At 36.3% G+C, this 68,788-nt stretch overlaps 1 protein-coding gene and 3 long non-coding RNA genes across 16 annotated transcripts; 2 read left to right on the forward strand and 2 right to left on the reverse strand.

Moving 5' to 3' along the window:
* Positions 1-7,574: 7,574 nt before the first annotated feature.
* Positions 7,575-12,303, reverse strand: LOC113329983. The gene is made up of 3 exons (XR_003350043.1): positions 12,199-12,303; positions 7,928-8,057; positions 7,575-7,706 (listed from the first exon to the last, which is right to left on the reverse strand). It is a non-coding gene; the product is annotated as an uncharacterized LOC113329983 (long non-coding RNA).
* Positions 10,643-12,796, forward strand: LOC113329980. Its single transcript, XR_003350041.1, has 4 exons — positions 10,643-11,819; positions 12,013-12,323; positions 12,406-12,567; positions 12,656-12,796. It is a non-coding gene; the product is annotated as an uncharacterized LOC113329980 (long non-coding RNA).
* Positions 12,797-18,751: 5,955 nt separating this feature from the next.
* LOC113329598 lies at positions 18,752-34,012 on the forward strand. Of its 12 annotated transcripts, none has more exons than XR_003349959.1 (8): positions 18,907-19,347; positions 19,474-19,553; positions 19,919-21,673; positions 21,873-21,985; positions 22,456-22,532; positions 22,909-22,973; positions 32,763-32,868; positions 33,871-34,012. It is a non-coding gene; the product is annotated as an uncharacterized LOC113329598 (long non-coding RNA). The 12 variants fall into 12 exon arrangements; XR_003349960.1 differs by lacking the exons at positions 32,763-32,868; positions 33,871-34,012 and adding exons at positions 24,737-24,828; positions 25,349-25,874; XR_003349951.1 differs by lacking the exons at positions 32,763-32,868; positions 33,871-34,012 and adding an exon at positions 18,752-18,900 and having other exon boundaries at positions 19,124-19,347; positions 22,909-23,377.
* Positions 34,013-50,245: 16,233 nt separating this feature from the next.
* Positions 50,246-53,874, reverse strand: LOC113330019 (F-box/kelch-repeat protein At1g57790-like). Of its 2 annotated transcripts, XM_026576871.1 has the most exons (3): positions 52,910-53,050; positions 52,393-52,695; positions 50,246-51,610 (listed from the first exon to the last, which is right to left on the reverse strand). In XM_026576871.1, the coding sequence occupies exons 2-3, from the start codon at positions 52,650-52,652 to the stop codon at positions 50,377-50,379; spliced, it is 1,494 nt and encodes a 497-aa protein (XP_026432656.1). In that variant the 5' UTR covers positions 52,653-52,695; positions 52,910-53,050; the 3' UTR covers positions 50,246-50,376. The 2 variants fall into 2 exon arrangements, with proteins under 2 accessions (XP_026432656.1, XP_026432655.1); XM_026576870.1 differs by having other exon boundaries at positions 52,393-53,874.
* Positions 53,875-68,788: the final 14,914 nt, after the last annotated feature.

A 68,788-nucleotide genomic window follows, 5' to 3' on the forward strand; every position in this document is an offset into this window, starting at 1 on the left:
TTGGAGAGAATGGCAAGGTTCTACCCAAATGCAGTGATTTTTTTTTGTGAGATGCATAGCCATCTTGTACTCTTCACGGCCAAGTGTTTGTTGGGTGAATATTAATCCATGGCTTGAAAAAGATTGCATTCCTTAATTTATAAATATATTTTTCATGAGTATGAAATCATACTTGACCGATTTTAGAACTTGAACCACTAAGTTTGCAAGCGGGTAGAAAAATTTAGTTCCGGACTTTGGTCTTGTCCGGCTGTTTGCAAACGGATATGCAAACTGCAGTCCCGGGCCTAACTCAGGTAGAACCGTTTTCATACTGGTATGCAAACTTGGTTCCTGGACTTCTCAGTTAAACCGTTCGCATACTGGTATGCAAACTTGGTTTCCGTACCTGAATCGTACCAAAATAGTTTGTATACAAGGTACGCGTCCTGTGATGTATCCAGACGAGGATTTTTGTTCTGAACTCTCATTTCAACCATTGAAACATTCTTGGAAGACGATAATAACTGTCTCACACAAACCAATAGCTTATAAGAAATTTTCAAGTGATCTAATGATCAACAGGAAACTTTCCAAGTCGACATCAAATGACTGTCTCACACAAATCCTGTAAAATGTTTCAAGGCAATTTCCACATGATCTTATAATTCAGTTTCCAACAAATAAATTGTTTAAACTAAACACGTCAAGAATAATGATGAACGCAGCTAAAGCAAAAATCTTCCAACACATATTTCGAGAAATAGATAAGAGAGTTAAACTCAGCTCGAAATATCAAATATTCATAATACGAAATTTATAAAACTAAACGACTTTGTCTCAATAGGAGATAGAATAGAATATAATAAACTTATGAGTGATAGATAAGTTTTAGTCTCCACATACCTTTTGTTGATGAAGTTCCTCCAAGCTCTCCTTAGTATATCTTTGTCTTCAATCGATGAATGTCGTGAAGTCTAAAGCTCAACTACACATTCTATCCTAATCCGAGACATAACTATATGTAGATAAGAAATCAAGACTATAGTTTTGATCACCTAAACTTGACAAACAAGCTTGAGATAGCAACGCTTGCGAGTTAACAAGGAAACCGCAAATGGATAAAAACCCTGGGACCTAGTTAAGATTCAACACCACATTGTCTTAAGTCGCTACAGACTCTATCCTACTACAAGTTAACTTCGGACTGGAATGTAGTTGAGCCCTAACCAATCTCACGGTGATTAAGATATGGTCGCATTCCTTACTCCTCTAGAACCACGTCGGATTCTGTGAACTTGATTCCATTAGCCGATCTCACCCACAACTAAGAGTTGCTATGACCCAAAGTCGGAGATTTTATAAGAAAATATTTCTCCCACGGATAAGTATATTCTGATAGATAAATCTGTCTCTCACAGAAATACCTATGAAGTTTTTGTTCCGTCTTATGATAAATCAAAGTGAACATGAACCAACTAATAATCTGGTTTTACAACGCCAAGTGCAGCCTAGAAGATTAGTCACCTCACACTTACCCAACTGATTAACAGAACAAGTTATTGTTGAATCACAAAGTTAGAGGCGAAGAAATTTTTGATTACTTTTTATATTTTACCTATCAGAGAAAAAATCGAGTAAGTCTTAGCAAAGATAAAAATGAATACGATAGAACAAGTAAGACCAGAATACGCAACTACAAAGAAAATAGTTGGATCTGGATTCATAATCCCATTGAAGTCTTTAAGTCGTTAACCTAATGATTTTGGAAAACCTAGTCTATAGGAGAATCGACTCTAGTTTGCAACACGGAACACACAAAAGTGTGGGGATTGGTTTTCCCAAGTGTCATAGTTCTCCCTTATATAATCTTTCAAATCAGGCTTGCTTACAATCAAAGCTAAGATAGCTTAGTAACAAAGAAATTGATATTCACCATTAGTTGAACTCCTGATTTAAGATTCAAGCTAAGTCTGCTTTGAAATAAAGCAATTAATTTCCACCGTTAAATGGTCTTAGCTTGTTACACACAAATGAAATATACCTATATATAGATATGGATGAATCGTAGCGCAAACGTGTATACTTGTTGGCTCAATAATAGTTAACCATAGTTAATTAACCAGATGAACATTTCTTGACTTAGCCATATTCATCCATCACATCTAGATCAAATATTAAGATCAATCAATCATGAATAATAATCAAATGATTCTAATTGTGCTTCAATAGAGTTGTTCAATTCCCACCATTTCATAGAAATATATATGAACCAATTGAATCGAAATATGTTTGATTCATGATTGTAAAAAGTACTTATCCAAGAGTCAATTCATGAAAATTAAGCCACGGTTTGCAAAGATTGTATTCCTTATATCATAAATATTTTAGTTCATGAGTATGAAAATCATACACGTCATATTCTAGAACATAACCATTGAGTTCGCAAACCCGGTACACGAACAACAGTTCCGGAACTTGGCTTTGACCAGCCGTTCGCAAACCCGGTTCGCGAACAACCATTCCGGACCCAACTCAGGTAACTTGGTTCGCATACCAGGTACGCAAACAAGAGTTATGAACCTTCTCAGGTAAATCCGTTTGCATACTAAGTACGCAAACAAGAGTTCGGGACCTGAATCATCACAATACAGTTCGCATACTGAGTATGCATACCTTGTTCTATCTAGACATGACTGGTCGTTTTAAACTCTTATTTCAATCATTGAAACATCCTTGGAATATGACCATAATAATCTTACACATATTATTATCTTTCAAGTAATTTTCAAGTGATCGAATGATCATTATGAAACAACCTGAGCTAACATCAAATGACTGTCTCACAAAAATCATGTAAGATGTTCAAGGTGATTTTCACATGATCATCTTTTGACTTAATATTTAGTTTCCAACAAATAAATTTTTTCCAACTAAACTCGTCAAGAATACGATGAACTTATCTAAATCAAAAAGCTTCCAACACATATTTCGGAAATAGATAAGCAAGATAAACTCATATCGAAATATCAAATGTGCATAAAGAAAGACTTTATATAGTTATATGACTTAGTCTCTTAGGAGATAAAATAGAATATAATAGACTTATGAGTGATAAAAAAGTTTTAGTCTACACATATCTTTTGTTGATGAACTTCCTCCAAGCTCTTCAGTAGATCTTCGTCTTCAAAATGTGAACGCCGTGAAATCTAAAGCTCAACTACACTTTTTATCCTAGTCGAGACATAGCTATACGTAGACTAGAAATGAAGTATATAGTTTTGATAAACTAAACTTGACAAACAAGCTTGAGATGGCAACGTTTGTGATTTCGACCGAGCAATGCTCTAACAATTTTAATTACGGCTGTCAACGGACTAAAATCCGAAGGAATTTGGCTCATACGATTCTGATAAGATGAGGACTTCCAATATCGACGGAATTTGAAAAATCTAATCCGATTCCGTTATGACAAGGTTATCAGATATCGAATTTCAATACGATAAGTTCCAACATTCCCTAACAAAACAAGGGTTTATCAGTGAAGAACGAAACGGAAGATGAACTTAAAAATAACACTACTCAAATTTCTAAAAAGTTTTGAAATTTTATGGTAATGTAAATCTAAAAGACTGAGATTCAAAATAATTATCGCAATTTTTAAATATAAAAGCTTTTTGATCTCGTTACGGAGGTTGTTTTTTTTCCTTTAGAGATCAATTAATTAATAGATTTAAATCAGGAAGAGCAATAATGATATAATTCGATAATCTCAAGAAATGTTATCTAGATGAATCAGTAATTATAAACACGAAGAAAAATTTATCAGATGGGTTGCTAGATAAAATATAGTTTTTCTTATAGGTTGTCGAATGTCGGAAGTTAACCAAACGGAAGATCCAAATATGATTTCGTTACGATAAGGGAATAATGTTTTATGAATAATGCGGCTCCGACATCCTAAATATGATATATCGGATAATTTACTATAAGATATCGAATTTTTGGATATGGAAATCGAAATTCGTACGAGGATTGAAAACCCTATCTTTAATCGTGTGCGGATTATGTTCGGCCCTGAGAACTCAAGAACAGCTAACCAAATTTTCATTTAGTGTTTTACATACTTATTTCCGGAAATGTAGAGTCCACCACGTTACTAGTTGAATCTAAGACAGAACCAAAAAATACATTTACATAAAGTTTTGTTAAGAAACTAGAAGGTTCGTCTAGAAGATTAGAAGTTTACTTAGGATATTTTTTCTCTCGAAATACCCGTACGTATTTTTACAAAAAAAATCGGCTAGGAATTTTTTTGCCAAAATAGCTGAACTTTTATTCATTTCCATCAGATTCTTCTAGATCGACTAAAATTTACTTACAAAATTCGTAGCCGAACTTCTCTCCCCATCTTCAATTTTTATAAATACTACTTAATATATGAATAAAAAATATATAAAGAAGACATTGGTTAGTTGGGAGGTACCTTCTAATGTTCAAATTTCTAAAATTCTGATTTAATATAATTACAGAAATGATTAGGAGAAAAAATTGTTTGTGTTTATTAATTAAAGTTATAATTAAATAAGTATCAAGTTTCGGTTCTTAGTTTTGAATTAAGTTTAGGTTAACTTAAGTTAGGATACCCCTTACCAAACTAGGACACCCTTTAGTTCATCACAACGGATAAACCTAAGTAGATCATGGTCCCCTCAAAAACGGAGAGGTCCCTAAAATAGAGCGCATAACCGGGGAATATTCAAAATAATGTGGGGATATGCTAATAGGACTAAATAGTAATTCGGATATACCCCGTATCCATGTATTTTATATAATTACTAATTTACCCCTCATTGATCATACTTAGTTATTAATCATGTTTAGTTATGTTAATAGATTAGTATAACAACGTCAAATCAAGATATTTATGATCATAAAAATTTTAATAAAGAAACGACTAATGAAATTAAACAAGCTGAACATACAAGTACTCCAAATACTCATATATAGGTATTAATGCATTAAAATTTGATTATTTTTTCATTAAATTCGTCAGTGTTATGCCTGAAAAACTCTGTGTCGGCATGGTAAAAGTATGAATACCATGCCGGCAGGGACCTAATCGACATGCAGTACAGGAAAACCTACCTATTGCTACACCATACATATTCACACCTTCAATATATGTGTTGCAAAAGCAAATTTCTAGTCACAATACTTTTCAGGTGCAGCTAAAAGCTATAAAAAACTGATGCAAAATGAAACTTTTGCCACAAAACTAAAGCAACGATATGAAAAGAGTGTAGCAAAAAAGCATAATCTCTTGTTGCAGCAATAAAGAGTGGGTGAAGCAATATACTTCTTGCTACATAGGTTATCGCAGCACCAGTAGGGATTTATGCCATAGCCATTATGTGCGACAATGGTTCAATTTCTTGTATTGATGGTATTCATATCTTCACCATACCGACAAACAATATCTCCCAAATTTGAAATTATAGACGACATTTTTATATAGAAAGAGTGCTCTGTAAGTACACTGCCAATAAAGAATGTTCATTATCGAGCATGCCGATAGTGGTGACAGCAATGTACATTTCTTAACTTGCTATGCTGGCATATGATGCAAATTTCCCAGAAATTCTAAGTTTTTTTCACTTGGCTATTGGCATTGATAGTTTTCTATCGAGCATGCCGTCAAATAATTTCGGCATGATTCATACTAAAAAAAGTGTCGGCATAGTAAACTAAAACTATACCGGTATTAACTGAAACTGAAAAATTTCAGTTACAATTTTTGATTCTAACTTAAACGAGTTCTTTTAAAACACATCGATGATTAACTTTCTTTCAAGGAGGCATGTTTATATAATCGATTAATCGCCGAATTTTTTTTTGAAGCACCGATGAAACCGTGTTGAAATCGATGATGAAGAAAACAAAATCAAAAAGAGAAGCCAGCTGAAAAGGAGAAGAGAAGTTAAAAGGAGATGGGGGTATGAAAAGAATAAATTTAGGTTTATAGACTTACTTTTTATTTGTTTTAAAGGGTAGTTTAGTATATTTGTCCCTAAAAACACCCCTTAGCATGACTCTAAGGATGGGAATAGTATTTCATGTCCCCCGATTATTTTCCCATCCCCCAATTGCGTGTTCCTAAAAAAAATCAATTTTCAAAATTTTAGGCTTGAGAGATATACGTGCCCTCGTAAAAAGTTCAAAAAAAATGAAAATGGAAAAATACCGCTGTTACACTACATTTCACTATAGAGAGAAGGAGGAACCCCTTGAACTCCAATTTTCACATTTTGGGAGACATTGTTTTTAATAAAGCTCAAACAATATGGTGCATTTGAAGCTAATATTTTGGGGAATGCTCGCTTTACAAAGCTGTACATATCCATAAATAATGAGCACATTCCTAAATTAAATACCAAACCTCACCATCCACCAACCTTAATTTTACCGGTTGAAAATTCGATTATGGAGTTATTTCTTTCAGAATGGGGTCATTTTTTGTGCACATGTAGATGTTTGTAAGACGAGCATATCCCCTAAATTATTAGCATCAAATACGCTATTGTTTAAATTTTATTACGAAAAATATCTCCCAAATTATAATATAGAAATCAGATGTTTTCTGAGGGATGGTTTTTGGAACTCTTTCCAACCATTTGGATAACTTCTTCAAATCATAATGCTTCCATAGCAAGGAGTAATGAGCACATAACATCATAATCACGATTAACCGGTAGCCATGGATCTTGTATCGAGTTGCAGAGATCTACGCCATGCCGGATGAGATCATTGTTGATTATATACATGAATATACCATCACATGTTAACAAATTTCCATAAGGCTATTATATTCTTCATAATGACAATAATCAACCATTAGGCTTACTCTAATGGTTCTCCAAGATTCAACATTCTTTGAAAATCCGGTTCATCAAAATTCAACGTCCAAACGTAGTGGAAATTCAAGATTCAAAACAGAGGTGCCATTTGAAATGTCACCAGGCGCCATTTGAAATGGCACCTGATGTATCAACCGTTAGATCACCAATAAGATTATAAATCTAACGGTGTATATGATTCTGATGGTTGAATTTTTATAAAGTTTTTCCTAAACGCCATTTGAAATGGCGCCTAATGCTTTTTTGGGCGCCAACCCAAATTGCGTCTCTGTCTTGATTCCATCTCACACCCAAGCAAATTCAAGACTCAACTCTGAATCAACTCTGTTTGCGACGCAAAAACGACGATTTTGAGAGAGAAAGTTGAATCTTTCTCCCCCATTAGACTAAGTCTTGCGAGACGATCAGGAGAAATATATACAAAACCTGAATCTGAAATTCCTGTAGAACAAGAATAAGTTTTATTAAAAGCATAAAAACCTAATATAAATGTTACCCAAATTTATCATAATTAATATTAGAGTAAATCTAGGTAACACATAATAATCTAATAAAAAATTGATATGTAATTGAAGTTTTGCAAAAGAGAATTGAAGAAGAAAAAAAGGTAGTTTGAATTTTTTGTGTTACACTGAACACGATTTCCAGTTTTTCATGCGAGGGTTAACCGACTATCTTATCCCATTTTTAGCCATTTTAAACCGCTTCAGTTCAATCTCGTCCGTTCCCATGGCCGAATCAGAGTTATCAAATCAAAGAAGTGAACGGAAGCTCCCACCATCACCCAGAGCAGCACCATGGCTTGTCATCCTACATGGAAGATATTGTAAGTTCCAAACTTTCATAAATATACATGATCACTTGAATAAATCTTACAAGAAATTCATACCAGAATCGAGTCAAAATGGTTTTGGCAAAAAAATTCTCATAAGGATGGTTAATAGTTTCTTGTTGTGACATTAAAGACCCAGAATGTAGTGATAGAGAATTTTTTCTCTGGAATCCTGCTTCACTAGAAACCATACACTTACCTAGTGAACCGAAGCTAGTTGACGAATTTCCTATTAGAGATTGTGTTTTGTCTTCACCTCCTAAGCTCGGCAGTGGTGATGATGGAAATGTTGATTATGAATCAATGGTTTATATCCTTTGTTGATGTTGCTGCAAATAAAAGTCTTCAATCAATGTTTTATTTGAAGGGTAAGTTGTACGTAATGTGTATGAATAATGTTCACATCCAGATAGCAATACAATATGGTTCTGATACTGAGGATGCTGAAATTCTCAGTATAAGTGATGCTATTAGTTTCAGTTACAATTCCGAAATTGATGTGGTAGCAGGAGGTTTAGATTGTCGGTGTCAAATTTATCATGTAGAATCTTTCGGTGAAGTTTTTCAAATTCTTAGAAAATTCTTTTCGAGAGGTATTTTGTGTAACCAGCATATATGTATGGAAATTGAATTTCTCTACAATGACTTGGGAGGAAGTGAAAAGTATGGATGTCCATGTCTTCTTTTTGGGTTGTAATACAAAATTGTCTTGCTTGGCCTCAGACTTGGGTTTATCGAAGGGTTCTTTGTATTTTACACAAGCTGAAGGGATGAGCTTGTACAAATATGACTTGGAAGATGATAGTATTTTGATTTCTTTACCATGTCCGAATCTACCATGCCTAAATGGTTGATGATTTCTGCAACTCCAAGGTAACTTCCAAGTACAATATGTTCTTGTTTGTTTTCTGTTACGTTGCTGAGGGAGGATCCTTGACATTTAATGTTAAATTTGCAATATTTGACGATGCTGATTTTGCACGATTTATGGGGACTGAATGAAAATGAAAGAAACTAATTTGTTTTTTCTTAGAATAATGTTCTCATGTGGTACTACGCTCTAACTAAAAAAAAATAGCACTCTTTCACATGTAACCTTACCATAAGTCTGTTAGTGATTGACTTGCCCTCGGTGGCCATAGATGGTAAGGTTACATGTTATGGAACGCGTTTCATTTTTTTAACAGAATGAGTACACAACTAAAGACGTACCAGTCCATTGTATTTTATTTGTGTCATCTGCACTCTTAAGTTGGTTACGCATGAACTTACTCGAGAACTTTCCCTATTTGTGTCTGAGTAAACTGTGCATATTAGTTCCACTCATTTTCGTATCAAACAGGTTAAACAGAATGCTTAAATTCCAACTGTTTCAGCTAGCCTTCCAGATCTATTTGTCTTTTCCCACATCCTGTATTGAGTTTTTTGTTGTATGATGAAGACCCTTTCTTATGCAAGCTAGTTTCTCTGATTCAATAGGGACTTGCACCTTTGATGCTATCTGAATTTGTGGTAATATTCTGTTCTTTTGTTTCGTAGGTTCGATGACAGCATAAGAATAACAGAACACGGTTAGGAGAGGGCGAATGCATACGTAAAGTTATTAGGCCATCGGAAAACAGAACCGTAGATAAAGACAGTGAGAAAGAGGATATCGAAGAAGCAACACCATCAATCATGCTTAAGGATGATCATATGGTATGGTTGATATCAAATTATCTGCATACATTGGATTACATTCATTTACGTGGAGCCAGTAAAAAATATCAGACAATATTAAATTTGAGAAGATCCTCATCTATTCCGGTAGTTCAGACCACAGATTTATCCCCATGGCTGGTTTTTCATAAGCATCAAGCTGTCTATAATTTCGTAAATCCAATGCATAATAATGAGAACTACCTCATAAACATCACAGAGCTGTTAAAAGGTTTCAGGATTCGGTTTTCAAAAGGTGGGTGGTTGCTCTTGTCAAAGGGAAAGACTTTGTTGTTCTACAATCCCTTCACCACATCAACTGTCAAACTTCCAGACTTGCCAGATTCATACCATCATTATGCTTTCACAGGTATCTCATTCTCATTCCTGCAGACTTCTTCAGATTGTGTAGTCTTGGCATTCGTGGTGTTGGATTTAGTGATAGGGTTGAAATCTTATTTATCAAACGGGGAGATGAAAGTTGGACATATGATGTCTCAGATAGCATATATTTAACTCCCAGAAGGAATAATGTTGGTTTCCAGCTGAACTTTAACACACCAGTTTTCTACCATGGAGCTTTCTATTGCTTAGACCTCAATGGAACTTTGGGGGTATTTAAATTAGGGCCTGCCATTAGTTGGGAAATTCTAGCCATGGTACCCACGCCGAATTGCGAGTTTATCCACAAGAGTTTCTTGGTGGAGTGTGATGGAAAACTTATGTCCGTGTTATTAGGCCATTTTGGAAAATGGGTTCGTGTATTTAGATTGAACGACAGTGAAATGGTTTGGGTTGAAGCTATGTTTGGGGCGGCATGTTTTGTATTAGCAATACAGCCTGTGTTTCTGCAAGGGCTCCGACTAGTCTTATGGAGAACAAGATTTACTTTCCGAGGTTGCATAATGAAGGGATTTTGTATTACTCTCTCGATACAGGTATGTATCAAACATTCTGTTAAAGATTATCTTGATTCTAAGGAGAACTTACACTGCAGCTGGATTGAACCTAACTGGTCAGAGGTCTTAAATCACTATCTCGACTGGCTTAACATCTGAATGTAGAAGTCCTATTATAAGGATCCTTTTATTTCTATTTTGCTGAATCTCATTACATATTCTTGCTGCGAATAAAGAAAACAAGTTCATGAACACTGTCACTATAGTTCTAGCTCTGTACACTATAATCTATTCTAGACTTTACTGGTGATCTTTACCATATTTTTTTGGCAGTTCAAGGTAACAGTGAAGAGTCCTTGTCGTGTTGAATTTCTCGGCTGCTACACTAACACTATGTGTTTGAATCAGACTCGCGATCTTAATCTGATTCGGCATCCGACTTTGGTCCGAGTCAGATCGTTTTCTTTTAATCTTTCTGAGTCTGACTCGCAATTACATCTAACTCATAGCTATTTGAGTCAGGACTCAGGTGTCTTTTCATTTTGCACATCTAACTCGAATCAAGAAGATTCTTGAACTTTAACTTTTGAGTTAGAGGTTTGCAAACAAGCCAAAGATAACTGGAATGACGGCTTCCCTTGTAATAAAAAAGGCAAGAAACTACCTCTAGTACTGTAAGCGTATAAATGCAGTTGATCATTCTTAAATTGGTCTTTAGTATGTGATCAAATGGCTTCACGTCATCTTAGAGTCCAAGGCCAGTTATATGTATAATTTCTGAAAAGAAAGTAAATCTTCTATATTCTGTACTGAATGTTTAGTTTAAAACGTTGCTGTTGAATCCCAAACATGCCTATACTTGCAGATTTATAGAGTTGAAGACAGAAATGAAGTAGTACTTTGTTCCTATTGCCAAACTAAGCTGATATTTGCTCATCCACTCCCAATATTTTACTCCTTAAGCCTGCTCTGTGTATTTTTTTCTGGTTGAAGGGATGTTAGAAATTTGCTTCGCCGTATCATTGTGGACAGGAGAGGATTATCACAGGGAAAGTGATTGAAAGATTCAAGAAACTAAGTTATGTATCCCATGTCACAGTTGCATATTTGTCTGAAGGAATTGGTTTGGTGGATGCATTGGAACCAAAAGTAGAAAAGGAGAGTCTGGATGCCACCTGACATAAGTTTCTTTGCTAGCTTGGCTCACTTCAAAAAATTTCTCTGGGAAGGTAATTAAAAATCTGGCTTTAATGCTCAATACTGACCTGACATAAGTTTCTGCGGTAGCTTCTCTCACTTCAAGTTTCAACCTTTTTTGCATACAATATTTTGTGTAGATAAACTTGTTGTTCAGGATTGATGTGTCTTTGGTAACTTGTTGCGGGTAATTAGCTTCTGTCTTGTGTGACTTGATTTACTAAATAGTTTGTAGCTACGTTCAGTCTAGCGGTTGAGCTCATCAGACTGATTCCGGTATGTCACGATGCTTGAAAGGTAATAATATATCGCAAATCTGAAATCGAACTTGGATTTTCATTAAGTCATGTATTAGGGTCACATGTTTCCTTCAACCTTTAATACCAAATCCTTAATAATAATATCGATTTCTCAGTTATAAATTACGGTTTATATTTCTTGGCTTTTTGTACGGCACTTCCATAACCTGATTAATTCACGTTTGATGTAGGTGTTTTACTCCAAGGGCAATTTCTTAGGCGTTTATGAATGTGTATGAATTTCTTAGACATTTTATGGGTTTCAAAGATTAGTTGGTCCTACTATTAAAATTCACAGTTGTCGAAGCAGTTGGTATGTCTTGAAGCTTGCAAGAAACTACATCAATTGGGAGTTATGATGAAATGGTTAGATTTACCTGGCGAGTTTGTGCCATCATTGATTGATGAAGCCGTTAGCAGAGCATCTCTATGGTGTTCCTTGCCGAGAGGGGTTTTCAGGATGTTGAAAGCAGGAACACATGCATCTTTGTAAGAAATTGAGGTTGGTTTCTGTTATCAGGTACGGAAACATATCCTCTATCTAGCTGTATTCTTTAGTTGATGATAAATGTTAAATGTTTCAGAGGGTTGAGTTGGCAAGCTTATTTACTGGCAAAAACCACGCAGATGTTGATCCCGGGGAATTGACAAATTTATATTCAGCTTCCGTTGATGCTGAAAATTGTCCTCAATTTCCAGCAGCATCTTCATCACTCACCTGGACTTGTAAATAACCAAATAACAGCGTATGGAAATCTGTTCCTGTCCTTTTTTTCTTCACAAGCTGGATATAGAAGATATCTTAACCTTTTCTTCTTATTTTTTCTGCTTCAGGCTTTTGGAGATTTATGTATTTTTGATTTGTTAGGGAGTGAGTATGTAGCGGGGGGAATTCTAATGGACACCGAGCTTAACCTTGATATACAATATAGTCTGAAAAGTATTTAAGCCACTACTCTTTACACCTGAGAAACCGGAGTTGCCCAATTGTCTGAGAACTTATGAAACTCTGTAGTCATATTACGTTCAGGAGCAGATGGGTTGGAGAATTGATTCCTGGTGATCTATGGTTACAAACAAGCAGAATGCCCAGTGGTTGTAGTCTGTTGCTTTTAGGTAACTGGTCCCCTGCCATCAATAAGCCCTTCAATGCTGTAAAAATGAATCATTCGGGGTAAGGTTTGTATAGATTTACCACAGAGTTTTTTGTGAAAATGTAATGATATTCCGGTGGGTACACCACTGTATTTCACCTGCGTGTTGTTGACTATGACAACAGAGGAAAAAAAGAAATCTTCTTTTGACTGGATAGTAACCGTATTACTAGTCCAGAGGAGGACCACCGTGGCTGAAAATCACTATTTTTTTTTCAATAAATCGATCTGGATCGGGGAGTCCAATCAAATAAAAATGTGATTAGTTGAAACCTAATAAGTTGAAGATTTTTTTTTCCTCCACTGACCAGATAGATGGATAAGAAATCGAAATAAAATATTCTCTCCTCCACATACGTTGCCTGTGAAGATGCATCACATCATGTCCTGTGTACATCATGGAGCGGGTCCCACATGGAAACTTTCATGGGCCCGCTAAAAACTTGACAGCAAGTATAATTTGTAAGATACCCAAAATCTGAAGTTCTTTTTAACCGTGTAGTAAAAGTAAATTTAATATACCCATAATGGGTGTAAAAGTAACACAATCAACAGTCTGACATGTGCATAGAAATATGACTAAATATCTAAACTTGAACCGTGGACTGGATTCATAAAATAAGTGGGTCTCCCACTAGCCAAACAAACAAAGAATCCACTTTTTAGCTTTTACTAACTTTACAGTTTACCAACGGAAAACTCTTTGTAAAATATTCTCGTCTCCCATGATCAGTCTGGAAAAGTATTACATGTCTTGTGAGTTGTGTCCCTCATCCCACTACCTACGATGGACGTATTCAAACTATCCATCTGTTCCTTTCGGGTTCAAATCCGAATCCGTATTTCATCTACCTGACAAAAGAAATAACCCGAACGTGTCAATAATATGGTAGTACCAATCAACTAACGTGGCAGCATCAAAGTTATCGACAATCTACTTTTTACCGTCTTTTTTTCTGGGCACACAAGAGAGATATGACCCAACTCACGCAAACCGAATCAGACTCGGATACAGAAGAAGACCTCACATGTTGTCTTGAGCACATCACGTGGATGTCATCTCATCCCTATCTCCCCACCTAATCATTACGATGTTTTGTTTCTCTAGGATTCAAATTCGAATTAATCTCTTCCGGAAAAAACAAATAAATAAAATCACATCGGTCTTTGTCACCCTCGGGCCTATTCTATTTCCAGCCAGCCATTTGTGGCATAGGCTACCCTATCTTCCCTAGATTAGCTCTCAGTTACAAGCATGGAAGTTTGGAAGAGGAAGAAAAAGGAGAAGGAAGATATGGCCATTGTTAATGTTTGCCATTTGCTGGGTGATATGGGATGAAAGGGATAGAAGACTAATGATAGTCAAGAATCCCAAAAACATAGGTACCTGATCAATGAAATTAAAGCAAAAATATGAAGCGCCGGAAAATTGGTTTAGACATTATACTTTTACAGATTTGATCACTCACTCGAAAGTAATCATAGATTGTAGGTAATTTCAATACTTTTACAGATTTGGTTTAGACATTATACTTCTGGGTTTGTAATTGGGGACTGAAAGTCCATGTATGGTTACCTTATTCTCTTAATACAAGTTCAATCTTTCGGATAAAAAAAAATCATCAAAAAAGACACCACACATATAAGATTGTTTATGCAATATATGTTGGACTTGAAAATTACAATAGTTCCTTTCGGGTAGAGGTGTAAAACATGCTAGCACAACACAGCCCATTTGACGGTGAACCCGTCTAGATACGTGTATTGTCATGCTGTACTGTGCCAGAAATTAAGCCGTACCGTGTTTGAGGGCGTGATGTGCCGTGCTGTATCTGGCATATTTATTTTACATTTTCTCAAACTAAACATTTTCAACATATTTAGATACTATATATGTTTTTATTGAAATGATTCGCTACAATGAAGATAGAATGTCAAAGGATTGTTAAAATATAAGAGTGTGAAATATACAACTATCTTTTAAAGACGGAGGGAGTATGTTGTATGCTACAATATTGTGTATACATGATATGACGTGTTTTATGGGCGTGCTATGCAGTATTGTGCCACGTGTTGTGTTATGCAACGGTGCCGATTAGCCTAACCCAGCATAGCACATTAAGCTAACATGTTGTTCCGTGCTGATCTGTGCTTATGCTGGTAAAACCCAGATTACACCTCTACTTTTGGGTATGAATGTTTGCTGCGTCTGTGCACATTCACAAAGAGTATACGAGAGTCAAACTATCTTAATATTGTCCACCAAAATTTTCAGCAATTGTTCCCGTAGCCGGGCATGAAACCTCTTACAATCTGGTTGCGCAAACCAGTGAAACTAACGTATGTAGAAGCATGGACCATTACCCTTTTTCTTGTGTTAAATTATTGTGCTCTCTGACTGCTCTTTAACAAGCATCGACAGAATATAAGTCTTGGCAGGGACTTTCACAAGCAAATGATAACAACAAAACGAAGGGGCAATATAGTCAATATGATTTTAGAGCTGTCTGACTGATTGATGTGAATAAAGGTGCTAGGTGGCTGACTAGAAAAGGATATGACGATGTACAGTAACTTATTTTCATCTGCCAAACTTTAGCTCGTGTTGGCAGAAAGGAAAAATCTAGCAAACAAACACTGCTAAGACAATTCGGATCTCGGCGTCTTGCACTCTATTTGAGCTGTTAACGTTAGTGAGGCGTTTTTTTTTTTTTTTTTTTTTTGCAGTGAACCGGTCATGAATCGGCTCGTCCTTCTTGGTTTTTGATTTATTTGCTGGTTAATATGATTTGTTTAGGATGAGGAGTAGGGCTGAACATAGTTTCGGTTTTCTGCAGGAATCGGACCGAACCAGACCGATAAGGAAGAAACCGAACCAACCATTTATTAATGGATTGGTTATGGTAAAAAAAATTGAAAACCGATATTATTGGTTAGGTTTTGATTTGACCTGAAAACCGAACCAAAAACCAATGGAAAACCAATAAGTATAAGCCGTTGATTAAAATCAGATAGATTTAATCTACCCCATCTATCTCACACTTTGAATATGGAATTTGGAGCATGCAAAACTTAGAGTTTATGTATTTTGAATCTGTAATGTTTATGTTTTGAACTTATGCTTATAAACTTGAGTTATGAACTACGCATATGTGTTAATTACATTTTGCGGGTAGGTTAAAAAAATTCAACTGTGTTATTTCTTTTTAAAATTTGAACTGTCAGTTTCAGAAACTGACATACAGTCGGTTTTCCATTAACCCAATGGAACAAACCGAAACCGGTTAAAATCATTAAGAAACCGAACCAATGGTTAATGGATTGGTTTGATTTACATTTTTAAAAACCGATAGTATTGGTTTCGGTTTTGGTTTTGGCTAAAAACCGAACCAAAACCGACCATGAATAACCCTAATGAGGAGTGTTTTCCTTGCTAATTTGCTGAGTCAATACTGTTTAGTTTCATTTTGGAGTTCCCTTTTTGAGTTAATTTTTTTCTCTTGATGAGACTTGCAAAAAGAGTCGTTTTTTTTTCTTTCTCGTTTTTAATCCTGGAGTAAGGGTGCACACGATACGGTTCGGCTCGGTTCCTGCCCAGGCCGAATATTTGTACCTTCCTATGCTCGGTTCCAAAATTTTGGACTGGTACCTGTACCTTGTACCTCGGTTCCTGTACCATTCGGTACACGTACGTTACCAGGTACTTTCTGTCAGAATTCAAAGACAGATTCTCCTGTCATTTTCCAGACAAATTGAGTACCTATTTTTTAATATATTAAACAATATCTCAATCAAAGAACAAATTAACAACTAACACGTAACAATAATACTAGCAAACTAAAATCCCAAGCAACCAAAGTCTTGAAAATCTGAAAAAGAAAAAAGTAGCAGTAACACACAAACACACACAATAGTCTTAATTCTTAACCACAATGCACTGGTGGTATTTAACGTGTGTTCTTATGAACACAGTGATGCTAGAGGAGACTCAAGACAGGAGAGCGGCGAAGAATAAGGATAAAGAAAATGAACCACTTCTGTTTCTAACTCTAACTTCATTCCTATATATACTAGATATCTACCACCGTTAAATTAGATACAAATCTAACGATCACAAATGATCGGTACAGTCGGTACAGTTCGGCACGGGATATGGGTAGGGCCGAGTTCCTGTACCTCCCTAATCCCGGTTCCTATTTATTGGACCGGTACCTGTATCCCCTTCCTCGATTCGGGACAAAAACAGGTACGGTTCCACCGATTACGGGACGGTCCGTCGGTCCGCTTCGGTTTCTGTGCACCCTTACCCTGGAGTAGGGTAATGGAGTTTCCAAACGAGAAACTTTAGAAAAAAGAGAAAGCAAAAAGAAGAAGAAAAATTTGGTCCGTATCGGATAATTTTCTTTTTATGCTTAAAAAAAAAAAATCCGTATCGGATAAAGAATTGGTCTTAATACGGAGAGATTGCTGTAATTTTTTTCATCAAAAGATGTTGGTGCATTAATGACTCGTTATTAATTTCAGACACTCAACTAATCCCATCCCATCCATTTCTCTAACCAAAATCTTCACGACTCAAACAAAAACCACTGCATAACATCTTTGTACAAGGAGAAGTTGGCAATTAACGGAGAAATTACATTCAGATTTTGATCGACTTATTGGATGTGTTGCTAAACGGTTTCAGTCCAACAAGAACTGGTTTCCGTTGAATGAATCTTGAGATCAGAACGAAGCCCGTGGACCAAAGAGGTAGGTCCCACAGAAGTAATGGAATGTGCATGAATCCAAGAAATATTTTAATTTCACCTTTTCCACTGTAATTTTTGCGTCACAAGATCTTCATTCATTTATGGCTCGTCATTAATTTTCACCGTACCCAACTACTCCCTCCATTTTTCTACAGATATCTGTTGAAAACATTTAGTTTCTCTCACAATCCCTGATCTGTTCAACCTTATCATTGACAACAAACAAAGACCATTAATCTCCATTTCTTATCATCTTTTCAGAAAACAGCGTGGATTTCTTTGCGTTTTGATGTTAATGGCACCATCAACAACACAGTGGACAGGGAAGAAAAACGATGAAAAAGGAAAAATAAAAATAAAAATGTAAATGTAAATTTTCATATTTACATTTATTTTCATTATTTATTGAGGAGGGATCCCTTCACACTTTTATTATCACAGTATCTCACATGTTGGACGTTATTTTTGCGAATAAAAGTCAAACCGTAACCGATTTGAAGTTAATATTTTGGAATATGTTACTCTTACGAAGTTATACATACCTACCAAAGATGAACGTATTCCGAGACATATAACACCACCATCTACTACTTTGAATATGAACCGTTAAAAATCAACGGATTTCTGGCCGCGAAATTAAAACCGGTAGATTGTGAGGTTTTATATTTCGGAATGTGCTCATTTTTGGTAAGTATGTATAACTTGGTAAGAGGAACATATCCCCAAAATATTAGCTTCAAATCCTTATGATTTTTATTCGCAAAAATGAGAGATAGTGTGATAATAAAAGTGTGAAGGGATATTTCTTCTTATTTGTTTTTGTGTATATATGTTATTATAGGAAAACCTTAATTACCAAAAGTCAACTCTGATTTGACTGGCCGCACCGAAACGGGTAGGTTAACATTGTATTCCAGGCCATATTAAAGGCCAAGTATAAACTGGAACCTCTTCAAAAAAGTCAAGATTGGTCGACTCAAATCTGTTCTCGAGAAACGTAAAAGAGGTACATTGTATTTTGATAGTTGTAACCGTATGAATACTGAAGAAAGAGAAAGTTTAGGTCTAGGGTTTCTACTTTGTTTGGCATCTTTCTTTATCATCTTCTTCTCTCTTCTTCCTGGTTCAAGCTTCAAACAACCTCTTACCAGAATAAATAAAAACAATACGTTAGGTATGTTCTTAGTTGCATCCATGGATGGCTTTAGGGTTAGGAATAATAATATCTTATCTCTATGTTCATCTTTTTTTTTACAGTAATACTATGAGGTTATAGATAAAATCAAGAAACAATGGAAATACCATCATGTTTAGGGTTCTGAATCTATAATTGTCTTCTTCTTCTTTGTATTTTTTTTTGATCGGTTTCTTCATCTTTGTGTTCATCCAATATGTAGATACATATATGTTTCATGTGCTAGATAATATACAAAGATTTCATCAGGAAGAGCCTGCTACATCAAATCGTGTTTATGGATCTAAATAATTCTTGAAAGGAAAAAAAAAGTATAAGAAAGAGATATATGATTGCGATGCTGTATAGATCTTAGTGTTAGATGTTTCCCGATTTCCCTGTGGCCGGACGGATTCCCTGCCGCTGCAGGTCTCGGCGGTGACCACTGTAAGTTTCTCTCGAACGAACAAAACATTGATTATATCGTTACCAATTCTTTGTAGGTTTTATTGTTTGATTCGTTTATCTTTGGTATAAATATTTTTTTTTAATTATTATTTTTTTCTTATGAAGTTTCGACCAATATCATTAGCGTCGGATAAGTCCCTTTTGAGCATCGGCGTGGGAGAAGAAGATATATCAGGATGCCATAGGTAAGGAATGGATGTGATTTAACTGCTTGTTTGTTGTTTGATTGAGGATGAATTATGAACACTTGACTACAGAACCCTTTACTAGTCGGATATGTAAAAGCTATTCTCTGTAATATGGATAAATATGGTTGAATTTTTCTTTTGTTCAAATAAATTAATGTTTTCAAATGAAGATGGTTTTGTAGTTCTTTTCCGATGTTCCCTGTGACCTGACGGAGCCCCTGTCAGTGCAGATCTCAATTTCTTTGGAACAAGCGAAACATTGATTAAATCCACTATCCATACCAAGTCTTTTTAGGATTTATTGTTTGATTTGGTTATCTTTGATATAAATGTTTCTTTTTTATTTTTATTTTTTTTGATAGGTTGAACCAATGTCATGATCTTCCGAAAACTCATTCCTAAACATCGGAGCAGCTACTAGTTTGGGAGACGAAGTTATACCAGGAAGGCAAGGTAAGGCATGGATGTGAATTGAATTGTGACTTGGTTGTAATTTGATTGTGCGCACATGACTACAGAACCTTGTACTAGTGCCATACATAAAAGCTATTCTCCATTTTGAATATAAATATATTTGGGTTAGTTTGTTAAAGATCATTGTTTCTGAATTAGAATCTGAAAGGAAGATGGTCTTGTAGTTATTTTTCTGTGTCATATGGCCGGACATAGACCCTGTAGGTGCCGGAGGTAGACCGGCAATAGATGACTGTGTAGGATACTTGAGTCCAAACTTTTGTTTTATTTTCTTTTGAGCTAAATGTTTTTTTTCCTCTTTTTGGGTTTTGGTGGCGTAGCCTAATGCATCTTTAAGATTTAGTGGTATGAGAACTTGTTTATAAGAGCCTGAGGTATTACTGCTCCTACTGATTCATGTTAAAGAGTGACTCTAGTCATCATGGTCAAGGTTCGGAAGCAGGGGCGGAGCCAGCCCATTGCAAGGGTGTGTTGTTGCACCCCCTGCCCAGCTGGCTCCAAAGCCCATTTCAAGGCCTTTAAGAATTTCTTTTTTATAGTTAAGCCTATTTTAGCAATTTTGGACCCCCAAAATTTTTGGTTGCACCCATAACAAGTTTTTGCATCCCCTTCCCGTATTTTCTGGCTCCGACCCTGTTCGGAAGCCCCTCTCTTGAATAATTTATCTCTGCTTCAAAGGAGTTGTAGGTTTGCTTTTGTTTGGGTCCGTCTATTCCTCTGTTGCATTATACCTGTTTCACATTTGGACCACCACTTGCTTAACAATAGTGTACCCTTAGCTCTACCTATTTCTGCCACATTATTAATCTGCCTAAACATGTGGTACCAGTTCTACAGAAAACTTTAAAAGATATATATAGGTAATCAAATCATTTTTATTTAAAAATTGCTGTACCTTTATTTATCAAAAGATCTTTGTACATTAACGACTCTTTATTAATTTCAGACTCTCAACCAACCCCATCCATTTCTCTAACCAAAATCTTTACATCCCAAAACTTCTCTATTTTTACATTTCATATGTAATACATCTTCTCATCCCATTTTCTACATCAAAAACCATTGTGTATCTCTATGCACTTTGTTTGTGGAAGATGTTCGCCATTAACGGCAAAGTCTATCAATAAATCATTATAACATGCAGGTGCGGAGCCAGCCCATTGCAAGGGAATGCATTAGCACCCCTGCCCAGCTGGCACAAAGCCTTCTTCAGGTCCAATTAGAAAAAAAATATTACATGTACAAGCCTATTTTTGTTTTTTAGTACCCAATAGAAAATTTCCGCACCTCCATCCCACAATTCTTGGCTCCGCTCCTGATAACACGTTCCAAAATGAAGAAAAATGGATGTAAAGATCTAATTTTACTTTTTCTACCGAGCATCACAAGATCTGCATTTATGGCTCATCATTCAATTTTACTTCTCCCAAGTCCCAACCAACCTGTGTAAGGAAAAACTAATATCATGTTTGAGTATTTTTGTATTTTTAGTTGTTTAATTCATTCTTCATCTTTATATCTTTGTGTATAGTTTTTTTTTGTTTGATTCAAGGAATCAATATCATGAGGCTCTTGAGATTCACTTTTCTACATGGGAGCAGCTATGGGCGTGGAAGAAAAAGAAGTTGTACCAGGAAGTTAAGGTATTGTTACTCACTAAGTTTTTATTTTACAGCTTGTTTGTGTCGCGGGTATTATGGCGTGGCGGTCACGGCCGTTCGAAGTCTCTGTTGGTCAAGATCTCGGCGAACGTCAGTCGGTTTCTTGGAGATAACTAAACACTGATTAAATCATGTCCAAGTTTCGTTCATCTTTGATAATAGTGTGTGTTTTATGTTGTAGATTGGATTTTTGAAGTCAATGAACCGGTATCATGAGGGTTCACAGAGTAGAGTCACTCTTTAACATTGGTGCTGACGTTGATTTGGGGGAGAAAATTATATCAGGAAGCCAAGGTATTGATGTGATTTTACTACTTATTTGAGTCACAGAATTTAAAACTACTAGGATAGGATACAAAGCGTCGTCTATGTAATTTGGCATTTTCGGATGAAATGTATATGAACGCTTTACTAGGCGATGGTGGTGATGAGTCTGTGGCAAGGATGGTGGTGCAGTGTGCACCTGTATAAATGGTATTCTCCGTTTTTAATATGGATGAATCTAGGTGTTGAATTTTTCGTTTGTTAAAAGAACCATTGTTTTTCAATTAGAATCGAAAACGAAGGTGGTTTTGTATCTCTTTTCGATGAGTCGTGTGGCCGGACGGACCCCCTGTTAGTGCAGATCTCAGCGATAACCTCTGTACGCTTCATTGGAATGAATAAAAACATTGATTAAATAGTTACCAAGTCTTTGTAGGTTTTTTTTGTTTGCTTTGATTTTCTTTGGTATTGATGTTTCTTTTTTATTTCTTTTTCCTTAGATTGAACCAATTTCATGAACGTCAGAATAGTCATTTCTCAACGTCTTAGCCGCTACTGAATATACCAGGAAGTCAAGGTAAGGCATGGATGTGGCTTTTACTGGTTGCAAAACATAAAAGCTATTCTCTCTTTTCAATTATGGTAAATTCTGGGTGTTGAATTTCTAGTTTGTTAAAAATCATTGATCTGAAATTAAGATGGTTTGTTGAAAATCATTGACCCGGTTGGCGCTAAATGTAGGATACTTGTAATTAACAAAATTTCTAGTTTGTTAAAAATCATTGATCTGAAATTAAGATGGTTTGTTAAAAATCATTTACCCGGTTGGCGCTGAATGTAGGATACTTGTAATTAACAAACCCGTGATTTTTCTAGTGTCCAAGTCTTTGTTCTATTACCTTTTTGATTTTAATGTTTTTTCTCTTTTTTTTTTTTGGTTTTTCATGGTGTAGGGTAAATCCATCTTTGTGATCGAGTGGCACGACAAGTTGTTTACAAGAGCCTGAAACTCAGCAAGGTATTACTACTACGATTAATTCTATTTTGTATGCAAGGAATTCTTGCTGGTTCTTGATATGGGTTGTCACGGAACTCTTCTTATGCTGGTTCATTACCGTAAGTGATATGCATTGTCAAAGATCTACTATAGTAATGGAGTGTAGGATCCTAGCACCCATACAACATACGACAGGCCAATTGAATTTGCAGCTGGAAAGTTTTGCGATTTACTAAAACTGGGTTATAGATCTAAAAGAATATAGTTGAGAAGAAAGATAAATGGACTTTGTGATTCATATGACCATAGAAATGTGATGTTCTATAAATCGATTTCATAATTGTTACAAGTCAGGTGACCGGATGTGGGGAAACGTCACGTCGGCCGGATATGGAAAAATTAATATCATAGCTTCAATTATTTAATTCGTTCATTTTTTAAATTAATATTAGTTTTTCTTCTTCTTCTTCAATTAACCAGTATTATGAAGATTCACTTTTTTCATTAGATCTGACACAAAAATATTCACCCATAAGATAAAGTTGTTGCATAAGATCTAAAATTCTAATTCACCCATACCATACCATTGATGCATAAGATCTAAAATTCAAAATATTCATCAGTCAGATGACTAACACTGAATATTGAATAGTGGATCTAAGAACAGTAAATAAAATGATAAGAAAATTATCAAAACATTTTAGATAAGCTAGATAAAGATTCAAAAGCCCTACGCAAAAGATAACTAGATAAAAACCTAAAACCCCATAAAACTCACTACAACTCACATCTTAGTGATTGAACTTAATCTTGTGAGCTTCAAATTCTTCCCGTGAGAAGTAGATCTTTCCCATATCCAGTCCCTTGTTGCAAACCCCCTTCTTACAAATCCAGAAATCACCAGTACCTTTCTTCGTTGCTTTCTTCATCTCACGTTCTTGCTTTTTCTCAAGCTCTTTTTTGGACAAGCGCTTTTCACCTTTCTCTTCTCTCTCTCTGTTGGGAGCCATTGTCTGCTCTCAAATTTCTCTTTGATTCAGATCTAAAATTACAGATGGTAGAAAGGAAGGAGGAGGAGTCTATCGTTAAATATCTAGAAGTTTTCTTGTTGAAAAACCATCTCTACCCTTTCATATTCTACACAATTACAATGACTCTTGAAACTTGACCTTTGACTTTGAAATACCTATTTGCATCCATCCCTGTATCGACTTGGAAATTTATCAAAGCAGCCGGGATTGTTGTTCATAATTCGCCCATTTATATGACGTGTAAGTTCGGCCCTACAATCTCTGCCCATTAGCACCAAATTGCTTTGGGCTTTGCTTAATTACATCTTTTAAGGTCCCAACACCAGCTAGGGGCGTACTAGTTTTATCAAGAACGCATTTTTGGGGACTACTCCCTTTTTGTGGGGGATTACTATGGGTGGATAGTGGAAGTAAACTGGGTCACCCCTTATCCTAATTTTTTATTATTACCAAAGAAAGCCCTTGGTAATTAAATTAGTGTTAGTGTAATGATTTTTTAGTGTTAGTGTAATAGTTAGTCTAGTGATTAGTGAGTTAATAATATGATAGGTTTGTTAGAATCAGAATTATTGAGAGAAAGAAGAAGAAAAGATGAACAAAAAGATGGTGAACCCAAAAAATCTTATTTTGAGTTTTCAAAATATGATTTGAGTGATTCATGTGATGATAGCTCCTCATCTGAATCAAAACTTCATACATCTCCTAATGTATTTGTCAATCTTCATAAAGATCCGGATATGATTTATTTTTTAGATGATGAATGCATTCTTCCCCAAACTCAATGTGACGAACCAAATGATGGGTTTTATCAACCACAACCAGAAGATTAAGTTATGGGTACTCAGGTATGGCTCAAATTTAGTTAATGTAGCTTGAATTGTGCAAAAAAAAATGGCAAAATCGAAAATTTTAGGAAGAAATTTCGACTAGGTCAAAGTGGTTCGGTTACCCAACCTGCCTTGCGAAGTAACTGAACTGTTCTGTATGTAACGTTCTGTTACTTCATTAAGAAGATGAAGGTAACCGAATTATATTTTAATGGAGGTTTTTTAGAGTTCGGTTATGTATTTCCAGAAAACGTTGCCGAACTATTTGTTACAGAGTATACAGATAATAGTTCGGCTAGATCGTATATAAGCTTAGGTAACCGAAAAGAGGAGTTCGATTAAGTCGTGTGTTCTACCCTGTTTGCCGAACTTATAAGGAGAAAATTAGTCAAGCATAGTTCGGCAAGGTCGCAAAATATTTTCTAGAGAAAAGATTACCGAATATGTTGTTCGGCATGATCGATAATATTATTACATTGCCGAACTACTCTTTGTTTCTTGTTTGTGGTTGGCTTTGACGTTGTGCTATTTCTTGTAGGCTGCATGTGATCCAATATCAATGGAAAATCAACCTTCCCCAGTTGATATTTTGTCGATGACACATCCCATCACTACATGAATGATTTGGTATTCAAAAACCCGGTAGAGGCAAAGAGTTGTGCTAGACAACATGCACAGAAAGACATGTGCATATTAGTTTTGAATGGGAAAGCAAAACACGATATGAAATGGTTTGTGAGAGAAGAGGTGATATCGAGAAAAGCCACAAGAGGAAGGGTTATTTTTATAAAGGAAAGACAAATAGGAAGTACAAAAAAGTCCTATTGTTATCTAGTAAGATTAAATTAGACATGTAATGATATTGAGTATGCTCATGAATTATACATTACGTTTTTTGAAGTGTGGTATTATTTATTGAGTTAATTTTGAGATTTTTTAGAGTTCACAGAGAGCAGTTCGGCTACCAGAGTAATTTTACGAGGTTGCCGAGCTTAACAAACCTAAACTAAACATATAAGTAATACACAAACCACTTTAAATAACACTTAACACTGCATTTTTGTGATTTATTAATGAAGAGAATGAATCTTTCAACTTGTGGACAAAGCAAAATTTGAGTCTACAGAGAGTAGTTCAGCAAGGTATCTATACTTTGCGAGCTAACCGAAGTAAGTGTTCTTTGACCTCATAAAATTTCCAGGTAACTGAACTAATCTCCTTAACCTTCCATTGTATGTATAGAGAGTAGTTCGGCAACCTGAGAATTTTGATGTCACCGAACTAAGGGTTTGGTGCCCCGGTCATATTTCACATGTTGCCGAACTTATTGTTCGGTGACCTGGTCAAAAGTTCCAGGTCGCCGAACTAGGTTTCGTTTTCCTGGTAATCGATTGCAGGTTGCCGAACTAGTTGTTCGGTTTTCTGCTTTGAATTTCTGGCTAGACGAACTCTTCCCTTTAGCCTTTTCATTCAAGATAATGTTGCACGCTAATTATGAACCAAATATAAAATTGAAACACAAACTCAATTTAAATAAATACAAAAGTGTTGTATATACCAAACTCCCTAACTAATTGTTCAAAACACACAAAATCCATAACTAAGATGTTTTTTGAAACTACAACCAAATGAAAATAAAAGAAAAGAAGGGATTCAACGACCATTACGACGAACTCTTTTACCACGAGTGTTGTGTTGAACTCCCTCATCAGTTGGGGATTGAACTCCTCCACCGGATCCATCTCCTTCACGAGCGTCACAGCTTGAACCTTTTCCTTGTTGTCGATCTCTCTTCAATTGCTTAGACCGACTCTCCTCCACCATTCTTTGAGATATAAGTTCCTATCACTGGCCATGGAACACGGTTTGTTCCTCTGCCGACATCGACTCTCCACTGTGGATTGTAGTCATCCATTTCTTCAACAATTTCTTACCCTTCTTCACCTGATTCAAATTTTAACCACAAGTAAATATATTTTCTATACTTTGTAACAACTTAAAGTATAAAGAGAAGAAATTTTCTTACCACATTATCCCATAACCGAACGGATTCTTCTCCACAAATAGGCGAGCTCTCTTAGCCTCCATGTCCTTTGCCTTCGCCTTATCAGTGCGAGCTTGTTGTTCTTTATTAATCACAAAAGGATGACTAATATCTCGATACCACTCCAGGTAATCTTCTTCACATGCATTTACATCTTCACCACAAGGAACAAAATCAACTCTAGGTATGTAGTATTTCATTAAATCATTCCAATGTTCTACCGTAGGAGTTGGTTTGTATTTTGGGATAAAATAGTTCTCAGTGTTCTTTGTTCCTCGAACCTGCAACTCGAAATTTTCTTTATCCACGTCTGGATCAATTTGGAAACAAGAAAGTTGTCTTAGTACTCCCCTTGGATTATAGATTGCGTACCCGTTAGGATACCAAATTGGTCCATAGTAACCCGAGACGATTGAGTAACCTTGCATTTCGTCTTCAGGTACCTTTTCATCATCGGGTACCGTGTATTGGTGAAACACCACATCGTTCACCGTCAAATTATCCAATTTCTCCCTCAACGAAGCCAACTGCTCTTTTTTAGACTTCTTTTGTGCATTCAAAAACACCCATTTTCGTAGATCCAAACCTATGCGAAAAAAACAAAAATATTGAACACATAGATGAAATTGAATTGGAAACATAAAATCTTAACGAATAAGAGTTAAGTAACAATGTAGAAGGTCACCTGAATAAGAGTTAAGTAACCTCCAATTTGAGTTGTCTTAATCCTCGACCTTTTAGCCATCTCTCCTAACACAAATGCAAGCACCCCGGTGGCCCATGAGTAGTTGTTAATCTCATCGAGATTCTCCAAAATCTGTAGATAATGTGTATCCACCCTATTTCCAGAAATGTCGGGGAAAATAACAGTTCCTAGCTGATATAACCAATAAGCAGTGACATGGTGCTTAAGATTCTCCTCGTCCATCATCAACAGTCCTCTCTTTGTCTTCTTAGCTGTATCCACAAATGCTTCCTTCAACCTTACCAGCTTGAATTTCTTCACCATCTTCTTCGAAGCTCCATTTTCTTCCTTTGGATTATACTCATCTCCACGTTTAGGTTCCTTCACGGAACGTCTAAACTCACATTGGGCCTTTCTTGGATCCCAACCTAGACACTTTAGAGTCAATGCCTCAACAGCTTCATAACTCATCAATTGGTTGTAGCCTTCTGAAGACATTTACCTTCCACTTGTAGGCCGGTGATTCTCATGAAATCATCAGGAGTAATTGCCATCTCTCCAAATGGAAGATGCATGGTATATCTCTCCGGATAATGCCTCTCTAGAAATGCAGAAACGGCAACAATGTCAAAGTCCTTATGTGCCAACTCAAGGGCTCTCCATAACACGCATTCTTTAACCTTTTCCTGCAACTCTGGACACTCATTCGAAATATCCCATTTGGAAGCCTTTTGATGACCAATAAGACGAATTGCATCATTATGATCCTATAAAAAAATAACATCACACTATTAATACTTAACGAAACATATGTCCACAACTTCTTAAACTTGTTTTACTAGTTAAGATTGAACTTAAGAATACATTTTTCGCATAGATCTTCGCATCCCATAAGTGTTTGTAGCCAAACAATGTTTCCCCTCCATCAATTGGAGTACCATAAGTTGGGCTCACTGGTGAAAAACACAAATCATCAAGGGGAATGTGTGAATATCTAGGACCCGGAGGATTCGGCTTCCTTTTCTCTTCAACGGGAACAATTTCTAGATCTTGTATCTCTTCCTCATCTTCTTCCTCTTCCTCATCTCCCTCCTCTCCCTCCTCTCCCTTATCTGCATCCCCTTCTTCTTCTTCCCCTTCCTCTTGTCCTTCTTCTTCCAACTGCTATTCTTCTACATCTTCAACTTGTTCTTCAACCTCTTCATTTCTAGTGGCTTCATTTCCTTGCTCTTCTTCAACATCTTGAATTACATTACTAACATCCTCTTGGTTCACTTCCTGTAACGATCCCCTCCATGTTTAGCATTTTTAGTACCACAGTTTCGGAAATCCAAATGTATTCTACCACGAGGAATGGGAGTTTTCAAATCTTCATCTAGATGGAGATTAGATCTCTTTCCTTTCTTCCTAATGAATGAAAACCACAATATTAGCGAAACATAATATTTTCTTATCAAATAAATCAATAACATGGGACTAAATCAAACACAAGTTGTAAACAGATTAAAGTTCGGCAAGCTTACATGAGTTGTGAAATAACCGAACTAACAGTTATATTATCTATCATGAGTTGCGAAGTAACCGAACTACATTTTTGGTGTTAACATACCATAGTTCGATTACCAATTATAAATTGCGAGCTAACCGAACAATTATAAATTGCGAGCTAACCGAACTATGCAATAACAACGTTCGGTTACCTATATAATTTATCGATTAAACCGAACTCAAATATCCCATTCTAAAGAACAAGTTCGGTTAGGAATATCTAGGGTGTTATTTTGCGAGCTAACCAAACTATGCTATACCAAAGTTCGGTATAATTGATCGACTACAACGAACTCAAATTTCCCATACTAAAGAAGAAGTTCGGTTAGGAATATATAGGGTTTTGTTTTGCGAGCTAACCGAACTATGCTATACCAAAGTTCGGTTACCTATATAATGTATCGACTACACCGAACTCAAATTTCCCAGACTAAAGATGAAGTTCGGTTAGGAATATTTAGGGTTTTGTTTTGCGAGCTAACCGAATTATCTAGTTCGGTTACCTAAAAAAAAATCCAATTTGTCGAAGTGTTCTTCATATTAAAAGTTTGGTTATAAAAAATATAGGGTTTTTAAAATTCTCCTAGCCGAAATGTTTACTGTAACTACCATTTTCAATGGTTTTTGATGATTTCTAATCGATTTCAGGCGCAAAAAACAAATTAAAAGGAATGGGTGCGAAGGATTGGATGTCAATACCAAATTTGAAATCGATAATGAATTGGTTGTAGTGAACAGGTATCAATTTCAAATTTGGTATCGACATCCAGTCCAACATCCAATTGATGTTGCACAGATAAACGCATTGGGTACGGATAACCCAATGGATTTGCTTTAGTTAAAAATTTACAATGAAAAAGTAAAGCCATTTATTTAAAATTTATGTTGAAGAAATAAAGCCAACATAGATACTTCTTATAGAGCCTACACATTACATATGTATATAAATATAGATTGTGCCATGGACAACACTCCAAGCAAACTCCTTGAGAATTCCTAAACTACATATGTATTTTTTTTAAAAAAATATAAATGCCCTTAATCTAACGGGTATGGATGTTCAAACGGATTCTTAAGGTTGCATCCGAGCCCAATCTGTAATCCGTCGGATTTCAAATATCTCATCCGCATCCAATTCATTAGCGAACGGTCTTGGCCCCCATCCATAAAAAGTACAGTTGGTTCAAGTTTCAAGTTAAACCTTCGGATTGCGGGCCAATTGCTCACCCCTATATATGGAGATCATGTCCGCAATTTGATGGATTAATACACAAATGTAGTATGCATGATCACAAATCCTTTTTTGTCTATGATCATCGGGCAAGGTATTAATACTAGTCGTTTCTAGTATTAATCCTTTTTTTGTCTATGTTAAGATCGTGCCGAAACATGAAAGGATTTATCTTATATTTGATTAATGATTTTCCGGGGTTGTAGTAATGAGGTTCAAACTCTCGGACTTGTGAAGGATAATTTTTTAAACTTAATAGAAAATAAATATATACAAAAAAATATTAACAATGGTGAGAGAGTACTGAGACTAATGATTCGGCCAATCTTCTTAACATAGGGCTCAATGATTTATTCTCGACAATAATCGCTCTGAACATAAATTATATGGACTCTTATTTTGCCAAAGTAGATTATCAAAACATTGATTGTAAATGTTTAGCATGGAACATCAAATCACCTAAGCTAAGCATGACCCATCTAATCAAATAACAACCAATTTAATCAAATCATATTTCAATTAATTTTTAATGCAAAAGTCATAAAAAAAATTAAATGAAATTACCCCAAGTATGAAGTTTGGCCTTCTCCGTTGTCCCAGTGTTGGGTTTTAGCTCATCATAGTAAAAATGCTCTCAAAATAATTTATTATGGCTCAAAAATGGTTTATAATGATGAAATGGAGAGAAAATGGTGAAAATCGTGTGTTTGCAACGCTTATAAACGTTACAGAACACCGTTACAAAGAACGATAGATATGAAATGCAGTAGTATTTTGAAATACTTCACCCGCTTCCACTATCGCTGTCAATTTTAATAAACGACGGTCTTCGGCAGTATGTTCTTCGTGTTCTTCACCTTCATCAATGGCAGCAGCAGCAGAAACTCGTGATTTCTGCTTCCTGCGCTCTCCTCAAGCCCCCAGACTCTCGACTAGGCCTGTCAATATTTGTCCGATATCCGGTATCCGTCCGAGTATTCGAGATCCTATAGCATTTTATCCGTTTTATCGGATATCGGATATCTAATCGGATATTTTATCGGATATTTCTTCCTTAACATATCGAAAACGGATTAGACCCCATCCGAAATGTTAATATCCGATATCCGATAGTATAGGAACTTATTTATAATTTATCCTAATTTCGAGTCTAGTATCGGATATTATCGGATATTGTCGGATAAATATCCCATAAATGTCAATTATGAAAATGTTTTACAAGGATTTTTAAGCTTTTTTGTTATAACCGGATACTATCGAATATTTATCGGATATCCGACAGCTTAGCCTATCGGAATCGATATCTAATTTTGATATCCTATAGGATATTATCGGATATCGAATATCCGGTAGTGCTTAACATGTCGGATATCGGATTCCTAAATATCCGACGGATATTCTTCCATTGACAGGCCTACTCTCGACACCCCTCCCTTGTACCAATAGCCATCTATTTATACTTTTAATCCTCATTTAATCCGTCCATATCTCCCAAATAATCTTCATGTATTAAAAATATTTTCCACGTCCAAAATTTTCATTTTTTTGATCTTCCACACGCATGCAGCTGTATTTCTTTCCTTATAAACCTTCTTCACGCTCCATATAATCGATTGAGTCAGCTAAGCACGTTCCGTACACGCTAAAAATCTTCTCCAAATCACGTTGACACGTGTTTAACCTTGTTTTCAACTCGTGGATTAAACCACGTTTTTCATCCAAATTTGATCGATCAAAACACCCATGCCAGCTATGTTATGACATATCACAACTTTCCACAAAGTTTCAGCCATTTAATCTCTGTCTAACACCTCCAAAAATTGATTGGAAAATCTACCAGAGTGTGAAGAAAATTTCCCGCCAAAAGCAGAATTTGAATTTTGAGAAGAAAATGTCCTCCCCCTAATCCTGTACGGGTGTCCCTTTAGCAATTGGGGTGGAAATAGTATTTTTTTCTGGGTTCCTCCGGGACATTTCTGGGACGCTTTCGGTGCATTTCTGGGGTGCCTTTAGTAATTTTCTCCGGGGTGTAAAACACTGCTTTTTGAGCCCATTTCACCGCAAGGGCTTATTCCTCTAAAATTTCCTACAAGAACAAAAAATAACACAATAAGTACTTAATCGAGTCTAACAATATAGAAAATTGAGAACAAAATAGACACATAAATGCGTCTATCAATATGCTATCTGTGTGTTCCGGCATTTAGATGTCACCTATTTTGTCATTAAAGCGAATTTTTTCCACTAGTAATATATAACTATGTTGACCTGGACTTTGATCATTGGTGTTACCCTTCCGATAACCGATTTGGACATAGAACAATCGATGGAAACTTGATAAAGGAAAAGATAAGGGAGTTCTATAACGATGATCATGATAAAGCAAAGGATGTCGATTGGGATTCTGAAAAAATCATTTATGTGTCATTTTCATGTTGATTTAGATGGTAATTACACATTCAAGATGATGACGATGATGATGATGATGACTAGGGATAGAAAATTGTTGATTGGGAGTCTTAAACTTGGAGTGGTTTTCCTCCAAAACAGGTAGGAACTCTAGTAACCTTCTCGTAATCATTAAGCTTTCTTTAATTTTTGAGCAACATGTATCATTGTTTATCTGTGAGCATGTTTGTGTGTAATAATTGGGCATGTTTCTTATATGCATTGTCTTGTCTCCCTGCGAGGAGTGCCTGTGCTTTCCACAGATCATCGTTAAGCGTTTATAAGTGCGGTAGGTCACGCAATGATATCACGGTATTTTCCGTGTATTACTATTTTATATTTTCAAATTATAGGGTAAGGTTTCCTATATCTTAGATTTCAAATTATAGGGTAAGGTTTCAAATTATAGGGTAAGGTTTCCTATATCTTGGGGTACTTGCGGGCCACATCAGGGTATCACCGGGTGTCTGGGGGCCGAGGCCGCAATAGTATATTTATATGGGGAGATTGGTCGTATGCATATTATGCTTAATTTTTCAGTGTTAGTAGTATGATTGGGTTACTATGATATCGACTTAGAAAGAAATTCTAGATTCATGAAAGGATATGGTCATTACTTGGAGATTCTGATTCCATGAATAATGATTGAGCTAATTGTGAACCTTTTCTGCAGGGTCGAGTCATAGTAATCAAACCTTTTTATATATTCTAGACTTAGATGGTGGCATCGGAATTTATGAGTCCTAAGCATTCCACGAAAATATAATATGGTACCTGGATTCATGCTATCGTTTGAGACTGGAGTTATTCCTAGCATCTTTTTCTCCGTTGAGTGAGACAAGATTAAAATAACATATGTTTAGGTTGGTGTACTTCATCTCCGTAGATCCATCAGGTAGTGGATCTTTTATAGATATTGTAATGAACCAAAAATCTGGGGAGGTAAGTTGGAGTAATATATCTTCTACTTTGTGCTGTGAGTAAAAAATGTGTAATCATTTTCTTTCGTAGAACTGTGAAGTATGTTAGTGATTTCCTGAATGTTTTAAAGGTATCCAATGAGCGCCTTTTTTGGGATGATGTGCTTACTTGTTCCCACTTCAGTTTTCAGTATTCAGAGGAGGGGTGCACATGAAAAAATATAAATTCGTAGATTAAAGCTTATGGAATCAAGTAATGGTTTATAAGTCACTTATTATATTTATATTTGTAAAATACAAATACATTATTGCATTTATATGATTTGGGAGATATTCATTTACAATTATTCGAGTGATGGTTTTAGTTTTCTATCAGATTTCAATTTTGTTCTTTAAGTAAAAGAATTATATCCATAATACCTCATTATGTAGTTGACATCTTTTAATTAATACGTATCTTAGTTGTTCTTACTTGCAATGAAAATCCGTCATCCCAATTTTTCTCGTTGCATAAAAATATTGGCCTTGTAAAAAGTGTGCATCCAATAAAGTTAATCACTTAATCACAAGGCTCTTGGACCAAATCTTCAGCTTGTTTCCAATGTGGACTATCCCTTTCCATTTCCTCATAGTCATCTCGAGGAATCTCTCCACTTGGATAAGGGTAGATGGATTTCACCCTTTTCGAGAAGAAGTAGCCTTTCTCCATAATAGCAAACCCCTTTCAGAAATAAGACTATATAAAACATTCCTATTAAGTATTAGCTCTAGTATTCTCTTGGGCTTCCACATCTTCGAACGAGAATTGATTTATATGGTATGTATACAATGTTCTTACTTTTTTTATACAACTATTGAATCCTCTGAACAACGGAAATATGTTGACTTTCTCCGATCTGATCTTTTGTTTATTGGCATTATACTTTTATATGACTTGAAAAAATAGCTTTGGCGATGTGAAGATAAGATTCACAAATATGAAATTAAGTATACCCACCAATACTTAAAATAATAACATTGTTGGGTTAGTACATTTTTCATGTCAAAATAATAAATAAATAAATGATTAGAAAAAATTGGTTTTTACCTCGATACACGTCGAACATTGACCGATGGTTATGTAAAGTTCTTATAAAATTGGATACCCAGTCATATATTGTTGCTTGCACTAAATCTTCTAAGGATCTGAAAAAACCAAGTAATGTCACTAAGTTATCATTTAAAAATATATATTAGCCTATTTTCCGCAACATAAACAAACGTTGAGCTTCTCAGAATTTTCCAAATACAAACACCCTGTATCTTGTTTCCAAGTTTTCATTCATTTTCTTAGCATGACGGTGCAAAAAAAATTTCAATCCATCCACCTTTAATCCACATGCTTTGCGTTTACTCTTTTATAATCTGGATTTCCTTCTAAATCATTTCACTATAATTGAAGTTAGTTTTTCCATATATCTTACAACTGACACTTTAATGTTTTTAATGGATGTACATTCCCTAACATGGAGTTCATGTCAACATGTACAAATATGACGATGTAACTCTTATTTAAAAACATAAGTATTCATAATTAAAGTTGATTAAATGTTTATGAAACTAAAAAAAAAATCTAAAAATTGAGTTACAAGAGAAAAAAAACCCTTACCACATTCGAAAACTAAGAAAAAGAGTATTTATAGCCTTTTGCCAACTTTCCAATATAACTTAAATAATTTCTGTCATCAGGTTTCTAGGTTTTATAAGGATATGTTCAAACTCTTTCTTTACCAAAAGGGGAAGGTATTCGAACACCTTACGGAACTCAACAAAATTAAGATAAGGAGTACACCCTCCCTAGTTATATAGTTTTCTAACATACTGAAACTCATATTATATATCCTTCTCATAATTCAACCCAATGTTTGTTAAGTAAAATATTTTTACCTATCAAACACAAATATGATGACGATTAAACTTCTTATCGCTTCGCTGCCTTTCTCTCCAGGTGAACAATGTTTTAGGGGGTACCTGCAAAAAACCCTCTGACGCCCAAGTTAGCTAGAGTTTTTCACAGGAGTTAGTGTAGAGAAGTGTAGTTGCATTATGATGACTACACCCAAGTAAATCTAACGACTAAGAAGATACAAACATTCAAGATCAAAGACGAAAAAGATGTAAAGAATTCAAAATAAAGATAAACACAAGCATATAACGTGGTTCGGCCTTGTAGACCTACATCAACGTAGAAGAAATTATCTTTTCTTATTATTAAAGGTCTTACCCTTAGAAGAGTTACAAATATCACTTAGACTTCTTACTCTCTCTCTTTCTAAATCTCTCTCCACAGTTCTCTGCAAAAAGAACATCTAAGATTACATGTCCATTTCCTTCTACATGGATTGGTATTTATAGACATACTAGATTCATAAAGGTGTGGTATGATATTGCCGAGCTATTGGAGACGATGTACATCTTTGGGTTATCTCGGACGAACTCCATATCCTCCCTCGTTGGTGCCTCGCTCGGTATCCTTCTGAGTTGTCTCGTCTTATTCTCTATCGAACTTCCCTTCTCTGGTACCAACTTCGGGCTATAGAATAGATCGTCCGAGTCTTCTGACACGATGTACTTTCGCTCACGCCTCTTCTGATACTTCATTAAATATCCTCCACCTTTTTGTATTTTACTGTCTGAACTGATTAGACTACTCTTTAAACGCATCTTACATGTAGCCCGTTAGCAAATGCCTTGGTTCAGTTGGAATCATCTTTTTGGGCGTCAATATTATACTTCTGTCTTATCCTTTTATCATGGATTCATCTCTTGAGATGTTGACACGTGGCCATCGGGTATTATACCCTCACATTTTTCTCTTTTTCTTTTCATTGTGCCAGGGGCACAATGGAAGAAAACCTTGTAACCGCTCTGACTTTTACGCCACGTCCGCAAATTTCGCCACGTTTTCACTTTTAGTGCGCTTTTACCCATTGGACTTGAGGCGCCGGTTGGTTGTCCACAGGTTTCTTATAAAATCTTCTTGGGAAGAGAATATTGTCTTTATTGCCTTTTCTCAGAGTTCAGAACCTTTTCTTTCTTCTTTGTCTTTTACTGTTCCTCCTTAGATCCTTGTCTGATAGAAGAAACTTCATTATGTATGGAAGAGATTCTCCTTCTCGATCTTCAAGGCGGTAAGAGTTTTTTCTCCTTTTTTCTCATTCTTTTAAGGTTGCTTCCTTTTATAGTTTTTTCTCGTCATTGTTTGTTATCAGCGTGGTTTCTCCAAGTCCTCCATTGTTATCTCTGTTACTTTCAAAATATCTCCGGCAATTAGTGCATGTTACTGATGTATTTTTCTTCTCCTTTCAGCGCTGAAAAGAGGCCGTTGAGGACTTCTGGTACCATTCGGTCTATCACCATGACTGCCGCTAGTTATCTTGAGTCAGTGAAGGTTAAGCATCGTCTCCAAATATTTGAAGTGTCGTTTGCTAGTCCGGTGGGTCAGACCGGTGTTATGAACATAACGATTTTGGAGGATAATCCTCTTACAAGATTATCGTGATGGTGGGTCAACTAGATGCTGGGCTTCGTATTCCTTTGTACTTTCCGCTGGATTCTTTTCAGTATGAAGTGCTCTGCCAGTTGAAATCTCAACGATGTGTTTTTCAGCCTAATGGTAACTTTTACAGGATCACCGAGAGTGTGCTCGGCGAGCCAAAGGTAAAGTTACAGAGCATGCGCTGAACGAGTTCGTTCCTTCTCAAAAGGATCTTTACACACTCGAGAACTTTGTGGAGAACTATTGGTTCCAACAGTCTGACAAGTTTGATGGCTTCGGGGTGGGTATCTCCAGGTATCGCCGAACTATGAATGGCCACCTGCTCATGTTTGATATGGACCCTCCTACTGCGAGTAATTTTAATATTCGTAAGACGTACTATCTGAAGTGGTTCTTGGTTCCTCTTCGAATTGTGGGTCCTTATATCTATGGCTGGGATGAGCTTGGTAATGTTCTTCTAGAGCTTGATCTTAGTGCATCAAAGCTCCAGAACTTCTTCTCAGTCTCCATTGCTGAAATTAATGTGATTCGGTACGTACCATTTCTTTAATTGCCTGAGTTTTCTTGTGGTCTCGTTTTCAGATCCTGCCTGGTCATAGAATGTATCCTAGTGTGACTGACGTTAATCACATGCATTGTGCCTGGGTGAACAGATCCTTTTCCAAACTCTTTCTTCACGTACTCTTGTAGCTTTCCAGGTTCGATCATTCGCTGGACTTCGATCTATAAAAATTGGCAATTCTCGGTCTTGTGACCAACGTCCTTATGATAATCGCAATATTTTCTTTTGTCATTTTTATCACATGTATCTGTTGTGAGAGGTCAAGGGGGACTCAATTCCTTGCTTATTTTTTAATACAACTCAGTTAGCCTATGTTCAGCGGTGTCAGCTTCATATCGTGGTGTTTTTGGTATCCAGTTTCCATTCGTCCCCCATTTCCTTTCTCTCGAACTTCACCTCGATCATTATAGTATCCACTTGATCGGTTTTTTGACTTGTCTTTCTTCTCATCATTTGGATGATTAGACAATCTGTTAACTTCTATGGTTTCTCGAACTTTCGGATCATCTTACTCAACTCCTGCATATTCTTCCGCTCGATCATACAGTTCTTCAAAAGTCTTTGGTGGTCTCTTGACTAGGGAACAATATATTCCCCTCTGATCATACTGGTATGCCTATTTGTAAGCAGCGATGATGACTTGGTCGTTGGCACCGTCCACTTCGGCCAACTCTTGTTTGAAACGTCGTGTAAACTGTCTGATGCTTGACACCTTCTTGATATTCAAAAGGAACAATGAGTAGCATCCATTCCAATCACGTCTGTTGTATATGTAGTGAGAGCAGAATTTGTCAAACATCTTGCGGTAAGTCCCGATCGACTGTGCTTGGAGCTGATTGAACCACTTAATTTCTGTGCCCGTCAGTGATTGTGGAAACATCTTACACATTAATTCGTCGCTATACTTCCACAGGGTCATACCGGTTTCATAATGTAAAATATGATGATCTGGACCATATGTTTTCTCATCGAATTCCGGAAACTTGGAGACTTGGAAGTTCATTGGAGTCCGGAATTCCCTGATATTCACTTTGAATGGAGCTCCTGCGGCTCGATGCAGCCTGTCTACCTTTTTCTCTCAGGATTGCTTCTTTGAAATTATTTTTTCGATCATCTTAAGAAGATGAGTATCTGTTATTGCGTTGATGTCATTATCAGAGGAATTGTCTTTCTGCTCATAGTACTGATCCTTAGGAATATCAATTTTAGATCTTATTCTCTTATTTTGAGGATCAGTATACCCTCTTTTGATTCTGCTTTGCTCCGGACGAGCATCGTAATCATGAGAAAATTCCCTCTCATCGTACCGATCTCGAACCTCATGTTCGTCATTCTTGGGGCGTTTTCAGCCGATGGCGTGATAGACGCATTTATGTGTCTATTTTCATCTCTTTTGTGTATTTTGTTAGTACCCATTTTTGCTTATTGTGGTGTTTTTATGTTTGTTTAGGTGTTTTTGGAGAAATACCCTTGTGTAGAAAGAGTTGCTCAAAAAGTGATGATTTACACCCCGGAGAAAAGTACTAAAGGCACCCCAGAAATGCACCGGAAACGTCCCGGAAGAACCCAGGAAAATTACTATTTCCACCCAAGAATTACTATTCCAACCCAAATTATTAAGGGGACACCAGAACTGGATAGGGGGACACCCTTCTTCAAAATTCAAATTCTGAAAATTGGCGGGAAAATGTTCACAGTTCAGGAGAGATTTCGATCGAGAAAATGAAGGAGTTGTAGGTCGATTAAATGGTTGAATTTTGGTATAGAGATGTGAGATAGGTTGAGGAACAAAGTGTGGGTGACACAATTGGTCAATTCTGGCTAGAATTCCTGGTTCGATTGACCAAACCAAAACAGAGCAACACGCACTGTAAGCAAGCAAAATTGGAGTTATAGCGTGCATGGAGGAGTTCTACTAGCATTGGACGAGTGCTGAGGCGTGGAGAAGGCAATTGGGAGTGTGCAGGAAGCAAGAGTACGTAAGAATCTTCTATTTTTGGCAATTATTCCCTATTTTTGGACAGCGGCAATAATGAAGATTATCTCGAGTTATGGCGAGATTAAACGCGCCTGTTGGGTATAAAAGGACCCCTTGGGTCGAGTAAGAAGGTCTGTCGAGAGTTGGGGAGTCTTAGGAGGAGTGTAGAAGCCGTAAGAATTAAGAGAAAAATTGACAGAGAAACTGTTGCTGCTGCTGCTCTGAAGAACAAGGAATCGGCCACGGTTTCTGCATCTTCGCAACAGTTTCTTCGACCGATTTGCAACAGCATATTCAGCCACACAACTTTAATTTCTGTCAACATTTGTTTCTCTGTAACAGTCCAACATCGTCTTCGCAACAGGAACTGCTGTTGCGATTTCTCTGTTGCATTGTTTACTCATTTGTAATCAACTTTGGAGCAATAATAATATATTTTGAGATGAATTACACCATGATGAGCTAATCTAAATCTCTGGGGCAACGGAGGAAGCAATTCCACCAATAATAAAAATTAGGTAATTTCTATTTTTATTATTTATGCAATTAAATTTATTTAATTATTTGCCTTGAGTATATAGAATTTTTCCAAAGATTTTTACTAAATAATTGTTATTTTGATTGATGGATTATGCTGGACTTAGAAGTTTTTCATACTCCATGCTTTTAACTTACAAGTATTATTTTACAAAATCAATTTTTGCAATAATTAAAACTATTTAAAAAGGAAAAATCTGCATAATGAATAGTAGAAATCTCATTTTTATTTGGTAGAAAAGTGGAATCCTTAGCCCCAGTTTCCCCCAAAAAGACTTCAATCACTTTGCTATTTTTTTTATTTATAAAATTTATTTAAATCTAAAAGAAAAAAAGTTACCTTCACAAGTTCGAAAAACAACCCGTTTTAACCACCATTACTACAACCCATTGAAAAATACCATCAATTTTTGGCGCCGCCAACGCGGACCTGTGCTTAGGTAGAATTCTTTTTTTTTTAGGTTTATTATTTTTTTTTCCTTTTTACGTTTCTTTTTGTTTTTGATTTGCAGGTTCAAAGTGGAGTACTAAGGACCTTGGAAGGAAAAGCTTAAAGCGGAAGGAGCGAAAGAAGAATTTTTTGTTTTATATATAGAAAAGAGAGAAAAAAAAGAGAGAGATTTTTATATTTTTTTTAGGTTTTTTTTTTTCTTTTTTTTTTTGCACTTCACTTTATTTGAACTTTGGACTGGACTCTTGGACTTTATTATTTTTTTTTTAAAAAACCCTACGGAAGGGTAGTTAAATACAAACTGTATGCAGGGAAGGACGGTGATTACAGTATCACCTTCGCCCCTCGGGTTCGCACACGGCATAGGAGTCGTGGCCCGAGTCGACGACAACGGTTCATCCCCCGTCTGGTACGGGAGGTAAGTCCAATCGAAACACTCGCGAATCCCCTGCAAGCGAGTTACTGTCTTCCTTAAGGTGCATATATGTTGAGGTTTGAATACGGACTTTAATTGCATAGTAAAGGGCAAGGCCTGGCCATATAAGATAAGGGTTCGGATTTCATGATAACAATTCTTCTAAGTAGAGGAAATGTTAATAAGGTATAAGGATCCTATGAGTCTGATGCTAAAATTGTTGTTATAGCAAAGAGGTTAGAAGCTTTAGAGTTGGGTCACACTAGTGATAGATTGAAGCCTTTTTGGGAAGGCCAGAATACCGAAGAGCAAGCCAATGCTCTCTATAACAACACTAGATTCAAGAACCGTCAGAAGTCTGACCCGTACTCAGAAACCTACAACCCTGGTTAGAGAAACCATCCAAATTTCTCTTGGTCCAAGGGACAGAGCCAAGGCCAAGCTAGTAATTCTCAATCTCCCCCAGGATTTGGTTTTAAGAACTCTTCAGGTCAAACTCAGTTCCAGAACTCCTCTGGGAATAGACTAACTAGTGTGGAGGAATCTCTTAGTATATTACAGAAGAGCCAGGAGATGTGCGCACAAACCCAAGAGTTGTTAATAAAGAACCAGGCTAGTTTTCGAGATGAAACTAATCAGAACTTCCTAAATAGTAACAAGGCTATTGCTAGGTTAGATCTTCAAGTTGGCCAAATGGCTAAAATTCTAAGTGAGAGAGATAATGGAAGTTTTCCTAGTCAGACACAACCGAATCCTAGAGGAATCAATGAAATAGGAGGAAGATCATCTGATCATGTGAATGCAATCACAACCCTGAAGAGTGGAAAGAAAGTTGACAACCAGGTCGCCATGCCTAATAGTGAACATGTTGTAGTTCACCCTGCTGAGCCAGAAAATGAAGAGACTGATAGAGTCTCCAAAGAGACCAATGAGGGTCCTTCTGAGCCTCACTTCGTTCCCAGAGCCCCATTTCCCTGGCTATTAGCACCAACGAAAAATGAATCAAACTTTAATGACATAATGGAGGTTTTTAAGAAAGTTACCATAAACCTTCCATTACTAGAAGCAATTAGGCAACTACCGGCTTATTCCAAGTTCCTTAAAGATCTTTGTACACGGAAGCGTAAGCTTAATGTTCATAAGAAAGCCTTTTTAGCTGGTCAAGTAAGTTCAATTCTTCTGAACCAAACACTCCCTAAGTATAAGGATCCTGGATGCCCTACCATATCTTGTGCAATTGATAAACACATGGTCGATAAGGCATTACTGGACTTAGGAACTAGTGTTAACTTACTCCCGTATCATGTATACAACTAGCTAGGTCTTGGTAAGCTGAAACCGACCAATATGACACTACAATTAGTTGATAGGTCTGTCAAAGTACCTCATGGTGTCATAGAGGATGTTCTGATTGAGGTTGATAAGTTTATCTATCCAGTGGATTTTGTTGTTCTAGACACCCAGCCAGTTCAGGACCCAAGTGCTCACATCCCGGTGATTTTTGGTCGCCCATTCTTAGCCACAACTAATGATGTCATCAATTGTAGAACCGTACTTATGAACATATCTTTTGGTAATATGACTACTGAGCTAAATGTCTTCAATGTAATTAAGTCTTCTGAGATAGATGATTTAGAAGTGGTGAACATGATTAACACTCTAGTTCCTGATCCGTTAGCCTGCAATATGCTTGATAATCCATTGTTTGATGAACCCCCAAGTGCTTCGGAGGAGGTAGCCTTGAAAAACACCTTAGCTGATGAGCCTATGCTAGAGATTTTCTTTAATAATCCATTATACGAGGATATTGTTCATTTAGATGGACAATCCCCAAAAGAATCTAGTTATTGTGCCGACTTTATGGACCCTAGAATCAATCCCATAGCTTTTGGTCCATTTGAGGAGATTGTTCACCCTAAGTTTGGGGGTAAAGATGAGTCTGGTGATCGTCAAGTATCCCTAATCGAAAATCCTAACTTGGGACTCGAACCTTGTACGTCTGAGATACTACTAGAGTCTGTTCAGACTCCGCAACCAAATCCTCCTGATACTGTCCAGGAGGTAACCCAGGTATTAGAGACCCATTTTGCGGATGATTCTAGTTATCAAGACACACATATGAAGCTCAATCATGCGAACCCAGTTGTCTTGACAGAAACCTTAGATGAGGACGTACTCCTTTTGTTCATTTTTCTAATCCAGTGCAGTTGTCTCATGCTTGTGTTAGCTCTGTTTGGTCTTATGAACCCACAATTGTTTCGACTGTTGGTATACGACTTTGGAAGGTGACAATTCTTTTAGAGGTACTTGATGTCTAGCTAATGACTATAAATTTAGCATTTACTGGGAGGCTCCCGCACTCATGTGATTCGGTAATATCCTTCCTTATTTCTTTTCCCTCCGGTGGTAATAGTTTCTCTTTGTTCATGTTTTTAATTTCATCTTTAGAACATTGAGGACAATGTTAGATTTAAGTTTGGGGGTGGGAAGAAACTTTTTGTTAGCTTAAACTCCAGAGCCTAGAAATTTACCATTACTAAGGAGGGCACTATCCAATCTAAGTGGATGTAATCATTTTGGTTTTAAGAATTGAGGAACCAATCTGACTAGATGGAAACGTCTATAGAGTTTATTCATAAAAGTACAGAGCTCAGGTGTTAGAAATAACATGATAGTTCACCATATCTCTTCGAGTCCTTTTCACTTCTTTTTTCATTTTAAACTATGTTTCTCTGAGTGATTAGGTGGGGCTCACGATTCAAGTTGTTACCATTGCTAGGGTGAAATAGAGTGATTGAGTTACTTTTTTTTTTTTAAAAAAAGAAAAGAAAAAAAAGACCAGACCAATATGACCAACCAGAATAAATATTAACACTTGGATAGCAATATGTGTGTGTTCTCACTGTCAAGCGTGGAATGCAGGACCCGTGGGAACTATCATGTAATCTGCTGACAAGAAGCATGCGCTTGGATTAAAAAGATCTATTCATGCCGTTAAAAAAAAATCGAAAAATTGTTCTATGTGGTCAACCACTAGTTCCCTTGTATATGTCAGTTTGTTGATCTAGATTTAGGTTATCGACCACTGGTTCCCTTGTATATGCCAGTTGTGTTGATATTAGTCAAACCAGTATCTCAATCAATTAGGATAGGTTCATTTTGGCAGTGGCCTTCAGACAGATATGAGAAACACCGTTCACCTAGTCAACATCAAAACCATCTATGTTTTTCTATATCCATCTCTTAATCTTTCCATGTGTTTAGTTTGACTCCGAATATGATGTCCATAGTGCAACTATCTTAGTAGAGCTCTGTCACTTATATGAATTTTAGTATGCTGAGTGCAAAATCGTATACAACAATTGGAATTTCGCATCAGGGTTCTTCCTCCCATAATCAATAAGTATGCCAACCAATGAGGTTCTTTAGTGCGTTCTGGGTACACCTCTGGTAAACCCTCCTGAGACAACACTCCGCCACAAGGGCCACCTAGGGGTTCAAATGATTTTCCTTTCTAGAATAAATTTGCTCGAGGACTAGAAAATAATAAGTTTGGGGGTATTTGATAGACGCATTTATGTGTCTATTTTCGTCTCTTTTGTGTATTTTGTTAGTACCCATTTTTGCTTATTGTGGTGTTTTTATGTTTGTTTAGGTGTTTTTGGAGAAATACCCTTGTGTAGAAAGAGTTGCTCAAAAAGTGATGATTTACACCCCGGAGAAAAGTACTAAAGGCACCCCAGAAATGCACCGGAAACGTCCCGGAAGAACCCAGGAAAATTACTATTTCCACCCAAGAATTACTATTTCAACCCAAATTATTAAGGGGACACCAGAACTGGATAGGGGGACACCCTTCTTCAAAATTCAAATTCTGAAAATTGGCGGGAAAATGTTCACAGTTCAGGAGAGATTTCGATCGAGAAAATGAAGGAGTTGTAGGTCGATTCAATGGATGAAGTATAGAGATGTGAGATAGGTTGAGGAACACAGTATGGGTGACAGAATTGGTCAATTATGGCTAGAATTCCTGGTTCGATTGACCAAACCAAAACAGAGCAACACGGACTATAAGCAAGCAAAATTGGAGTTATAGCGTGCATGGAGGAGTTCTACTAGCATTGGACGAGTGCTGAGGCGTGGAGAAGGCAATTGGGAGTGTGCAGGAAGCAAGAGTACGTAAGAATCTTCTATTTTTGGCAATTATTCCCTATTTTTGGACAGCGGAAATAATGAAGATTATCTCGAGTTATGGCGAGATTAAACGCGCCTGTTGGGTATAAAAGGACCCCTTGGGTCGAGTAAGAAGGTCTGTCGAGAGTTGGGGAGTCTTAGGAGGAGAGTAGAAGCCGTAAGAATTGAGAGAAAAATTGACAGAGAAACTGCTGCTGCTGCTGCTGCTCTGAAGAACAAGGAATCGGCCACGGTTTCTTCATTTTCGCAACAGTTTCTTCAACCCATTTGCAACAGCATATTCAGCCACAGAACTTTAATTTCCGTCAACAGATGTTTCTCTGTGACAGTCCAATATCGTCTTCGCAACAGGAACTGTTGTTGCGATTTCTCTGTTGCATTGTTTACTCATTTGTAATCAACTTTGGAGCAATAATAATATATTTTGAGATGAATTACACCATGATGAGCTAATCTAAATCTCTGGGGCAACGGAGGAAGCAATTCCACCAATAATAAAGATTTGGTAATTTCTATTTTTATTATTTATGTAATTAAATTTATTTAATTATTTGCCTTGAGTATATAGAATTTTTCCAAAGATTTTTATTAAATATTTGTTATTTTGATTGATGGATTATGCTGGACTTAGAAGGTTTCGATACTCCATGCTTTTAACTTACAAGTATTATTTTACAAAATCAATTTTTGCAATAATTAAAACTATTTAAAAAGGAAAAAATCTGCATAATGAATAGTAGAAATCTCATTTTTATTTGGTAGAAAAGTGGAATCCTTAGCCCCAGTTTCCCCCAAAAAGACTTCAATCACTTTGCTATTTTTGTTTTATTTATAAAATTTATTTAAATCTAAAAGAAAAAAAAGTTACCTTCACAAGTTCGAAAAACAACCCGTTTTAACCACCATTACTACAACCCATTGAAAAATACCATCATGGCGGTTTTGGCTGTACTTTGTTTTGTTGAAGTTGGCCGTGATCGCGTGACTGCAAGCCGGGCTCGTACATGCTTACGTTTAAGTAGATCTCCAGTGATCACCTGGTTGTTCCATGAGGGATTTTTTCTGGTGCATACAAATCAATCACTCCTCTGGGATGGTTAGGGTTAAACCGACTCGCATGACGCTCCCAAACAGACCGACCTCTCTGGTTTCAACCCAAGTTCGTCGATTAATCACAAATATTTAGATTAACAGTCCTTGGTCGAGACTTGTTCCCACGTTCTAATCTTAGGAGAGCGTTCTCCTTCTCCATTTCGCTCAGCTGATGGCGCATCATATCTTCCTCCGTGCTAGGAGTCTCGGTTTGTTCATCCCGTACATCATGTTGTTCAACATTCCTCCTTGGGGATGGAAAATGCAAGAGCTCTGTTTACTCGAACTGGCGGGTTTTCTCCATCAGGTATGGGGTCAACTGCCATCTCTTCATCCTCGTTCACATGTCGTTTTCCGCCTCCTCGATTAACTGGATCTAGGGTCCTGTTACGAACAAGACCTCGATCACGTCTATTTCCAATAGGCACGACAGGTGCTAATTGCACTTCGTCCTGTTCTGTCACTGAGTGTCGAGGATTGCTAGCAGAGACTATCCTTCGTGCATTTTTTTTTTCACTTTTTCCATAATCTCGATTCTGGAAACAGACAATCTCTTTTCTCGAATCCCCTTAGTAGGCGCCAATGTTTGTTCAATAGAAGATTTTTACCTATCAAACACAAACCTGATGATGATTAAACTTCTGATCGCTTAGCTTCCCTGCTCTCCAGGTAAACAATGTTTGGGGGGAAGGTACATGCAAAAAACCCTCCGACGCTCACATTAGCTAGAATTTTTCACAGGAGTTTGTGTAGAGAAGATTGCGTACCTCTTAGGATTTTAAACCCACGTATTTATATCTTTCAAATTAGGGTTCCATCCTAATTTCGAGATAAGGATAACTTGTGTTAACTTGACCTGTAAGCCTCCTTGAATATTCCCTATGTGACTTGGCCACCAACCCTTCTAAAAATTTCCAGAAACTTCCTCTAGGGTTATGAAATTAGCCAAGCAAATGGGTTGAATATACCAAACCCAAGAGATAGGTGTAATGGGATAAAGCCTTATGATGCCCAAATTCAAGCAGTCGGGCTCATTGTATTTTCCCTTCATTCCTGGATGTCTACACTTGGGGTTCCATGCAAAGTGTTTATAAGGCCCAAATAACCATACATGGCTAATAAGGGGAGTAATTTAGGCCAAAAAAATCACATTTTTGGATTAAAACATGGAAAATTTCTTGTTTGGTCCTAAGCCCATAAGGTTATTTATAGCAGGGTCCAACTAGATTTTACTCTTATTCTAAGGTCCAAAGTTATTTGAAAACATGGAAATGACTAATATACCCCACTGTTTAAGTACGTGTGAAATAACATACTTCTACCAAATCGGGATTTTATTTATCTGGAGGTCCAAATTTAATTAAAACATATAAAGGACCATAGATTTGATTACATAACTGCTATACTGTTTACAAATTTGAGTACATATCTGCTACACTGTTTACAAATTTGAGTACATATATGCCACACTGCTTACAAATATGAGTACATATCTGCTACACTACTTAGGAATCTGAGTACTCCTCAATTCACTTTACTTTATTGCAGCACGAGCACCTCTGCAGTCAACCATTCACCACTGCCTTCAGCTCCATCTTCTCAGTAATCTTCTATCTTGCTGCATCACAATCTTCTTAGCTTAAACCACAACTGCAACAGCTACATCAACACCATTGTCATTTCAATTCAGCTGCAACACAAACTTGTTCTTCTTCCCTGTTTAAACAGCACTACCATCTTCATAAACCCATTGAGACGAACATCTCATCCACTGATTTTGTTCACAGTAATCACCACCTACAATTCCTCCTCTATCTCATCTGTATCTTCAGTTTACATCAGCAACCCAACCTTCTATGTTCCTCCAAATCCATTTGCAGCACACCTTCTTTCAAACACACATCACAACCAATTTGTAACTTCATCAAGACCACCACCAATTTCACAAGCTTGCAAATCTGAACCATCAACAACTCATGTTCCTATCATTCAAAATCTGTCATTTATTGCAATAAGTTCTGAACTGCAGCTCCAGATCATCTCCATATCCAATTCCAGTACTGAATCAAACGTAACAAAGAGCATCTATTTTAGTATTTCATATACGTACTGAATCAAGCATAACAAGGAGCACTTCCTATCAGTATGCGATATATGTACTGAAGATTCATGAACTACAAATCAACAGTATGACAACAACAGGTGACAGATCTATGAAAAATAAGAGAATCGAAAGACATATTACAGTATTTAACATAAGTACTGAAGGGTAAGACTAAAAAATGAGCACTTCCTATCAGTATTATACATACATACTCATGGATCGAACCAAAAAAATTGGAAAAACTTCAAATAAAACAAAATTAGAAGAGTTTTGTATCAGTACGCCATATATGTACTGTCAATTCATACACGAAAAACAACTGTAACAAACCTAAAAACCATAAAAGCGTCAATCAAATCGATTTGATTATCAGAATATAATCAAAAAAAAACAAATCAAAAGAAGAAAAACCGATCAAAATAATCAAACAAGATGATTATAAAGCATACCTGGAAACAGAAAACAAATATTCTCCTCGTAAATCATAACGATGCACCATCTTGTTGTTCTTCTTCTTAAAAGTAGACTAGGTTTCTGTCAGTACCGGATATACGTACTGTTGGTTCATACACAACAATCAGCTGCATGTCAAAAATAATTAACGAATCCGTGAAAAAACAGTATTGAAACACTTCTATTTCAATATTCCATATATGTACTTCTGAATCAAATAAAAAAAGGTCTTCAAAACTAGGTTTTTGTTAGTACTGCAGATACGTACTGTTGGTTCATACACAAAAATAAACTGATACACATCTAAAACCAACAAAATGAAACTGATATGATCAGATCTAGTGAAGAAATTGACAAAAAACATGATTATCCATATAGATCTGAACTATTTTTTAATAAAATAAAATAAACAATCAAACAAGGAGATCAAAACATAATCAAACATCCATTAAACGATTAATATTAGAAGCCCTAAAATAAACATTACTAGATGAAAATTGATTATAAAAAAAAAACTAGACTAACATCAACAGTAAGAAAATCAACCTATATATCTTGCAAAAATCTTCATCGGAGGAGTTCTTCTATAATATACAAAACGATAGCTTTGGGATCGAATTGGCGACTCAATTAACGAAATCAAAAAGATCTCCAGCGTGAAAGCTTCTTTGGAGCAAAACCAAAAATTGAAAGAGAAGGTGACGATAAGAACCAGGAGCTTAAATATCTAGAGGTGGAAGGTTAATTTGGGAATTTCGAAATTACGCATTACCGGTCCCGCACGTGTACCGGACCAGGGGATAAAATTTTTGGTCCAATTTTCTCTTTTTCCTTTTATTATGGACCTTTGGTTACTGGGCTTTAGTGGGTGGACCTGCCATTAAGTAATACTACTATAATAGTACCTATTGGTAATTCCCAGTTAAAACATTAGCGTACAAACAATTCTTGGTTGGGAAAAGTTAGAGAAAAAAGAAAAGGTGTGAATAGGAATGAGAGGGGTGGTGAGGTGTTTATAAGTGAGATAGAGTCTGACCTTTAGCGATATTGATCATATCGAATGATATTGATTCAATAGCCAACGACAAAGACTTTATCAACGATTTTCTGAATTACCATCATCATTTTCCTCCTTGGCAGAGTTACCCCTTTCTTCCCAAGTGTATGCTATTCTAAAATTATGCTAGTTAGTTGTGCAAGTACATGCAGATGTTTTAGCAAAGGGTGTTCGCATATTTAGATGAAAAAAATAAAATGACGACTGTTACAAGGGGAAAAATACTCGGAACACATGATACATATAAATAAAGAACACTACTGTTACAACAGGAGGCCAATAGATGTTTTCTGATAGGCAATAATGTATCTAGATTTTAAGCCAGTTAAGATATCTATCTGGAGTCTCTGACCAATTAGGTTCAATCCAGCTGCAGTTCAAGTTCTCCTTAGAATCACGGTAATCTTTAGCACAATGTTTACTCCCTAAAGAGTGATACATACCCGTATCAAGAGAATAATACACAATTTCATCATTATGCAACCTCGGGAAAAAGATCTTGTTCTCCATTCGACCAGTGGGAGCCATTGCTGAGGTGCAAGATGTATTGCTAATACACAACATATGCCGACCCAAATGTTTGACTTCAACCCAGACCATTTCAACGTCGTTCAACCTAAAAATGCGAACCCATTTTCCTAAATGGCCTAATAACACAGACACGAGCTTTCCGTCACACTCCACCAAGAAACTCTTGTAGATGAAATCACAATTTGGTGGGTTTATCATGGCTAGAATTTCCCAACTAATGTCATGCTCTAAATTGAATACCCCCAAGGTTCCATTAAGGTCTAAGCAATAGAAAGCTCCACGGTGGAAAACTGGATTGTTAAAGTTTAGCTCAAAATCCACATTTTTCCTTCTGGGAGGTAAATAAACATTACTATAGACATCCCGGGTCCAAAATTCATCTCCCCGTTTGATAAAAGATATTTCAACCGCATCACGAGAGCTTTTATTAATGGCAAAGACTACGCAGTCCGAAGTAGTCGGCAAGGATGAGAATGAGATACCTGTGAAAGCATACTGAGGGCACAAATCTGGCAACACCGGAAGTTTGACAGTTGATCTCGTGAAGGGATTGTAGAAGAACAGAGTTTTGCCTTTTGACAGGAGCAACCATCCACCTTTTGAGAACCGAATTCTAGAACCTTTCAGCAATTCAGGGATGTTCATGAGGTAGTTTTCATTATTATGCATTGGATTTATGAAATCGAAGACGGCTCGATGTTTAGGAAAAACCAGCCATGGGGATAAATCTATGGTCTGCACTGTCATGGTAGATGAGGATCTTCTCAAATCTAGCATCGTATGATATTTTTTACTGACTCCACGTAAATGTATGTAATCCAATGTATGCAGATAATTTGATATCAACCATACCATATGATCATCCTTAAGCATCATCCATGGTCCTGCTTCCTTAACATCATCTTTATCATCTTCTTTATCGACTGTTTGGTTTTCCATTGCCGCGATAACTTTATGTATGCATCCATTCTTTTCTGACACATGGTCTGTTGTTCTTGTACTCTCACCGAACCTACAAAACAAAAGAACAGAACATTATCACAAATTCAGGTAGTATCAAAGGTGCAAGTCCTTATTGAATTATAGAAACTAACACTTCCCTTTGGATGTGCATCAGAAAGGGTAAAACAGGCCACCTTAACACAGCCCAGCCTACGAAGTCACATGCGTCTCGTGCTGCGTGCCGTGTTGTGCCGGAGATTAAGGTGTGCCGTGCTGTGCCTTGCCAGACGGCGTGTTGTGCTGTGTGTGCTGTACAAGACTAATCGTGTTGTGCAGCACAGCACCAGCACGCGACACATATAAACACGTGGCACATCATAGCACGTTAAGAAAGCACATCACAATATGCATAAAACACTACATAATATGGCACAGGCACATCATAGCACGTTAAGAAAGCACATCACAATATGCATAAAACACTACATAATATGGCACAATAACCACACTTCGTGTATATTTCACAAAAGAGTGTTTGTTCTAGCCAATTTTTGACATTTTATCATCGTTATGTGGACTTATTTTCATAACAACACATAGAATACCTAAATAATTGGAAAATATTTAACGTGGCTAAGTCATGTGCTGGGCTGTGCTTGTGCTGGCACAACCCAATTTACACCTCCAGGTCTTCATCATACAACTCTTAGTAAAAGCCAACTTAATAATGGAGGGAGTATTTGATACGAAAATGATTGTAACTAATCTGCAAGTTTACCCAGACACAAATATGGAGGATACAAGTAAGTCATTTTAGAACCAACTTAAAAATGCAGATGACAGGTAAATTACCTTGGAGTTGCAGAAATCATCAACCATTCGGGCATATACCATGGTGCTGGTAGATTGGGACATGGTAAAGAAAGTAAAATACTTTCATCTTCCAAGTCATATTTGTACATGCTCATTTCTTCGTCCTGTGTATAATACACATAACCCTTTGATAAACCCAAGTCTGAGGCCAAGCAAGACAGTTGTGTATTATCACTCAAAAAGAAGACATAGTCATCCATGCTTTCCACTTGCTCCCAAGTCATTGAATCGAAATCCATTTTCCACACGTCTATGTTGGTTATACAGTTTTCGTAAATACCTCTGGGAAAGCAAAGTCTACGAATGTGAAAAACTTGATCAAAAGAATCTACATAATACATATGACACCGACATGGTAAATCTCCACCTACCACTTGAAGATGGGAACTGTTGTAAGTGATGTTATTAACATGACTTACACTGAGAGTTTCGGCAGAACCATGTTGTATTGCTATCTCGATGTAAGCATAATTTAAACACATTAGAAATAACTTACCCTTATGATAAAGCATCGATTGAAGATGGTCGCCGACATCAACAAACTCATGTTTTTTCCATTCTCTTTCACCAGGGTGACAATATATTAGAATGTAACGCATTCCACCGCAATGATAAAGAATATAAACCATTGAATCATAATCAACATTATCATCATCCCTACTAAAACTACTACTGCTGAGCTTAGGAGGTGAAGACAAAACACAGTCTCTGATAGAACAACCATCAAATAGATCTGGTACACTGGGTAATTGTACGGTTTCTAGTGAAGCAGGATTCCATAGAAAAAATTCTCCAAAGTTAAATTTTGGGTCTTCATCATCACAACAGAAAGCGATTAACCATCCTTGATGACAATTTTTTTGCCAGATTCTTTTTCCACTCAGTTCTGGTATCAATTTCTTGTAAGATTTGTTCAAGGGATTTTCAGAAATATTGTAGAAAGTTCGAAACTTACGGAGTTTTCCATGTGGGAAAACAAGCCAAGGTGCTACTCTTGGTGATGGTGGGAGCTTTCGTTGACTTGTCTGATTTGATAACTCTGATTTTGCCATGGAATCTGATTAGATTGAGCTGAAGAAGAATAGACCTGAGGAACCTAACTCTTTGATTGAATTAAAGCAAAAGTAGAGAACAAATCAGGAAGTATTTATAAGGGAAATTGATTACCCCTTCTTCCGATTTCAATAAGGAAATATATTCCTTCCTTTCACATTCCGTGGAGGAGACCCAAGTTTTCCAACCTCCTCATAAAAATCCAATATTTGCCTCTAGTTTCATCCATCAGAAGAAAATCACCAAACTGCTCAACCCATACTCTCTATTCATTAGTACTAAATTTCAAATATTTCTGTGTGATTGATTGAAATTGATTCATGAGAATACTTTTGAGTATTTCATTTTACATAAACCCTCTGATCTAAAAATCCAATCTTTATCTCCGAAGTACCCAAAGCACTTTGGTCTCAGTTCAGTGGATAGAAAAGTAAAATAATTTTCCCTTTCCGAAATTTGGACCCACTTTCTTTGCAGAACGGGAAAAGATTCAGTGATGCTACACACCGGGGTTTATCCCGTGTGTGGTCCCACAAGGTGATCGGGCGGACGAGAGGAATATTTCTCAGCATCTGGATATGGGAAGGCTGAAGTGGGTCCCATGTGATGTGAGAGATGGGATTTATCTTCGGCAAACCTAGAATTATTGGTGGTGCTACGTTGTCACGAGATTTTTGACGGGAAAAAACAATGTTGTGGGCCCCTAACAGGAACTAGACGTATTTTTTATGAGATTTTATCCTTGGTAGGTTAAAGCATCTCCGGTGGTAGTTGTATGCATATTTATTATAATACACTTGTCACTTATTTGTAGAAATTTAAATCACAAATTCTTAAAAAATGAAAATAATAATAAATTGATGATGACATGGGTATGTATGAGAGTTTCCAAAAATCCATACTCTTCTCCAAACTTTAACTTCCAAGTCAGATTAAATTTTAGTTATCCAACAACACTGGAAAGGTTTTTTCTGTTAAGAGTTTTTAAAATCCTAGGTGGCTCAAAATTTTTAGAGACCCGTACTCCATTGGAGACTCTCTTAGGAATTATTGAAAAAAAATCCAAACAAACAAACCAAAAACAAAAATAACGGGTTTCGAAATAGTATACTCTTTCAAAAACAAGAAAGTCAGAACCAAAATAGACATGTTTAAGGCTTTTGATAGGGTCAACTGGAAATTCCTTATTTCAGCATTGACTTCTTTTGGCTTTAGTGAAGATGTTTGCCTCTTAATAGAACAACGTATTTCAACAACAACAATTTTTGTCCTCTTGAATGGATCTCCTAGTGAAGGTTTTAACCCTTCTAGAGGTCTGCGCCAAGGAGATTGTCTATCTTCATGCCTATTCATCATATGTATGTAGGTTTTCTATAGACTTCTTCTCCAACAAGAAAATAAGAAGATTTTTCATGGAGTTAAAATAACTCCTAAAAGTGAACCAATCTCTCATCTTTTCTTTCCAGATGATTGTCTTCTCTTTGTAGAAGGTGTCCTTGTAGATTGCAGGAACCTTCTTGACACTATAGAAATTTTTAGTAAAGCCTCTGGTCAACTCATTAACTTTCACATATCAGGAGTTTTCTTTGGAAGAAAAGTAGCACAAAAACATCATAGAATGATTTCTAAACTTCTGAAAATAAAACATATAAGCCTTAAAAACCCATATCTTGGAGGTCCCTTATTTCTGGATAAATCTAAAATAAAAGCCTTTCCACCGATATTAGAAAGAATGGAATTCAAATCCAAATCCAAAGGATGGAAAGGATTAGTGTTTTTCCAACCTAGTAGATTTGTCTTAAACAGAGCAGTCTTATCTAGTATTCTTAACTAAATGGGATTTTTTATACTTCCCAAAAAGATAACTAACAAAATCAATGCATACAAAGACATTTTTGGTGGGATAAAGAAACAAGAAGAAAAGGCTTCTACCCAAAATTCTGGCCAGGTCTCTGCAAACCTGTTCAGAAGGGGGGGGGGGGGTAGGTTTTAAAGAGGCTCGTAAATTCAATCTTGCAATGCATGCTATATTAGCATCGAGACTAGTTAAGGAACCAAATGCACTTTGGGTCAAAACTATGGGCTCTAGATATTTCAGAAACAAACAACCCCTACGAGCTAAAGAAAAAACAAATGACTCCTGGATATGGAACTCTATAAGCAAAGGTTTAGAACTTATATATAAATATAGTATTTGGGAAGTGGGAAATGGGAATGGTATTAGTATATGGAATGACAAATGGATACCTGACCAAATAGAAACTTTAGAAATTATCAGACTCAATAAAATAACCATCTTATGTTAGTCTCGGATCTGATTGAACCTTGACATCATAAACTCAAACTTTCATAATAGTATAGCCTCAAAGAGTTAGAACATTTATATTTTTAAAGACATGAATCACATGTTTATGAAAGATCAACTAAGATGGACACTGACCAAGTCAAGAGACCACACAGTGAAATCCCTATACGACAGATTGAATGAACTGGCACTGATATAGTTAGCTTAGACTTACCTGATTCTTTTTGGATTGCTTTATGGAAATTAGATGTTTCCCAGAGAATTAAATTATTTATATGGAAATGTATCCAGAATGCTTTATCTACTAATTCCAAACTGTATGGAAAGGTAAAAGAAGTTGAACCTTATTGCACTATGTGTATAACTGAAATAGAAACTACTGAATACCTTCTATTGCATTGTCCTTATGCCAAAGAGGTATGGAATTTAGTTCCAAACCCCATCTCCTTAAATATAAATTACTCTAATACCTTATTGGATACATGCAAAGAGTGGACGAATAACCCTAGGAAAACAAATTAATTTAGAATTAATGCTTACTAAGATGTGGTTTATTTTGAAGGAAAGGTGCAACAGAGTTTTTGAAAACAAATCAACACCCTTTAATGTTTTAGCTATATAAATACAAAGATATATTGCCTTCTGGTTAAAGAAAAATAAGGTGCTGGACAAACTCAAGAAAGAACACAGGAAAGCTTCAGCAAAAGTTTGGCAGGCACCTCTCGTTCTAATATTATCCCACTTGAGACTTGACAAACTAAAGATGAAATAACCCATGCGATAAAAAAGCAGTACATGTAATTTTTTGGTATTTCATACTTTGTCCCAAATTCTGATCACTTTGTAGTTAGGGTTTTCCTTAAATCGCTTCAGTCCAATCCCTTCATTCCCATGGCAAAACCAGAGTTATCAAACCAGAGAAGCGAACGAAAGCTCCCACCATCACCAAGACCATCACCATGGCTTTTCATCCCACACGGAAAAAATCGTAAGTTTCAAACTTTCTTAAATATATTTGATCATCCCTTTAACAAATCTTATAAGAAATTCATACCAGAACTGAGTCAGAAAGGATTTTGGCAAAAAAAATCTCATCAAGGATGGTTGATAATTGTGTGTCATGAGGATGATGATCCAAATTTCAACAATGGAGATTGTTTTTTGGGAATCCTACTTCATTTGAGATTATCATGTTACCTAATATAGATCATTATAATCAATTAGTTGGATATCGTATCCAAGATTGTCTTTTATCTTCACCTCCTCAGAGCAGAAGCAGCTGTAGTATTACTAGTAGTAATGACGATGATGGTTCCATGGTTTATATCCTTTATAATGGAGGTAAAAAGCCTGACATTCTTATATATTGTCACCCTTGTGAAAAAGAATGGAGAAAACATGAGTTCGTTGATGTGGTTCAAAATCTTAAATCAATGTTTTATTTTAAGGGTAAGTTGCACATAATGAGTTTGTGCGAGGAACTCTTAGAGATAGGGATACAACGTGGTTCTGGTAATGATGATAAGGAGACGCTCAGTCTCAGTATAAGTATATTGATTACTAACGATGAGGACAGTTTATGAGAGTCAGAAGATGTAGGAGGAAGTTTGGTATGTAAACATCACACATATTATATGGAGTCCTTCGGTGAAGTTTTTAGAATCAACATGTATTACATTCAAAGGGGTTGTTATGAGCATTTTGTAACAAAAATTGTTGTGTCGAAATTGGATTTTGATTCATTGACTTGGGAGGAAGTGAAAATTTTGAATGACTATGTCTTCTTTATAGGCTATAGAGATACGCGACTGTCTTGCTTGGTATCAGACTTGGGTTTAACGAAGGGTTGTGTGTATTTTACACTAAAATGTGATCTGAGCTTGTACAAGTATGACCTGGAAGATGAAAGCATTTCGCTTTCTTTACCATGTCCTGATGCACCAGCACCATGGTTGTCTCCAAGATGGCTGATGATTCCTAAAAGTTCGAGGTACGTAAATTTGAAGAACAGTGCTTCGTGTTTTTTTTTGGTTGTTTAATGTTTTATCTGTTTCTGTATAGCATACATCATGGCTTACCTCATTGTCACCGGTTTTAACTAAAATGCTCTATCCAAGAACAGTTACCATATTGGTTACTTTTTGTGGGATTTTCTCTTGGATATGGAATTTATCCACGCAGCATCACAATCAAATGTGATTCTCCCAGTTAGTATTATCGTCAAGTTTGATAATCTTCTCTTTGTTTCTGTATGTATGGTTGATGATAGTAAAACAACAACAGACCTTATGCTAGGTAAGGATGAAGACATAGAAAACGTTATTAAGGCAACGGAAAACAGCACTAGCACTAAAGAAAAGGATATTGAACATGCAAAACTATTGGTGAAGCTTGATGATGATATAGTGTGGACTATATCAAATTTTCTTCATACACTAGATTATATACATTTACGTGCAGTTAGTAAAAAATACCGGTCGGTATTACACCTGAGAAGATACTCTTCTAATAGGACAGTACAGATCACAGATATATCCCCATGGCTGTTTTTCCCTATGTTTGATCAAGCAGTTTACAATTTTGTAAACCCAATGCATGGTAATGAGAACTACCTCATGAACATCCCTGAATCGTTAGAAGGGGCTAGAATTCGATTCTCGAAAGGTGGATGGGTTGCTCATGTCAAAACACAAGAGTTTTTTCTTCTACAATCCATTCACAAAATCAACTGTCAGACTTCCAAACTTGCCAGATTCTGACTTCACAGGTATCTCATTCTTGTCCTTGCCGTCTTCGTCAGATTGTTTAGTTTTTGCCATCACTAAAGACTTATTCAGGGATCAAGTTCATATCCTTTTCATTAAGCGGGGAGATGAAGACTGGTCATATTATGTATACAATAACATTTATTTACCTCCTTGTAAGAAAAAGATGGATTTCGAGCCAACTCTCAACAGTCCAGTTTTCTACCGCGGAAGATTTTACTGCTTAGACCACAGCGGAACATTGGGAGTATTTAAATACGAACACACAAACAGTAGTTGGGAAATTCTATCCATGATAACCCCGCCTAATTGTGGATTTATCTATGATAGTTTCTTGGTGGAGTGTGAAGGAAAACTCTTGTCTGTGTTATTAGGGCGGTTAGGAAATTGGGTTCGTATTTATAGACTGAACGTTGCTAAAATGGTCTGGCTTGAAGTTAAGCATTTGGGGCGGCATATGTTGTTTCTTAGCAATGAATCATGTATCTCGGCACTTGCTCCGACTAGTCAAATGGAGAACAAAATCTACTTTCCGAGGTTGCATTCGGAAGGAATTTTGTATTATTCTCTTGATACTGGTATGTATCACTCGCTTGGGAGTAGACATTGTGCTAAAGATTTTCGTGATTCGAAGGAGAAATTACACTGCAGTTGGATAGAACCTAATTGGTCCGAAATCTCAGATCCCCATCTCGACTGGCTTAAAATCTGAACACTGAAATTCTGTAGTATGGGCACTTTCATTTTTATCTTGGTTGTTCCGCATTCTGTCTGTATCCAAACTGGTATTCCTGTGGATGTTTTTGTGTGCTTTACACTTTGCCTTGCAATTGCTGAATGTAAATGTCAAAATTTGTATTCTCATAGCATTTTCTTACTGCAAACCATGTTCCTTGAATCTGTGCATCTAATATTCAAGATCACTACAAATCGACATTGGTGTTATTCATAGTTTGTTAAGAGTTTCAGCACTGGACAAATATTGACAACCCCGTGGCGGAGCCAGGTTTTAGGGGACTCCATACTTATCAGCACCACAAGTCCTCACGTACATCAGACACAAATCCTGAATAACCAAACGATAAAGAAAGGAGTAAAAAGAGACAGCGTAGATTGAATCCGATCAAAAGTCGATCTTTATGCAAATACCACTGCACTCTCGCGAGTCAACACTCACAAAGACCTCATCTAGGTGCGCAGCCAGATACCTGACTATGCGAACAAGCAAGAATATATAAATGGGCTTCAAATCCCACTTCTTCTTTTTGAACGATTTTTTGGACAGTAGCCCATTTTGGTGGGGGACTATTTTGTGATATGAATGTCCACCCTACATTCTAAGGGGTGTCATGAAAAATTAGGGAAGACTAATCCGCCCTTATCCTGTTTAAGGTTATAATTAATCCTAATAAATCACTAATTTAACCACTACCCACTAATCTAACCCATTAAATTAAAACCTAAATTAAAACCTAAAATCAGTTTTAAAAACAAATCTATTCATGTTCCTTCTTCTTCTTCTTCTTCTTCTTCTTCTTTTTCTTCTTCTTCCTCTTCTTCTTTTCTTTTCCTCTTCTTCGTATACATAAACATTAATCGTCGATTCAAAAAAATTCATCGTCGATTAATCCATCTTTATGAGCAGCGCGTACCAAGCAGACACCCAGACTTCCAGGTTCGAGTCCGGGACTCGCAAAAATTGCAAATCTCCCAAAAGAATTGCAAATTGATAAACAACTTGAAGCAAGGTTGAGAGGCGAAATCAATCATCCAACATCAACCAAGAAGTCTGATTCAAGTGAAATGCAAATACGCGGGTAATTTCCTTCATACCCATTCCTTTTAATTCGTTTTTTGTTGAAGAAATCGATTAGAAATCATCAAAACTGATTGAAAATGGTAGTTACAGTAAACATTTCGGCTTGGAGAATTTTAAAAACCCTAGACTTTTTGTAACCGAACTTTGAATATGAAGAACATTTCGGCAATATCACAAACCTTTTCAATGTTTAGGTAACCGAACTTTGAGTTTGGTAGTCTCGCAAAAAAATATTTCCTAACCGAAATCTTTCTTTATATGGGAAAATTATAGTTCGGTGTAGTCGATAACATTACATAGGTAACCGAACTTTTGAGTTCGGTAGTCTCGCAAGAATATATTCTGCAATCGAACTTTTTCTTTATATGGGAAAATTATAGTTCGGTGTAGTCGATAAATTTACATAGGTAACCGAACTTTCCTGTTATACCGTTCGTGATGTTGAGTCTTCATAGGGATGAATTTGTGTGATTTTTCCTTTCTGTTAAAGTTCTTGCGTGTCTTCTTTCTTTTGGGGTGTGCCATTACTTTGCTGTCATATATCGCCTTCATGTATTCAACTTTGGAAATAGACATATATTCGAAAGCGCATGTTATTTATTTTTTCTGTGTACATTATTCACGAAATGTGTTTTTGATATCTAACAAGGGAGGTGGGAAGCATGCAAATATCATTATTCACATACTTGCCTCTGCTTTCCACCAAACATGTAGTTCGGTTACTTCGCAACTTACACTAGGTCACCGATCGCCTAGTTCGGTTACTTCGTAACTTGCATACCAGATAACCGAACTTTGGTCTGGTAACATCTTGTGTATGATGTAATCCCATGTTCAATTTTATTTGATTATAAAATATTTTGTTTAGCTAATAATGTGGTTTTCATTCATTAGGAAAAAAGGAAAAAGATCTAATCTCCACCTAGATGAAGATTTGAGAACCCCCACCCCTCGTGGTAGAATATATTTGGATTTCCGAAACCGTGGTACTAAAAATGTTAAACATGGAGGGGGATCGTTACAAGAAGTGAACCAAGACAATGTCCGGAATGTAATCCAAGATGTCAATTAAGAGGTGATGGAGAATATAATTGATAATGTTATTGAAGAAGATAATGATGATGATGAAGAGAAAGGAAATGAAGAGTTCGAAGAACAAAGACAACAAGATGAAGATGTACAGGAAGAAGAAGAGGATGAAGAGGAAGAAGCAGAACAACAAGGACAAGGCCAAGAAGGAGAAGAATATAAAGAATCCGAAGAAGAAGAAGGCCAAGAGTCAGAGGAAGAAAAGGATGAAGAGCATGAAGAGGAAGAATAGGATGAATCCGAAGAAGAAGAACAAGAGCAAGAAATTGTTCATGTTAAAGAGAAAAAGAATCCGAAGCCGCCTTGTGCTAGATATGCACACATTCCACATACTGATTTGTGTTTTCCACCAGTTAGTCCAACTTATGGTACTCCAAATGATGGAGCGGCAACATTGTTTGGCTACAAACACTCATGGGCTGCGAAGATTTATGCGACAAAGGTATGTTCATTCTTAACTAACATTTTTTTTTTTGACATGTTTCGTCAAGTATTAATAGTGTGATGTTCTTTTCGTAGGATCATAACGATGCAATTCGTCTTATTCGTCGTCAAAAGGCGTCCGAATGGGATCTTTCCAAGGAGTGTTTGGAGTTTCAAGCGAAGGTTAAAGAATGTGTGTTATGGAGAGCTATTGATAACGCACATGTGGAATTTGACGCTGTTGCCGTATCCGTATTTCTCAAGAGACATTGTCCCGAGACATATACAATGCATCTTCCGTTCGGAGAGATGGGAATTACTCCCGATGATTGCATGAGAATGACCGACCTACCCGTGGAAGGTAAATGTCTTCGAGATGGATACAACCCCTCAATGTGTTATGAAGCTCTTGAAGCATTGGCTCTAAAGTGTCTAGGATGGGATGCAAGAAAGGCCCAATGTGAGTTTAGACGTTCTGTGAAGGAGCCTGAAATTGGCTATGAGTATAATCCCAAGGAAAAAAATGGAACCCTGGAGAAGATGATAAAGAAATTCAAGTTGATAAGGTTGAAGGAAGCATTTGGAGGGACATCTAAGAAGGTAAAGAATGGAAAGTTGGTGAAGGACGAGGAGACGCTTAAGCACCATGTCACTTCTTATTGGTTATATCATCTAGGAACTATTATTTTTCCCGACACTTCTGGAAATTGGGTGGATGCGCATTATCTATAGCTTTTGGAGGACCTTAATGAGATCAACAACTACTCTTGGGCCACTGGGGTGATTAAATTTGTTTTAGGAGAGATGATCAAAGGATCTAGAATTAATACAACTCAAATTGGAGGTTACTTAGCTCTTATTCAGGTGACCTTCTACATTGTTAATTAACAAATTCTTCGTTAAGATTTTCTACATCCAATTCAATTTTTATCTATTTTCGTTTTTTCGCATAAGTTTGGATATACGACCACTTCCCTTCATTGAGATTGGCTCAGAAAAAGACCAATTATTTTCTGGAATCTACCTAAAGCAGGAAAATGGGTGTTTTTGGATGCACAAAAGAAGTCTAAAGAAGAGCAGTTGACTTCGTTGAGGGAGAGATTGGATAATCTAACGGTGAACGATGTGGTTTTTCATCCATACGTCGTACCCGATCATGTCCCTGTAGATGAAGCCGATTTGAATGGTTACTCAACCATTTCGCTTTACTACGGACCAATTTGGCATCCTGACGGGTAAGCAATATATAATCCAAGGAGAATTCTAAGACAACTTTCTTGTGTCCAAATGGATCCCGAGGTAGAGAATGAAAATTTCAATTTGGTGGTTAGAGGAACAAAGAACACCGAGAATAATTTTATTCCAAAACATGAACCAACTCCTACGGTAACACATTGGAATGAAACAATAAGTACTACTTACTTCTTGGTGATTGTGTACCTTGTGGTGAAGATGTAAATGCATATGAAGAAGATTATATGGAGTTTTATCAAGAAATCAGTCATCTTATTGTGGTAAATAGACAACAACAAGCTCTTGCTGATAAGGCGAAGGCAAAGGAGAAGGAGGCTAAGAGAGCTCAGAAGGAGATGACTATTTATGGAGAAGAAGCCATTAAGTTATGGGATAATGTGGTAAGTACATGTCTTCTCTTTATACTTAAAGTTGTTACAAAGTGTTGACCATATATTTACTTGTGATTAAAATTGGAATCAGGTGAAGAAGGGTAAGAAATTGTTGAAGAAATGGATGACTAAAATCCGTAGTGGAGAGTCGATGCCGCCAAAGGAACAAATCGACTACCACAACCAGTGGGAGCAGCTTATATCTCAAAGAATGGTGGAGACAAGTCATAAGAAAATGAAGAGGGGTCGACAACAAGGAGAAGGTTCAAGTCGAGCTATTACCACGGTGGAAGAAACCGGTCGTGAAGATGAAACCCCAAGTGATGAGGAAGTTCAACCTAAAACTCGTGGTAAACAAGGACGTAAAAGGGTTCGACGTAGTGGTCGTTACAGATTTTGTATGGTTCTAGATTCAAAAAACACTTTTATATTTGTTTGAGAACCTTGTTTGTGTTTTCAATTTTACGTTTGTTTTAGAACATTGTAAATAAGGCTCAAATTTTGGCTACAGTATATATTTCGGCAACCTGACATTTTTAGTTAGATAACCGAGCTTCAAGTTTGGTTATGTTCCCTAAACTTATTTGCAACCGAACTGGTGGTTGGATAGACTGTGACAAATTTTGAGTCTTCAGAGAGGCGTTCGGTAACCTCCATATTTTACTTGGTCACCGAACTTTATAGTTCGGTAAGCTCTCAGTGTTTTAGTTGGATGCCGAAATCTTCTCTGAGGACTCAAAATTTTGTTTTTCCACAAGTTGGAAAAATCATTCTCTTAATGCAGAAATCACATAACTGCACTCTTATGTTTGTTTTAGAGTGGTTTGTGTATCATATTTGTGTTCAGTTTGTTTTTCAGCCTTCAGAGAAGAGTTCGACAACCTCCTTATTTTACTATGTAACCTAACAACACAGTTCGGTGAGCTCGCAATATTTTGTTAGGTTGCCGAACTCTTGTCTGAGGATTCTTCTCTGTTGAATCAAAAGCTTCGGTAACCTGAAACTTTTTACGAGCTAACCGAACAGTGTGTTCGGTTACCTGGTTATTTTTTACAGGTTACCGAACTATCATGAAAATAGTTGTTAGCCTTCAGAGTAGAGTTCGGCGACGTCTTGTAATCTGATTCTAACCAAACTATTTTCTGTCAACTCAATAAAATACTAAAAGTAACCCAATAATTAATACCACACTTCAAAAAACATAGTATATGATTCATAAGGTCATTTAATCATCATCATCCTCAAGTGCAATATTTAATACCATTACAAGTGTCATTTAATCATCCTCAATTGCAATTTGACCTTCATGTACAATTTCGTCTGACTTCTTCAAAGCTTTCCACAACTCAATGTTATGCTCATAATAATACACTAACCCAACATTATATCTGGGTTAAATGAAGGCCAATAAGAGTTGTTGATTCATTCCCATTCAAAACTAATACTCACATGTCTTTCGGTGCATGTTGTCTAGCCCTACTCTTTGCCTCCGCCGGATATTCGAATACCAAGTCACTCATGTAGTGATGGGATGTGTCCTCGTACAAAATTTTAACCGGGTAAGGTTGATTTTCCATTGGTATTGGATCACATTCAACCTACGAGAAATAGCACAACGTCAATGACAACCACAAATAAGAAACTAAACGGTTCGGCAATGTACCAATTTTATCGGCATTACCGAACTTCTAGTTCGGTTATCTTTTCACTATAAATAGTTTGCGAAACTGCCGAAGTCCGGAGTTCGACAAATAAGTTAATACACACGACTAAACCGAACCATATGTTCGGCAATAGAAATAGTAAACTCAGAAAAACCGAACTATTAACTGTGTACTCTCAGCAAATAGTTCGGCAACGTTTTCTGGAAAATATAAACGAACTCTGAAAAACCTCCATTAAAATAGAGTTCGGTTATCTGCGTCTGCTACAATAAGTAACCGAACTGTTCATACATAGGAGTTCGGTTACATCGCAATGCATATTTGGTAACCGAACCACTTTGACTTAGCCGAAATTTGTTCCTGAAATTTTCAGTTTGGCCAATTTTGCACAATTCAAGCTACATTAACTAAGTTTGGGCCATACCTGAGTACCCATATCTTCATCCTCTGGTTGTGGCTGATAAAATTCATCATTTGGGTCGTTACCTTGAGTTTGGAGAAAAAAACATTCATCATCTAACAAATAAATCATATCCGGATCGTTATGAAGATTGACAAATGCTCTAGGGGATGAAGGAGGTTCTGATTCAGAGGAGGAGTTATCATCACAAGAATCACTCATATCATATTTAGAAAACTCAAAATAAGATTTTTTGGGTTCTACCTATTTTTCTTCATCTTTTGTTTTTGTTCTTCTTCCCCTTCTCTCTCAATAATCTGATTCTATCAAAACCATCCTATTAATAACTCACTAATCACTAATTAATCATTACACTAACACTAACACTAGCACTAACATTGATTTAATTAAAAAGGGCTTTTTGGGAATTATGAAAAAATAAAGATAAGGGGTGGCTAGATTTTACTTCAAATATCCATCCGCAAATTAATGGGTAGTCCCCCACCAAAATGGACTAGTGCCCAAAAAATCGTTCTTCTTTTTCTAATAACGATCTTTTTTAGGACTAGCCCATTTTTTTAGAACCTATTTTAGGGCGTCCAGAAAAAAATTTGGACATATCAAATAAGGACAAAAACGGGTCATTAGATAGTAATCCTTAAAGCCCCTTATCCATACATTTTGTTTAATAACAAAACTGCCCTTATTATTATTTTTCTTTTATTTTGATTTTAATTTAATTTTTTTACATTTTTTTTATTTTAATTATTTATTCTTTATTTATGAATTTTTAAATTTTTCTTTATTTATTTTTTGTATTTATTTTTATATTTAATATTTTAAGAAATAATAATTTTTAAATTTAAAAAATAAAATAAAAAATATATATGTAATAGTGTCACTTAGTATTCATTAAAAAAAATTTAAAACCTTTTCTATTAAATGTAAAAAAATTAAAAACAATATTTTTTTAAAAGGTAGAAAAATTAATTAAAAATAATAAAAACATTGATTTAAAAAAAATAAAAAAATAATTATATTAATAAATTAATCGAGGGTAACTAAGTAATTTACCTATCTTTAGATATTTCTTATCACCCCACCCTAATTAGTTTAATCCTTTTGTATGCCTTAAAATTTTCTTATATGCCCTAAAACAGGGTTTATTTTTTAGGGGATCATACCAAAATTCGTCGCGATGAAGGAAATACGAAAGTCCTTTATCCATGTATTCTAGGTAAAGGCCAAAATGTCATTTCTTAGTTAATTCTTAATAATAAAATTGGTTAAGATAGTATTAGTAAAATTAGATCTATTTGAGTTAGTATTAGTATAAGATAATTTAGATTAATGATCATTTTAAAAGGAGAAGGAGAATTTTATAAAAATAATAGTTAAATATTGAGTTTTGAGATTCTTGTATTCAAAATGAGGGATTCGAAAGACAGTTTAGAGGAATGTCAATTTTCGATTTTCATTACGATCCAGTAACGAGTGATTTATGAATATGAAAACTTTCAAAAGTTAGATCGACAAAGTAGTTATATGTTTGGCTAAGAAAACAAAATCACAGGTAGCAGAACATCCTTTCTAATAATGTTTTAGGCTAGTTACGGCTAGAAATAGAAATACATCAAGCTAAATATCCCTTTTAATGGTATGTGGATTAGGTTCGTCATGGAGAACTCAAGAATAGCTAGTCGAATTTTAATTTAGTGTTTAAAAGAGTTATATGTGTTCGGAAACATCGAGTACACCATGCATGATCCTAGATGAACCTAAGATAGAATCGAAACATACATTTACAGAAAGTTTGACTATGAATTTTCTTTCTTCCGAAATGACAGAACTTTTATCTATTTATATCAGATTCGTCTAATTCGACTAAAGTTATACAAGAACCAATTCATGAACATAATTCCACGGCTTGTAAAACTAGTTCACACACCTTATTATATTAATCGTTCCAGGGACTTAAGTTCGCAAAATGAGTTCTCAAATGAACCTGAGTTCATGAGTATGAGTTTTCATACTTAGTGATTTTAAAACCTACACATTGTGTTAGCAAACTGAGTACGTGAACCACAGTTCCAGCCCTGGGCCAAATCCAACCGTTCGCAAACTATGTACGCGAAACATAGTTACGGAATTTGCCTAGTCTAGCCGTTCGCAAACACCATTCACGAGCTACGGTTCCGGGCTTTTCACAGGTAAATCCGATTGCATACTTGGTACGTAAACAAGAGTTCCGGACCTGAACTAGAACTTCACAGTTAGCATACTAGGTACGCATAATGTGTTGTAACCAGACATTGGTGGTAGTTCTAAAACTCTCATTTAACCATTAAAACATCCTTGGAATATGATAATAGTAATCTTACACATACCACTAGCTTCAAGTAATTTTCAAGTGATTAATTGATCAATGCGAAACTTCCCGAGCTAACATCAAATGACTAGTTCACACTAATCATGTAAAATTTTCAACGTAATTTTCACATGATCATCTTTGACTTAATATTTAGTTTCCAATAAATAAATTATTTCCCACAAAACTCTTGAAGTACACGATGAACTTAGCTAAAGCTAAAGGCTCCCGACTCATATTTCGAGAAATATATATACGAGATAAACTCGGCTTGAAATATCAAATGTGTATAACACAAAGTCTATATAGCTATATACGACTTTGTCTCATTATAAGATACAATAAAATAGATTTCTAAGTGATAGATAAGTTTTAGTCTCCACATACCTTTTGTTGATGAAGTTCCACCAAGCTCATCAGTAAATCTTCTTCTTCTTCAATCTGTGTACGCCATGAATTCTAAAGCTCAACTATACATTCTATCCTAATCCGAGACATAGCTATAAGTAGACTAGAAATCAAGTATATAGTTTTGATCAACTAAACTTGACAAACAAGCTTGAGATAGCAACGCTTGCGAGTTCGACCGAGCAGTGCTCTAACAATCTCCCCCTTTGCCAATTTTAGTGACAAAACTATTAATACATATGGATTACAAAATAAATAAAACTTTGTAGCTTCTGATCTATCATGCTTGAATTTCTTGCCTCTTCAACTTTCCTTGAATTCTTCAACTTTCAACTTTCCTTGAATTCTTCGTTCTCACCATCGTTGTTGTTGAAAATAAATGCATAATGTTCCTTAACAATGATTGAAAACATTTGGTAAAAAGAGTTTTATCGGCTCGACCCCTCGAAAAACCTT

This window comes from Papaver somniferum, unplaced genomic scaffold (genome assembly GCF_003573695.1).
Source record: "Papaver somniferum cultivar HN1 unplaced genomic scaffold, ASM357369v1 unplaced-scaffold_117, whole genome shotgun sequence".
NCBI lineage: Eukaryota > Viridiplantae > Streptophyta > Magnoliopsida > Ranunculales > Papaveraceae > Papaver > Papaver somniferum.

What these genes read in the sequence shown, in the direction of transcription:
- LOC113330019 (XM_026576870.1), bottom strand. Translation starts at nt 53,465, where the DNA reads ATGGCAAAATCAGAGTTATCAAATCAGACAAGTCAACGAAAGCTCCCA. An exon ending in ATGATTTCTGCAACTCCAAG is followed by an intron (nt 51,611 to 52,392) that starts GTAATTTACCTG and finishes TTTGTTTTGTAG; the next exon opens with GTTCGGTGAGAGTACAAGAA.